This window comes from Lycorma delicatula, chromosome 1 (genome assembly GCF_047948215.1).
Source record: "Lycorma delicatula isolate Av1 chromosome 1, ASM4794821v1, whole genome shotgun sequence".
Taxonomy (NCBI): Eukaryota; Metazoa; Arthropoda; class Insecta; order Hemiptera; family Fulgoridae; genus Lycorma; species Lycorma delicatula.
Genome location: NC_134455.1, coordinates 377,046,508 through 377,118,596, shown reverse-complemented (window position 1 = coordinate 377,118,596; position 72,089 = coordinate 377,046,508). Strand labels below are relative to the sequence as shown.

General features: G+C 30.7%; 1 protein-coding gene across 1 annotated transcript; it reads right to left on the bottom strand.

Annotated features, from left to right (window-relative positions):
* Window positions 1-25,374: 25,374 nt before the first annotated feature.
* Window positions 25,375-68,884, bottom strand: LOC142317958 (OTU domain-containing protein 7B-like). The gene is made up of 7 exons (XM_075354489.1): window positions 68,851-68,884; window positions 52,631-52,789; window positions 50,334-50,562; window positions 49,488-49,608; window positions 47,087-47,240; window positions 44,309-44,481; window positions 25,375-25,644 (listed from the first exon to the last, which is right to left on the bottom strand). Exons 1-7 carry the CDS (start codon window positions 68,882-68,884, stop codon window positions 25,375-25,377), a joined length of 1,140 nt encoding a protein of 379 aa, XP_075210604.1.
* Window positions 68,885-72,089: the final 3,205 nt, after the last annotated feature.

Genomic DNA, 72,089 nt, shown 5'->3' with positions numbered 1-72,089 from the left:
CAAATTCCTGTAAGTATGTTATAATAGTTGTAAATGATATAAAGTATGAAATACATAATATATATGCATTGAAAAAATCTGATGAGGACATCACATGACTTTCTTGTATGCCTATTAAATTACATATAGACATTTTTTTAAAATGAAAAGTACATAAAATTTTAATTCATTAATAACTTCTGATATTTTTTCATGTTTTTTATTTTTTATTTTTTATTGTTATTATTTATTGCAATACCTTTTTTTTACAATCAGAGGTTAATAATTATTAATAAATCAATATATTTAAATTAAAAAACAGGAAGTCTGATTTGAACCAATGTGCCTCCCAAGCTAAGATCCAAATATTTAATTAATTAAAATTTTATTTGGGTACAACTCTGAAACCAATGAAAAGAAGTACCACTTATGATACATCGCTGAAAAGCTCTCAATGAGGGCTTATTACTGCAAGAAGAAAACATCCAAAATAGGAGATGCACAACTAGATGTTACAACAGTTCTAAATCCAAAATTTCAACATCCTATGGCTAATTATTTTTGAGTTATGCGAGATACATATGTATATACGTCACACCAAAACTAGTCAAAATGGAATCAGGATAGTAAAAATGCATATTTCCATTGAAATTAGAGAAATTTTTAACGATTACAATACTTTGTACAAAGAAGAAAAAAAGGAAATAAAATAAAATGGTTTACAGATAAAACAATATTACTTAAATTATCTCTTTGGGTTTAGTATTTTATTTCTAAATGTTAAGAAAATAAAATAGGTGGTAATAATTAAAGTGTAAATAATAAATTAACAATAAAAATGAAATATTATTAAACAACACAAATATAATTACTAACTAAATTGTATTATTACGACTTATAACTCTCGGTGGTTAATAAAATTATCATAAAAGTATTATTCTAGTACATTCAATAATCCCTTGTAATTGGCAAATTTTTATTCACAGTTATGAAAGATTACTAAAACAAATATAAGAAATTACATAAATTACGTATTAAAAGTAAGTTGGAGGTTAATAATTATTATACAGAGAGAGAGAGAGGGAGAGAGAGAGTGAGAGAGAGAGATATTAATAAGAGTAAAGATATGAAAAGTGAAGATGAGGAAAACACTGTTAAACCAAAATTCAGTCAATGAAAAATGTTTACTTTGGTAATAAATTTATAAAACAAAGTTCTGGGGTTAAAACCATCTATGAAATGAAGCATAAGTTAAACCAGCAGTAGATTGAAATTTAAATGCCACCAGACAGTTAATTTTGATAGAAACTTGAAAAAAAATTACAATAACACATTACAAGCAGCAGCACAAAAAAGATGTAATCAATTTTATTATAAAGCATAAATGCTTTTAATACTTATTTAAAAAAATGCTACATTGTTATCTGTTCACTGCAGTAAGTGCACTTTGTAATATTAGAGAAGATATCATACAAAGAGATAGATTTAGAGGGAGAAGTTTGACGATGTTTGTTGGTAGAAATATTCTTACTGCAGGAGTGATTTATTTCTGAATGAAGAAATGTATAGAAGTGTAGTAGGTTATGGAGAATCGCCATGAAATGTTAAAAATCATTTATTTAATTAGTATACTTTTTGTTTTGTTGATATTCTGGCTGAAGCCATTTGTTATCTTCTACTATAATTTTTATTTTTGTATGTTTACTAAACTGGTGGATCACTTATAGTTATGTAGTACGCTGTTTCTAAAATTTGATTTAAATTAATTTTATTTATGCAGTATTGCTTTTCTTTTGTTCTCGTTATCTACATTCTTTCTGGCAAAGAAAGAAATTTTATTTTTATTTGCATTTTTCTTAATTATACTATTTTCTTTTTAAGGTTCATTAATTAGTTTCTTTAAATAAAAACATTATCATTATTTAAAAAAAAAAGTGTATAGTACATATTTTTGTCATGACTATCTGTCAAGCTTCCAGCATTAGAAGAATCTGAGATATAGTCAATCCAGGTTAATAATTTTGAAAAAAATATAAAACTATCACACTAAATCTTGTCTCAATAAATCTTATTTTTTATGAAATCAAATATGACAAAAATATTTACTGTATGCACGATTTTTTTTTTATAAATAGTAAGTTTCCTTCGACATACTTTTTTAAAAATAAGTAATTAAAATGATGTAACAATTACTTAAAATATATAAATTTGTGGTTACATATTTATACGTACAATTTGTTTAATTTTAATGAAATAATTTTCATTTGGTTTGTGATATTGTAAGAACTAAGTGCAAGCCCAATTTATAATAATTATTTGAACACCTCTATTATCTATGTACTTAGGAAATAGAGGATTTTTCTTTCACAGACAAGTTTTTAGGGAACCATTCTCCCCATCTCTTAGATGACTCAGTGATGTTTGTTTTAACTCTAAAGATCTACAGAACCTTAGAATAGAAGCAAGTAAGCCTTGAACACCAATAAAACCTCTTGGGATAGAAGACAGACATTTTTACAAAGGATGGAGCAATGTATGACTGAATAAGAATTTTTAACCAACCAGATTATATAATAAATTTTTTCCAGAAATTGAGAAGCTACACAAAAACACGGTTAGGTTTTTTTAAAAGAATTATGCATCTCTGAAATTATATTGTACGTTTAAATATTTAAAAAACTATTTAAATCTCTTATAGAAGTTTTTTACTGTAGGGGATTTAATAAATTTTTATGACTCAAATTTAACTAAATTAGCTGATAACAATGGTTGAATTAAAATTGGAGATACTGTTTATTATGTGAGGATTATGATCTTAAAATTATTATTTAAACTATTTTTAATGAGCGATTTGTTAAGTATGATCAATTCCACTTTTAAGTAGTAAAGAGTGTTTTTCCTTTAAATATTTTTTTATAAGAATAAATTTAAAAGTTTTACTCCATCTTTGGTTCCTTTTCTTCACTTAGATGTCATAATTTTTCCCGTTTTGCTTTACGATGTCAAGATATTTTAGTAGTATAATATGAGGGTGAATCAAATATAAACTGGAATACTTGTTGTTGTTGTTGTTGTTGCATATGGGGGTGAATCAAATATACACTGGAATATTTGTGGCTGTTGATGCATGGCTAATGGAGAGGGGCTTGGCTTCTCAGTGTTGTACATAGAGGGGATCCTGCTCTTAGAAAACAAGCTTACTACCTTTTTCTAATAAGTATCACAATGTCAGAGCAGGAGGTATCATTGCGCTTGTGCAACGTATTATTATTTTTAAATTTCTCATGGCAGAGGGTAAGAAACCATCTGAAATTTTGAGAAGACTTCAGGCACAGTGCAGGGACAACACACTTAAAAAGACTCAAGTGTATGATAGGCATAAGCAGTTTTCAGAAGGAAGAGAATTAGTTGAAAATGAAGGTCACAATGTCGCCCAAGAACAAATGCTACTGCTGAAACGTTCTCATGGTTCTCGCCTTATCAAGGACGACTGTTGATTAACAATTGCTTCTGAGTTTGGAATAAGCTACAGCATACTCAGGCAATCATTACTGGAGATCTTGAATTTAAAAACAAGGTAGCACGATGGGTCCCTTATCTTCTCATTGAAGATCAGTAGCTATATTGGATAGAGGTGTGTCAGCGATTGTTGAATTGTTACCAAGCTGAAAGAGAATTTTTTTACATCGAATCATGACCTGTGATTAAACTTGGGTGCACCATTACACCCCATAATCAAAACAGGCAAGTATGGAGTGGCAAAAAAGGGAGAAACTGCACCTATTAAAGCCAAAACTTGACTGTCAGCTAGAAAGGTTCTGGCCACAGTATTTTTTTTTATTTTAAAGGAGATTTGCATGTTGATTTTACCATGAACATTGTACAATGAATTCTGCGTACTACTGACAACTTTCAGATGAAGCAAAACTCGCATATCGTCAAAAAAGATGTCAATTCTAATCTAATACATCATTCTGTTTCATGACATTGCTTGGTCGCATACTGCAGCTCAAACTCAGAAAAAAAATGGAATCATTATTCTGGACTACACTGGAACACCCTCCATACAATCCAGACTTATCGTCCTGTGATTATCATTTGTTTGGGCCACTAAACGATGCACTTGGAGGACAGAAATTTGAAGACAATGATGCTGTTAAAGTGTTCATGCACAATTGGTTGACGTCATGACCACCTTCATTTTATGATAATGGGATCAAAAAGCTACCTATCTGCTGAGAAAAACGTATTTCCAAAATAGAAAAATAATATTGTATGTATGTGTATTATGCTTTAATAAATTATAATGCAAAAATTCCGGTTTAGATTTAACTCATCCTTATAGCAATGTTATCAACTTGGTTTATAATATAAATTATATCATTAATAATAATTTACAAGGTCTCTGAATACCTGGAAAAATAAAAATTAATAATTCACAAGTGGCAAATTCAAATCTACTTAATTTTTTCACAGTTCTGATTTTTTCATCAGTATATCACTGAAAAATCACAATTGCTTAGTAGCAAATAGTAATACTATTTTACTAATACCAACATAAATATTTTAAGCTGTTATTTTAAATATTGATTTTATTCTACTTTATACACTTATCTAGTACTTTATAAGATTTGCATGTATTTTGTATTTTTTATGATATATCAACTGTCTGCAACATCTATGATACTAAAACAAATGTTATTTAATGAATCAAATAAATAAATATTTTGTCATTATAATTATTACTCTAACAAAAAAAAGTATTGAAGATGGAGTAAAACTCCCAAAACATGAAATTTATAATACACCAATAAAAAACGAAAAATTTTTACTGCTTGGTAAGGTCATTACACTTCATTACAAAAACTACTTACCAGTAACAAATAGTTAAAAAAAAATAACATGTTTTAAAAGTAATTTAATGATTACATTTAATTATTTACTCTTATTAACTAAAGGCTGAGGACTGACTGCAATTACTTTTTATGATAATAAGTCATTAAAATGGGAATTTATCCCTGGAGGGAGAAAGGAACTGGTTGCTATCTCTATAATGGTTAGCTGAGAGCACCACTTTATTATTGGTTAAACTATGTGTGACATATACCAGGTTATAATAACATTGGTAGTCTTAAACTAGCTTTTGAGCCGATTAAAAGAAAATTACATTAATATAGTCACTTTTTATACACAAAGAGTACAAACATTTATGTACCACTGAATAAAAATTATCAAATAACATGTAGATTTAAGTATATAAATTAATTAACATTGTTATAATGATTATCATTTATGAATATTAATTCAGAATTCAGCTGAACAATTGTAATATGTTTGAGCACTACTTTAAATAAAATATTACAGATGATCATTTTAAAAATAGCCTGAACAATCAAAATGAAATCAATAATTATAATCTAATGATAAAATCTACTACATAAAGCTTACTAACCGAACATTTATAATTACATACAAAAAGCATAAATAAATTTATATAGAAACAAAATATTAAAATGACAAGTTAGCAGCAGAATATTTCTGTATACTATATAAATGAATTAATGCGTGAGTAAATGAATAAAACATATGTCATTTTTAACAATAAATAATAACTAACTGGTAAGACTTTTTTGACAAAATATTGTATCAGTCTAATATGAAAAAATTATGTTCATTTTATAATTTATTATTTAATTAATAAAATTATTGTCAATGTTCTACACCTTATAAATAATTAATTGTTCTTAAAAAATAATCTAAAATTTATTTACAATATTAATTGTACATTTACAATTAATAAGTAATAACATTAGATAATATAACAATTTATTTTATCACTAATATAATAATTACTTAACTTATTCAACACTAATTAGAAGATACTGAATCTATCTCACCAACTGCTTGTTTCTCTACAGTCAGTAAATTTTTAGTATTTATTATTTTGCCTAAGTTTGTTATTATTTTTTTAACATTTCTTCAATGCGGGCCTGCGTGGTGTAAGTGGTAGCATCTTGGCCTTTCATCCGGAGGTTAGGTTCGAGTCCCGGTCAAGCATGGCATTTTCACACATGCTACAAATCATTCATCTCATCCTTTAAAGAAATTATAGTGTGATAGAGGAACTATTTTCATAGTAGACACTGAAGTGAATTTCACTATAAAATAGAATTTTTTTTTTTTTTTAAATAATAGGTAAAAGTTTTAATATAAACTTACAATATCACACATTTCTTTTCAATCTTACTGTTTACCACTTGCTTCATTTGGATAAAATAAGTTCATAGCGAGGACAAAGTAAGTCCAAATAAGAGTTTTAAAGATGTCCATTTCATACATTTGAAATGACAAAAAACAAAACACGCACTTGTTATTGGTGGGCTATATTCTTAAGCTAACTCAAAATGTTAAGCACGGCAGTTCAATTTATCATGATTGTTTCCGCTCTAATAAAATAATGTATTTTCTGTAGTAAAAATGAAGTTTCTTTTTTTGAGATAACAAACGTTTAGGGTTGTCTTAAATACATTTGATGCATCTACTCTATAATAAATTATTACTGAACACTGGAAGCCCATTTAAAAAACAAAAAAAAAATAGCCTTTTTTCAAATTTCATCCATCTGTTCTCTTGATTTCTTTCTTAAAATTCATTACTATGTTATCAAGATTTAAATCTTTCTGTACGTTAAATACTAATTTTACAAACAACTATTCTGTAGGCTGTCATATTCACTGGATCTTTTATGACTTTTACAATTGAATTATTTTTTTTTTTAAATTAAACAAATATTTTATTACTTTTCTGTCATCATTTTTTAATTGCTTCCCATACCGTTAAAAAGTCCTTTATTTTTTGGAGTCAATCACCATTTCACTGGTTTAATGGAATTCTCATTTCTTTTATTCTAGGCGAATCTTAAATCTCAATTTCAAAGTAATTACTAATCCTATGTGTATATAAAAAAAAATTGTTTTATAAATTCCAATCTTTGTTTTTCTTTGTAGTTTCTATTCTCTACACATAGATTCCATATATTTTAATTTTTATCCCTACCATTCTGGCTATTTATTAGGCAAATATAAACAGTATACTAGAATAAATACTATAAACTAAAAAAAAATTACTGTATCTATTACTAGAAAAAAGCAAAACAATTTACAGTAAAATAAACCTCTCATTCCTAATAATGAGTTTAAATTTAATATTCTACATGGAACATGCTTTCCTTTTATGGCACAATAACTGTACTTGGAACTTCTGCTGTGGCCATTTACATATACGAGTACCAATTGTGTTATGTATTAGTGACAATTTTAGACTGAAAATTGGTTGTTTACTAAGTTAAGTATAACAAATATATAAAATTTTATTTGAAAAAAACATAAGTTTTTTGCATGTATAGGTTGTGGTATTGTATGTATGTAAGCATTAAAAATTCTTTGTTTTTTTAGATAAAGCTATCGCAATATTTATAATCCCATTTTTTATTAAAATATCACCACATTTATTCAATGTCTATTTTAAAACTGTATTATTTCTTTTTCTATTCCAGATGTTATCATATAAAAATGTTATGTATGTACAAAAAAATTTTCAAAGAAATATTGGTTTTTGGCCAAAAAAATCAATCAATAATTAATTTTTTAAATACCTTCTTCATTTACCTTTTTTTTTAATAAAAATTATGGATTGGTAAATATGAAAGAAGTCAATCCTAGTAAGTTGTTTAGCAATGAAAAACCAGTAAGCAGGAAGCACCTTCTATAAACAAGTACATTTATAAAATGTTTTAGATATATTAAAAATAAAAATATTTTTGCCTTTTAAATACCTAAAATTTATCTTATTTAATGAACTTTAAAGAAAAAATATTTAAAAATATATTAAAAAATATTTATAAATGTTTAATTAAATCTATGAACACAGGTTTTTTTTACGTGAATTACTCTAAATTACCATAATAGGTTAAATTTTGTCCTGAGAATTCTCAATGTCAAATATTAAAATATGGGTCAGATTTTATTGGATGTTCTGCAATGTTGAAGAGGATAATTATAAACTGATGAATTATTTAATAATAATATATTTATTATCAATGTAACAAACAGTAAATTAAAATGCATTATTACTATATCAAGAAAAAATTAACACAAAGAATCTATGAGAGATTTGGGTAACAAAGAATTAGATTTAGTGGATAAAATTATAAAATGTAAAAGTTACAAAATTCTTCTTTAATTAACCATTTAATTTCAGCTACTAGTTTTCTCCATACTTCTCACAATATAAAATATTCACAGAATAATTCCTATTTCTCACTCTATTTTTTCAAGAAATAATATTTTTCAGAAACACCCATTTTATTAATAAACGTAATTAATTATATATTATTATGTTCAAAATGACAGACCATAATTAAAAAATTCAATAATGTAACAAAGAAATTTTACAATTATAAAAAAAACTAACATCAATCTGCTACCTTACCAATACAAAATGACAATAATACTACTTTAATTATTCTAAGGCAGGTAATATTAGAATTTATCGAGCCGTTTCAACAATTATCTTTTCAAGGCACCAGCTGATATTACTTCCTTCAAGAAAAAGGATTAGACGCGAAAAACCCATTATGTTCTAAATAATATGCATTTATTTATTATTGCTTATATTAAACCTAAAAGATTATCAGCATTCATATATCTGAAAAAAATAAATTCTAATTAATTCTCATGTTTACCAAGATCCTTATTGTCCTTATAAAATGCATCTCTGAGCTTTACGATTGATATCTGCTTACAAATCTTTATGAAGCACAGAACTGAAAGAAAACCTGTTTGAAGTCAAGGCATATTAACAAAATGGATTTACAAATGTCAAGTATTAATTACATCTGTTAACTCTTGGTTAACTGGAAAGGAAGGAATTTTTTACGGCAAATTTGATCCAATTCTGAAAATAGCTAAGGAAATAATAAGTACATGAAACGTGGATAAGAGTTTTAATAAATTACAATATAGTTGAGGTGTTTTTCGAAAATACTACGGAAGGAAAAAAGAAAAATTAAATTAAAATAAATAAATAAGTAAATTAACAGTCTATCAGCTGATAGAGTATTTAAAAGGAAGGATATGCTCGAATGAAGAGGGATAATTAAAGGAAAGATCGCTAGGACAGATATGCAAAGCACAGTTTAGAATCTATTCTTGCCTTAACTAGATTTTTATTAATTTAGAGATTATATCTTTGTATAAAGTGTCATCAAGAAAATTTTATATAAATGAATTTTCAAATTTGAAACAATTTTTTTTATAAATTAGTTTGCCTCGCCAAATGATCTGTGTTAATATGAAGTTATCTAATTACAATATAAAGCATGTCAAAAGCTATATATATATTTAATACATTCTACAAACAACAGACAAATAGAAAAAATATAATTTTACTAACAAATCTGACCAAATTTATAGACAGTAGAGGTATTGAAAAATGTCAAAATCTTTTTATAATGTATTTAAAGATAAGAAGCTGTTAAAAATGAAAACATTACTGCATTAAAAAGAAGCTTATATCATGATACTGGATATAATTTGGACCTTACAAAATCCAAAAAGTATAGATCTGGTTTATGGATGGATTGATTTTAATTGCACATTTTTATCATATAATCTGGTGGCCAAAATTCTGATTTGTCAAATTCAAGAAATGTGTAATGGAGACATTTGAAATGATTCAGGCACTGGAGCAATTAAACTGGGTAAGGTATTTAGAGTGGTACTTATTCATGTCTCAAGGCCAGAACATCACTGGAAGATGAGAGAGGCAATCCTTCAAAAATACAAATCTCAACTGCATCAAGAATTTGGGTCTGAAGAATAATATTCAGTGTAAAATTTTATTATTGCATGAAAGGAGTTACATGCTTTATCATAAACGCTTGCAAAACATATACTCTCATACACCTTATAGAACATGATTATTTTTGCAGGAACAATATGTCATTGCTCCAACCCTCACACTTACCAGACTTTGTACTCCTGTGAATTATTTTTCAAGATGAAGCTAAAGCTGAATAGTTACCGTTTTGACACTAAACAAGATCTAGTATGAACTGCAGCAGGTTCTCTTGAAACAGCTACAAGACAAGAGGTTTTTCACAGAATTTTGACAAAAGGTGTAGCAAAATGAGCAGTGTATCAATGCACAAAAGACTACTACTCTGAAGGGATGGCAGTTAAATTTATTTTAGTTACCATTCTTTTTAATAGACCAAGACACAGAATTTTTTCACACCTCACAATGTAATTAATTAGGAAGTAATGATGAATCTGTAGCAGCTGTAAGTTAAGTTGGTAAGGTTGGGAGCAGTGTAATGTAGGGAGCATATGTGATATATTGTTCCTTTAACAATTTTTTTAATTTTAAAATTAGAAATATGATGATTATTTAATTTCATGAAAAAATAAACAAAACATATTTTCTCATGAATCTTTTTCTCAAGTAAAGAAAAAAAAATTATTATTTTTTCTGTAGGAACTAACATATCTTTGCGGAAAAAACTTTTTAAAATGTTCTATATAACAGAGACTCTTATTGCATGGATCTAAATTGTATACAGTCAGAAAGAAGGAACATTATTGTATAAACTTGAATTGTTCTGGTAAAACATGGCAAAAAATGAAACGAAGGTAAAATATGAAATGGGGAATTATTGAGAAGAATAAGAAGCAAGGATTTAATGAAGATGATATGAAAGAGGAATACATCTTGGTCAGAGTATATTTTAGGTAGAATCTCATGATCTTCATTGAAGTATCATGAGAAGAAACATGGAAGGAAGGATTAAAATAGATACAACCAAGAGATGGAGAAATTCATTTGAGATCTGATGAAGAATATTTTCTGTACAATAGGTAACATAGGAATTTTTAATGAACAAATGATAGTTTCTTTTATTGGTACTTTAATTATACCAATAGAAAGAAAAATTCATATACGTTAATGTACACAAGACTTCTTTTTCTAAAGATTTAAAATTGGGGATTTATAAAAACATTTTACATTTTACACTGCCAATATTAAAAATTTAATATGAAAACTTCAGTTCAATTTTTATACTTCTAATTTTTTTAACTGAAATTTTATGTTGACAGGTATAACAAATTTAATATTTTTTGAAAATATTAATTGAGTGCATAAGCTCAAAGGTAATGTATAGGAATATGCCGCTGAAATTTTGATGCTTTGATATGCTGATGAACGTATGAAAAATGCCAAAGTTCATTGGGATTTTGAACACGGGATCTTCTAGATGAAAGACTGAGATGATAGCACTCCATCACAGACGTTGGCAAAAGTTATTTCTTAAAACTCACCAATTCATTCATTTATATATGAGTCAGTCTAGTATATATATATTTAATTAGTAACTTTTTATATCTTGAATTTACTGTTTATTACACTGTTATCAATGTAAATTGTTAAGGCAGTTTTTATGAAGGCTACATTAGTTTCATTAAGTAGTATACGCATGGGTAGTAAAAGTTATATCAATTAATATAACAGATTTTAGATTCCTATTTTAATATTAATGATAATAATAAATTACATATTTGTAATTTATTGTTATTATTATTTATAACACACTTAAGTATATTAACAATAATTTGTCTTCCTATTTTTATATAACAGTATATACAGACTGGAAATAAATATCATTAAATTAATGCCTACTTACTATTACAACTTAATAACGACTAGCATACATGAATTTATTTTCAAACTGGAAAAATAGAACAATAATAAGTAGTTTTAAATTTTATATAACATTAACATTCATACAAATTATTGTATTGTACATAATATATATTAGATAAGCATATATTTAAGCACTTGCACAGTAATAAATGTATACATTTAATGTTTATTTTGGCTATAAATAAAAATAAGTAATGAAAGTTAAATAGAACTATGACAGTAAATAATCATTTTTAACATTTAAAAAGGAATTTTTAAAGTAAAAGTAAAACTAAAAGTGAAGGAAAAGTATAATTTACAGTGATCTTTTTTCAATTTTATCTATTAAGTTTGTAGCTGAATGACTAGCTTCTTAATTGTAGTTAGATAATGAATGTAGTCTTATTTGATTCTTTAATCTTTTTTCTTTCATCAACAAAATTTATTACGTCACTGAAAACGTCTTAAAAAGAAATTGAAGAAAAGTATAATTTTTTTTACTTTTTTACATCGTCAGTTTTACATCCATGTAAAACATACATACACAATTTAAAAATATGATTTATTAATTGGCAAAGAGATTAATCTTTTACATAATTAATTAATGAACCGAATTGGGTGTTTTTTTAATCAATGGTTTTTTCTAATGCTATCAGTCATTCTTCAAGTAATAGTTATTACAATCAGGAATGGTTACTTTTTAAATATATTAATATCAATTTTGATAAACTACATCAAAAAATATGAAATAAAATTAAAAATAATTATTATTGCTATTGGGACAAAGTAGTGTTTGAAAACAATTCTTGGAGAAGTCTTGCCCAAATAAAAGACAAATCATTTTCATTTGCAAATTATTATTCTATTGCCTATAACTTGGCATTTATAGACCTAGAAAAGGCATTCAATAATGCCTTTTGGAATAAAATATTCAGCATTTAAAAAAAATTAGGGTTCAAATACAGAGATAGAAAAACAATTGTTAACATTTACAGGAACCAAACAGTAACAGTAATAATTGAAGAACATAAGAAAGAAGCCGTAATAAGAAAGGGAGTCTGACAAGGATGTTCCCTATCTCCGTTACTTTTTAATCTTTACATGGAACTAGCAGTTAATGATGTTAAAGAACAATTTAGATTTGGAGTAACAGTACAAGATGAGAAGTTAAAGATGCTATGATTTGCTGATGATATAGTAATTCTAGCTGAGAGTACAAAGGATTTAGAAGAAACAATGAACGGCATAGATGAAGTCCTACGCAAGAACTATCGCATGAAAATAAACAAGAACAAAATGAAAGTAATGAAATGTAGTAGCAATAACAAAGATGGACCACTGAATATGAAAATAGGAGGAGAGAAGATTATGGAGGTAGAAGAATTTTGTTATTTGGGAAGTAGAATTATTAAAGATGGACGAAGCAGGAGCGATATAAAATGCCGAACAGCACAGGCGAAACGAGCCTTCAGTCAGAAATATAATTTGTTTACATCAAAAATTAATTTAAATGTCAGGAAAAGATTTTTGAAAGTATATGTTTAGAGCGTTGCTTTATATGGAAGTGAAACTTGGACGATTGGAGTACCTGAGAAGAAAAGATTAGAAGTTTTTGAAATGTGGTGCTATAGGAGAATGTTAAAAATCAGATGGGTGGATAATGTGACAAATGAAGAGGTGTTGCGGCAAATAGATGAAGAAAGAAGCATTTGGAAAAATATAGCTAAAAGAAGAGACAGACTTATAGGCCACATATTAAGGGATCCTGGAATAGTCGCTTTAATATTGGAGGGACTGGTAGAAGGAAAAAATTATGTAGGCAGGCAACGTTTGAAATATGTAAAACAAATTTTTAGGTATGTAGGATGTAGGGGTATACCGAAATGAAACGACTAGCACTAGATAGGGAATCTTGGAGAGCTGCATCAAACCAGTCAAATGACTGAAGACAAAAAGAAAATTGCCTATATCAAAACAAAATCATATAATCACATATTCATTTTTAAATATCTTGTCCTTATCATAATAAAATAATGGTTGTTTTGAGTTTAATACCAAAATGTTCTTATGTAGATAAAACAAAAATAAGCTCATCAGTTTTTTTAATTATTTATCAAAAATAATCATTCTTATCAAAATAACTATTAGGTGTTTGAGAAAAAAACTGATCGTCTAGAAAACTTAATATAATAATTGACAGATTGGATGAAAACAATTAGTAAAGATTAATAATAGTATGTATTTAAAATACATTTAAGATAAACTTAAAATTCAGTATGGTTACAGAAAAATAAAAAAAAAGTTAATTAAGCTTTTCTTCAATTTTTTAATCTAAGTCAAATTTCGGTACTGAAATAAAATTGTGTGGTTAAACAGGAAACTAATTGGGAGATAAAATAAAACATTTTTTTTTACCATTAATATGAAGGTTTTTTATTATTAATCTTCAAACTCATCGACTAAAATATAATGCAATTAATGAAAAAGCCAAACTCAAAAGTAAAAGAAAAAACCATTAGTATTTTTTTAGCTACATTAGAAGCACTATTAAATTTTACTTTAAAGTTATAACACTTCAATATGGATTATAAAAAAGTCTTCTCCATTGTCTTGTAGAAAAACTCATGCTACAATGATAAGTTTAACTTGATAATCAAAGAACATTGCCAGTATGTGAAGATTCATACAAAAACTTACTAATTGTTAAAAAAATTAAAAGTTCAGACTGAAATTTAATAAATCAATAAGAATGTAAAATAAAAAGCTTATTCAATTTAATAAAAAGAAATAATATTAAAGAATGTAATAATTTTATTTACTTAATGTTGCTTTTATTATGAATTTAATGCTTATTAGAATATTACTACTACTTTTAAGAATCTATTTAAAAAATAAATAAAACAAATTGAAATATTATCTTATTATTTTATTTATTTACTTTTTTAAAATCTATTCTTAAAGCATTTTTTATATACATATGTTGTTTAAGCTTGTGGGGAAGTAATATTTATTTTGATACAGGAACTAAATTTTGGAGTGCTTTCCTATGATCCATAATGAATTTGGTATTATTTAATATAATGACGATGAATTTGATCAAGATGAAAATAAGAATGTAAACAACTAATATAACTACAATGTTAACAAGATATAATCAATTGTTTGTTTAGTAATAATATCCAGTTCTTTCCTAAACTAATCTTTCTTGACACATCATGTACAATTTTGTTCATAATGATTTATACAAATTAATATATTATAATTTACCTGTGGCAGAAATGGTATTAAAAGGAAATATTTTACAATAACAATGATAGAAAAAATTTTATTACATAGGCTACAGAGTTGCTCAATTCATATTTCTGTAAAGATATTAAAAAAAAAAAAATTAATAAATCATTGAATTTTCAATCGGACAGTAGACAATTTATTTCTTCTACCAAACAAAAATCACTGTTGCATGATTTCATATAAACTACTTTATGAAATGAGGTATAAAATTAAATTAGAAATATTACAATAAATGGAAGAAAACAAAAATAACTCTGAAATGGCTACTATAATTTTTCATACCAACAAGGCATTTTTGGGAACTTTTTTATTTTTACAATAAATTGGCTTAAAAGATTTAGTTTTATTCTAAGATTTCAAATAATATATAGAAATAACCCACTACTTAAAAGGTGAGATAATTATAGTGATTATTTTTTTTTAGGTTGCAGCCCTTTGTAAACAACATTGAATGATGGTTTTTATAAATATTTAAATGGCATTACTATTAAAAAATTTTATACTCAGTTTTATAAGCATTAATAATATACAAGTCACAACTGTTACTATTGTTTACTTAAAAAAAAGAAAAAAAAATTAAACAAGCCACCTAGTACAGAATATTAAGGTAATACATATATTAGGAGAGCAAAAAAAAAAAAAAAAAAAAAAAAAAAAATATATATATATATTACTTAATTTTTCATGAGAGTACTTTTATGGGATCCTGCATCCTTGGTCATGATTAAAATAATTTCTTTACTAGATAATAAAAATTTAAAAATAGAAAGAAATTTGTTTTATTCATGTATAAGTACTCCCATGAAAACTTAAGGTAATATATGTTTATCTCAATATTCTGTACTGCGTGGTTTGTTTAATAGAATTTAAATATAATATAACAGAACAGAGGAATAATACGAATCTTAAAAAGATTGATTTCTTTAAAATAATATATATATACTTATTATCCTTGTTGTTACAATTAGAAACGTTTTTCTTCGCATTTTTGTTATGTTTTATTTGAGTTTTTTAATGTTTTTCTGTAAATAGTGTTCCTCAGGTATTAAAACTTCATAAAAGTTAACTAAATTAATCAGTTAAAACTATTATAATAATTTTATACTCCAGTGTAGTAATACATTGTAAACTATGTTTAGTGTAAATATTGTTAGATATATTTTTATGTAAATTAGACTCAATGGTTATCAAGCATCAAATACAGCAAAATCAAAATATATTACAATGGCTTGATGAAGATATGATAGATGACGAATTTCTAGTAGACTCGAATAACAACAGTGAACAATCAGATGCAGGAACAATAAATACTGACCACAACAGCTATAGTTAAGTTTCTGATGAAGATGATTATAATTACATTAATGATCTGAACCCTCAGTATGTTGGCAAGGACAGTATTACTTGAACTTTGTGGAATGTGCACCACAACAAAGAAAAGGTAAGAGGGGAAACAAACATTGTACTTCATCCTCCTGGGGTAAAAGGTGAAGCAAGAATCAACACAGTTTATGAAGCTTAGAGACTTTATTTTTCTGACTACGTTATTGAGAAAATCACATTAATGTTTGACTCCAGATAATTTGAAATAACTTTGAAAGTGATGTACTTGACACTAATACTGATGAGTTAAAGGTAGTTATTGGATTACTATACTTGGCTGGGGTAATGAAATCATCTCACCAAAATGTTTAGAATCTGTGGGATACCAATGGGACTGCGCCAGAATATTCTCGACTGGTTATGCCTTATAAGCAATTCTATTTGCTTGTGAGAGCAACAAGAAAAGGATTTGATAAACTCACTCCAATCGGAGATATTTTGGAAGGATTTGTTTAACACTGTAAGGAATTTTATAGTGTTGGAAAATATGAAACTTGGGATGAAATGCTTGAAGGGTTCTGCGGCTAATGTAGTTTTAAACAGTATAACCAGAGGAAGCCTGCCAAGTATGAATTAAAGGTATTTGCCTTGGTTTAACTTTAGGTTGTCCAATACGGAAGTTTTCAGTGGAACCCAGCCCAATTGATTATTTCAGCTTGATAAGTCTAGTAGTGTATTGCAACAAATGATCGAACACATCAGAAATTCAGAAAGAAATGTAACTGTGAACAACTGGTTCTCATCGGTACCCCTGGTTAATCAACTTGTTAGAGATGAAAACTTGACAGATATCCGAGAAAATAAAACAGAAATTCTTCCTCAATGAGGCAACACAAGGTCAATACCAATGTACAGTAATGTATTTACATTTTGAAAAGAGGGTATGTTAGTCCTATATGATCGAAAAAAGTACAGTACGTGATTCTTATTTCAAGTATGCATGATATTGATAAAATTGGAAGAAAATATTGGATATTTGTGTAAACTGATGCTATTAATCTTTTATTAACTTATGAAAGATGGTGTTGATGTCAGTGACAAAATGAAATCTAAATATTTCATGGCTAGGGTTTCGTACAGATAGTCCCTGCGACTATTTTTTTTACCATTATTGATGTTGGAGCAATCAATGCTCAAATAATTTTATTTAGCAACACATTAGAAAAAAATGGTTCAAAGAAAGTATCTGAAAAGTCTAGCTTTTGAGCTTTTTAGAAATCACTTAATAGTTAGAAGTATAAAAAAATGGTCTGCAAAATGATTTATGGCTAAAGATACGGAACATAGGAATTTAGGAAATTCTTGCTCCTAACAAAGAACAAATTAAATGCAAATGTTTTCCGAGGAATAAAAATCTTAAAACAGTAAAATGTATATCATGCATTGTTTCCATCTGCAGTGAACATAGAACATACAGTGACAATTTGCAAAACTTATAACCAATGAGATCCTGAAAATAATGACGGCTTAAAATAAATTTAGACTTTTTTAAAATTTACTTTCGTATAAAAAGCAATTTTATAATATAACCGGTGTTTAAAAGCTTATAATATTATGAAATATTTGTAAATTCAGTTTCTCATTGTATTAAAGTTTGTTATTTTACTATTCAGTTATATTTTATAAAATCTCTGTAACTGAAGTAATAAAAACAATAATGAAAAAAAGTATAACAGATAATAACAAATAAGTTCAACTAAAATTAAGAACAAACAAGTGACAAAATGACATACTGAAAGTGGATGAGCGCTCTGTTCACCTTTTGACTAATGATAGATTAACAAATTAATAATGGATGCTTCTTTTCTTTGTAAATGATGCATATAGACAATGCAAATAGAAACAATACTATGCATGAAATGCAAATAATTTTAGTTTAAGGTTTTATTATCTGTGTAACAACTCTTAAAAAAAGTAAGAAACAGAAAATCTAATTTAAAATTGTAATGAACTGAACAATGGGTAAAATATTTTTAGAAGTGATGTAAGTAATTTTATCTTTTATTCACTAATAAACAATACAAGCAAATTAATTCCATTTCTGATCACAAGTTTTATTTGTTACAAGGTAGAAGTGAATCTGAACCAATGATAGCTTCATAAAATTCTTTAGTAAAACTGAATAACATTCTTTAGTTTGGTCAAAACAAATTTAATTCACTCAGTTCGTGTTCACTTTAATTTCAAATGCAAATGTGTTATGTAAATACAAACATACATGCAATGCAGACGCTTGTAAACCTTAATGTATTACACATAAACCAAGTTGGTACAAAACTAAAGTTAAAAATATGAATAAATATAAGTAAAAGTGGTTTTTTAAATACTGTAATAATCTGAGTAAATTTTCATATGACATCACAGACTGTATTTAATGTATACCTCAAAAACATCATGAAGATGAAAAAACCACGAAAATAAAATATTAGTCATAATTAAAATACAAGGTATGTATGACTGAATTAGTTATGACAGTATTAAAATGAAAATTTAGAATGTGTTATAATTTCAGTTTGTGACAAAAAAAAGACGAATAAGTACATGCTGATACACACAACTGTTCTTTGTGTAAAACAGGCACAGTATCTACTTAAACTTAAAAGTTATGAAAGCAAAAGACTTAATTGATACATTATAATAATTAATTAATGAAATATTATATAAAAAAAAAAACTGTAAATTTTTTATCAAAGGCATTTACACACTAAATTACACATCACCTGAAAAAAATCTACAGTAAATAACTTATATAATATGCAACAATCTTTTTGTTCTTTTCTTAAGTATTTTATGGTAAATTAATATGAACACTATAATGTTTTCCAATTATACAATTTCCTTATATAATTAACATGTAGTCTGCTAATCAAGAATAAAATTGCATCAGACTGTAACTGCACAATAGGAAACAAACAAAGCAGTGGTGGGGTGGAGTAACAGCATAGTGCTAATCATATATTTATCTCTTTTCCAACATTTTCTCTTGCTTAACTTCTACGTGTATATAATAACTCTTAATGGAAGAATTAGAAATAATAAACTTGAAAGGATTAAATATGTGTGCGCATATACATACACACATAAACTATTTTCTTTTAATAATATAAATTCACTTAAACTAAAAATCAGTTTTATAGAAAATAAAAATAATGGTGTAGAATTAAGTAAGTTTTAATCCAGAATTTTATGTTCTTTAAAAAGTTAAAAGTCTACTACAAAGAATAAATACAATTTCATTTAACTGTTGTTCATGATATTAGAGGGATAACCCAAATCCTCGCATATAGAGGGGTGAATCTGGTGAAAGTGCACATATTAGGGGGGGAGGGGAAATGCCTTGGTTGTATGACTTGCTATTGACCCATATTTAAATACACTTGAGTTTCTAATACTTAAAGTATGGTATGGAACATCACTTCCAATGGCATGCAAGTAACAACAAAATGTCTTATACTTTACCATTCAAGTTTTGAATTTGTAAGGTTTCTGCTGTATATCTTCATCTGATTCACTTACGGAGTACTTTCTGCTTTGTGTCTTTGAAGGGCAGTTTTGGATTCCCACATCACATAATGGATTGTCTCAAGCCACTTCAGGTCTCTGTGATCAGTTCTCCACAATCACAGTGGAATAGTTTTGCTTGGCATGATAAGTCCGTAGGTAACAGAAATATTTTGCTCTGGTGAATTACTAAATGTGGAGTGTTAATTTGCACAAACTTCAGACAGGCATGCTGAATACAAGCTGTCCTTTGACTTGAAACTGAGAAAATGCTGGTGAGTAAATAACTCAATACTGTTCTGTGGCTCATAATGACATGTGAATTGCAGGTCAATAGCCTTTATTCTGTCAGCACATCAGATTATGTTGCATTTGCCAAAAGTTTCATACTACTAAGAGGTGTGAACAATCAAATACAATGTGAACAGATTGCTGTGTTGCAATCATGTATAATTATACTAAATTCAGTAAGTTTGATCAGGATAGGTATGCTATGCAGTTACTGTGCAGGGAAAGCTTGTCAGATGTACACAACTAATAAAGTAATTTACAACAATGATTATCTCATTAATTACAATGTGAAATAGTATATTCATATATTAAACTATACTATTTTTTACATGAAGTATATATGACAACATCCTGAAATGTTTCCATTCATACAATATTTTTTTTATGTAAAAATACAATGAACATAAGTTTTACATATATGTACAACATAAATATTTAAAAATTATAAAATGTCTGTAAAAATTGTATCCTAAAAATAGTAAACAATTTTTAGAAAATTCTACTTGTTTAATATATAAATAGTAAATTAATAATTTTTTTTTTTACAAAGATGTACACACAATAACATCAAGTAGATTTTACATCACTACTTCTTATTACACATTTGTTAGTTTGTTTTTATACATTTGTGAAATACAAATATTATATCATACTGTTGGTGCAATATGCAATCACTTTGTACATTTAATTATATTAAATATAATATAGTTATTATTAAAATTCTTATCATAAACATTTTTTTTTTTTACTTTTATTTCTCTAATAACCGCACACAAACAATCCTACACCACCAATTTACCTGATACTAAAGCAAACATTGACATCAATCTAGAGCTTAAGTTAGTACATTTTTACAATTAATATTTGGTAAGCTTGTCTTTCAATAAAAATTAATCTATTGGTATAATATAGATAACATTACATATACGTAAAATACAACAATAACAGAAAAAACAACATGAAATCAATGTTAGAAAGTGGTGTTTACTATGTTATACAATACGTTGTTTAAATTTTTGTAAATTTTAATACAAACAAGATTACAAAAATTACACATAATATATGTACTTTATAAACTTATGTAACAAAAACGATTTCAACTCAAATAAATATTTGAAATCTTTGACAATAATGAATAATGTAATAAAATTTATCCAATATTCATTAAAAAAAAAAGACTATAAAGATACTGATAATGAAAGATTATATTTATCTTAAAATATAAAATTAAAAATATATTCTGAAAAAAATTATCTTCTACACAATGAGAAAGAAATGTGTACCCTGAAAAAATTATTTTCTAATTAATGGATGCAGTTATTTCTATATTTTCATATCACTGAATGTTATAAAAATGTGATTAAGCTGTTTTGAAATAATAATAAAGTATTTTCAATTAAAGTACTTTTATTAACCTTCCACAAGCGGATGTGGAAAGTTTTTGAAAGTTTTACGGTTTGAGGTTTTCTAATAATATATGAAGTTTTTCTTAAAAGTAATAAAATACCCTTTTAAAAAAGTATTTATTTCAACTTGTAATATGTAAGCTTTGCTTATTTATCACTTTGATGAAAATGGAATCATAACTTGTGATGCAAATGAGATATCAAACATAAATATTTGTTATCGTAATTTAATTTAATAAAAAACAAAAATCAAATAAAGGTAATTAAATTACAACATTAATTCTTTTAAATACAAAAACAGTACAACCTTCATTTTTATGTATATTTTTCTCTTTAATTTGTAAAATTTATTTACTTATTAGCCTGAAAACTCGGTTTAATAATGCTTAATTACAGCCACCCTTTTTTGATGATGATAAATGTATTTTGTATGTGAAAATGCTAACTTCTGAGACCAGCATTTGAACTACCATTATAAATAGATGTAAATCAGACATATAATGAAAATAAAACAATGTAAAAAAATACATGCAGCTTAATAATACATATCATTATAATCTAAATACAAAGATTAATTTAATCTAAATATACAAACATATGGGTATGTGTGTGTGTGTGTGTGTATTACATTAAAATTATTAAGAAGTATTATTGTAATAGCTTCTGTAACAGTTTTATATAACAAAAAATCAATAACACTATATAAAAACCAAGAATTATCATTGTAATCTATTCTATATAATGATACTTCAATACAGTAGAAGTCCATTAGTCTGGCATCCAACAGTCCGGAATCGCTCCGGAAAATTGTAAAAATTTTGGTTTTCTCCAAAAGTGTGTCTTTAAAGCAAATATCTTATAATCTTTAACGCTCGAGAGCTATTCGGAAGTTTTCGGGGTAGTTCGGGATCATCCAGAAGCGCTCGGTATTGTTCGTAAACAATTAGCGGCCAGCTAGTCTCAGCTGTCACAACAAATTTAGGTGCAGTGCAGCTCCGTTAATCGATCACGAAGCGTCTTCGCCATTTTTTTGTGCGTTGTTGTTTTGTCCTTTCACATCGCAGTAAACGTAACTTTTGAAACTGTTTATAAAAAAAGTGATTTTCGTTCTAACTGTACAGTGACCATGTTTTCAAAACCTAAGCCTTCGAGTTCAAAAGGAGAGAAACGAAAACACGTAACACTGACTCTCAATCAGAAACTAGAAATCATCAAACGGCTAGAAAAAGGCGAGAATAGAAATGTTTTAATGAATGAGTTTAATATTGGCTCATCAACTATTTATGACATTAAAAAACAAAAAGATAAACTAATGAAGTTTGCTTCTCAATCGGTAACAACTGAAAAATTGGCTTCTAGACAAACATTAAAAAAACCAAAACTGGAACAGCTAGATAGTGTATTGTTCAAATGGTTTAGTGCAGTACGTTCTGAAGGAAAGCTGGTAACAGGGCCAATGATTGTTGAAAAGGCAAAGAAATTCGGCCAAGATTTAGAAAGTGACTCGGATGCCGAAACGGAAGAAAAGGAAAAAATCAGCTGGGCAGAAGCTGCAGAATCGCTAAATAATTTTATCTCTTTTGCTGAGGCTAGTGCTTCAGACAGTGCTTCAGAAATTATTTATTTCCATATCATTAGAAATAAATTTTATACTAAATGCCAAAAGTCAAGAAAACATAAAGACATTCGTGACTTTTTTAAATCTAAGTGAAATATGTTTTACAGTACGTGTACATACATTATATGAAACGTAAAATAAACTTTGTTGTATGTATTTGCATACTGTATTTGTAGTTTAATTATTAACCTAATTGTTCTTATAATTACCGCCCGATGGACCGGAATTTTCGGTAGTCCGGCACCGAGCCGGTCCCGAACATGCCGGATTATCGGACTTCTACTGTATATTCTTTTCAATTAAGAGCTGTCATTAAATGTTTTTTTAATTATTGTGAATTAAAAAAAAAAAAATGAGTTTCCTTTATTGTTTAAACAGTGATCAGATTCTGATATTAATTTAAGCAAAATAAATATATATATATACTGTTGAGATACATCCATCCATAATCAAAATTTTGACATTATATAAGCATTAATAGCATTATATACGCATTATATAAGCATTAACTGCTAAAAAAGAAATTTTATTACTGATGTTAATCTTTTAATTTATTAAAAATAATTAAAACTTTAAAAAGTGCAATTAGATTTTATTACTATTTTTTGGGAAGCCTGGATTTATCAAATAGGCAGTTCATCTATTAGGCTTATAGGCTTATTGTGCAGCTACCAGATAGGTAACTGAGCCCCTGAATAGATTTACAAGCAGAACCTTATTAGATACTATATGGACGGAGTCATATGTGCACAACTGATAAGGAGGAAGAGGAGTGAATTCAGATGACCCACCAAGATAGGTTAGAGTAGTTTAAAAAGATCACTACTACAAACTTATTTAATTATTCTTTTAGTGATATAAATGCACACTTGATTACAATTAATTCCTTTTTTTATGAAGAGGAAGATGTGAATATTATAGCATGTGAAAAAGACAGGCCTGACCAGAATTTGAGCCCAGAACCTTCTTTATAAAAGACAGAAATGCCAAACAGGAAATAAACAAAGTATTGTATCAGTAGATTTAAAAAAAAACAATTCTAAATTTAAAATTAATGGAGATGTCAATGATCATAATACAAGGATTAAGGTTATATAAAAAGTTAAATTATTTCAAAAGACTCCCTATATACTTGGGGGCTAAATTAATACAAAATGTTTCAGTAAGAGTTGTAGAAATGAAAAATCAATGATAATCTTAAAAAAAGTTTAACTGATAATGAAAAATGTAGGAAAATATTCACAATTAACAACAAAAAGATCCATTGCATATATGGGTTAAATTAATGAAATTATTTCCAAGTAGACTAAAAGATTGTAAAGAAGAAAAATATCACTACAAGATCATTTAGGATATTTTTAACTGACAATGTCTCCTATTCAAATGATGGATATCTTTCATCAAAAAAATAAATATGTTATTATAGATTAATATATAATATTTGGTGGTAGTAGTATCATATAATTACATTTGATTTTGGTAGCATAGCTTGTTAATTTAAAAAAAATACTTATGGCTCTTCCTGTGCTTCTTTAAGCTATTTGGATTTTGTATGTTGCATATGATAATAGCAAAAAAAAAAAGAAGAGCTGTAGTCTGTCAAAATAGTTTTAAAACCCATGATAATTAAAGATTAATAAAAAAAAAGAAAAGTCTATTGACATTATTTGAGTACAATGCGGAATGAATTCTATATATTTGAAGCTATATTATTTTCTCAGGGTTAAAAAAAATATTTCTTTACCTGAAATAATGATTATTTAGTAATCAAAAGATATAAAAAATGTATAGAAATAACTACATCCAAATATATTTACTTTAAGTTTTAAATATATTTATTTAAAACTTTGTTATTAAAAAACAATAACATATTTCTAAATCAGAACTAGATAATCAACAATAACATCAAATTATATATAGCTCAACATAAAATAAATATTTTCTATTAATTTTTCTTAAATAACTAATACAATACTTGAAATTATCAACAATTATTCAATATATTACAAAATTAGGAATTTGTATATTTTCTAGTTAATAACAAATAGTGAATTACAAGAAAAACATAAATTAAAAAAATAATAAATATAACAAAATAATATTCTCAACATAAATTATAACTTCTCATTATTTTTATAATAAAATGAGAAGATTACAAATTGAAGACTATTTACATTGATCTTGTAATACTTGCCTGTAACATTTTGAACAATAATTACTTGTTTGTGGGTTACCAAAAAAGCTACAACCAGCTGCTTGACATAATTGATTGGTTTCATAAAATGTTGATTTACATAAATAAACAGTAGTATCTTGATTTGTTGCCGGTTTAACTGGTGTCAACTGACTTACTCTATCATGTGATTCACTATCTGCTTCTGCATAGAACTGTGATTTGCCAACACCGTATCTTGGGATACCTCCAGGAAGATGTTTCTATAATAAGAAAATATGCATAATATTGGGCATTTACTGTACTATTATGTGTTAAGTAAGATTTGTGAAGATCTTTACAGAGAGTTCCTTACATTAGATTATATTCTCTATATTAGATTAGATTATTTACCACTACTAGCTTAGCTTTAACTCATTTTGCAGTTTAGCAGAAGGTTTGACTGACTTTTTGTACAACCTCTCCTTGGATAGAAAACACTGTTGTAATTCAGTTTCTTACTTATGATCAATCTTGTATATCTACAACATCAAAGTAATGGAACATTTATCCACTAGAGAAGGAAATCAAAGTAAAAGTGTGACTTAAAATAAAAGAAAGCATGGTGAACAAATTGAAAAGGGAGAATAGAAAATGAGATAAATGAAAGAATAAATAATGTAATATCAAAGAAGATGTAGAAAAGTGAAGTTCCAATAAGACATAAAAGGTAATAAATATCACTGAATAATTTAAATAGTTTGAGGAAATTCTTGTGAGGTCAGAATTTTGTTCTGTGACTTCCTATTACTTATTTGCAATTATGTTATTACTGCCATAGTTTATAGATTTTTGTGCTCTTATATTTTATTTTTTAATTAGTTTTTCTAAATTCTTTTAGTTTACAGAGGAAATCAATCTAACATAATAAATATAATCTCATAAAAATAAGCAAAAAACACTTCCTTTCTAAGCATACATGCACATCTATGACAAATTGTCAATAAGTATAGTTGATTTTGATACTGTCAATGAAACATTAAAGAGGCTAGCCTGAGTAATTTTTGGCAGTGAGTGGGACAAATGCTTTCATCATGACAGTGCATTGAAGATTGTTAGCAGATGGAAAGAATGCTCATAAACCAGAAAAGTAGCAGTTAGCCTGAGGCTATCTGAAAACAGAAGCTTACTCGGTCAAAAAACCCAGAACTGTTGAGAAATGGAAGAATGTTATTTTCTTAAATGAGAGTATTTTACTTTCAATTTAGGCCAGAGAGTATCTTACAATCAATTAAAAATGTTGCAAAAGAGAAGACCAACACACCATCACTAAAAACCTACCCAGCTAAAATGATGTAGGGTTGTTTTATCATGACAAGGTTACTTGTATTTGTAGGGAGAATAATGAAAAGTGATCAATACATTAGAATGCATTTTGAAAAGAATAGTCATATATATTAAGAAGATTAAAGATCACATCGTCTAACAAGATCTTGGCCATGCAAGTGAGAGTCCTTCAAAAACAACAAATTCAGATGTTTCAGAAGCCAGATAATTCCTCTGAACTTCACTCTACTGAAAATTTACATGCCAATGAAAAGAAGATTAAGACTGAATTTGGTGGTTACAAGGCAAAGGAAAAGACTGGTTATGTTGGTAGTGTTGATGCCAAATAAGATAAATGCAGTAATCAACAATAAAACAATTATTAGATTCGTCTAAGTTTTATTATTGTAAATATTTTCAAGAAAAACACACATTTTCTCAGAAGAAAGAAGTTTAGATTAATTTCCTCCCCAACGAACAATGTTTAATTATACGAGGGTTATTTCTTTCTTTTCAAGGTCCGATCGGTCATGAAATTAAAACCACAGTGATAATAAAAAATTTTTTATTTGTAACAAGTACTTACATAGTTAACACTATTTCTCTACATAGTCACCACTCCGATTTAGACATTTGTCGTAGCATGGTACCAACTTTCCAATACCCTCGTCATAGAACAGAGCCGCCTGTGTTTTCAGCCATGTTTCTACGCTGGTCTGCAGCTCGATGTCTGTGCCAAAATGTTGTCCTCCTAGCCAGCGATTCATGTGTCTCCTGTGACAATTTTGTTCAAAAAATCTTCTCCTTCATTGTGAGAAACGTTAGGGAGGCGTCAATTCTCACTGTTTTGTGACGGTCGAACAGTATCTTGGAAACCCATCTCGCACACAGTTTGCGGTACTGAAGTCTCTCACTCACAATGGTGTAGAGAGCTGCCCTTGAAATTTCAGGTAAGAATCACTCAATACAGAAATTGTGAACCGACGATTTTCTCGAATTGCCTCATCCACTCGCTCAACAAGATCATCGGTTGACACTCGCTTCCTTCCCTGACCGCCTGCATCATGAACATCTACACGTCCTGCTTTAAAGTTCCTGTACCATTGTCGCACTTTGCTGTCACTCACTGAAGTTTCACCGTACACATTACTTATTTGTCGATGAATTTCAGCTGCATTACACCCCTCAGCCTGAAGAAATCAAATTACCGCATGCACTTCACACTTGGCGGGAGATGCTATTGTTGTAGACATGTTTACGTGCTAGCAGCGTGTTCAGAACTAAACGAAGTGACTCAGCGTGATTGAAGGCCATACTAGAGACGCTGTGCAACACATATGCGCAAAGGTTCATCTGATTTTTGCACGGGTTTATTTCGCGACCGATCGGACCTTGAAAAAAAAATAACCCTCGTAGATATGTACTAATACAGATTAAGAGCACCTAGTTTACTTGAAAAGTTGTTCAACTTGTTCATCCATCAGCTATAACGGAGGATTGGTTGGGAATTAAAGCATTATTTGAAGTAAAAAAAGTTTATAAAAATAAAAATTTTAGTAAAAGTTTTATAATGAGAATTTAGTCATTCCTTTTATTGTTAGTGGAATGATCCACTTTCTTAGTTCATTCCCCAAAGACATTGACAGAACATTTTTGAAGCTGATGATGGAACACCACTGGTAGATTCCAGCATATCCTGTGCAACATCAAAACAAATCTCTTTCTATTCATAGAAAGCAACATAGGCATAAATTTCATAGCCAATCTTGTATGGTTAAATTGTCTGTTAAAATCACGTGTATGAAACCATCACTAATCAAGTGTCATTTATGATTTCTTGGATGTCAGCCATAGATTTTTTTTTATTATCAAAATGTACATGTCATTAATGATATTGAATTTTAACTTGGCCTATAGATACACTGGTCAGTCTCAACTGTAGTTTTTTAATTCTGAAAATGGCCACATTTTAATTTATGAAACCCTCATAGCTTCATTCCTGAAAGCCAGCATAATTTTATAAATTGTTTTGCTTTGGATATCATTAAGCATTTGCAGAGCTTGATGCAATAATGTTGTTAAATGTATTCCACCATTATGCACAAAATAAAAATGTGATAAGCACCAGCTATGCTGAACACAAAATGACCTGCTGGATATCTATGTGCACTACCAGTTAAAAAAAAGTATGTATGGCACTATATGTTTACTAGTGTTACAATAGACGTTTTATCACTTGCATTCAAATACTTTGAAAAAAAAAATTGTCAAATAATTTTTGAACAGATGATGTATAAAAGTGTTTTATCATAACATGTGATAATTCACAGATGTTCTTCGTAGTATAAAATGAGATACATACATTTTGAACATTAACCTATTTGCTCCTCTTCTAAAAAAACCACAACTTGTTTAGGAAGCCAGTGGTGGATTCATCTTATACTAATACAAACATATATGTAAGGGCTATATTAAATCTATACTGTTTGGTCTGCAGCTGTGTCCACATGGTATCTTCTTTTTTTCATCCCTGAAAAAATGTAACTGTAAAAGGGATAAACAGAAAGTAAAACATAAAAGGTTAAATCATTTTCCTCTTAAGGATGTGCAACAAATTCTGTAAGACGTGATCTCAATGTATGAATGATCATTAACTTCTGAAATCAAGGTTTTGTATTGTCGATACATTTTTAACAGCATCTTTCAGCAACAGCAATAGTATCTTCTTCAGGTAAAAAGCAAACGAAAACCAGTTTCTATGTTTCATAAAGATAATTACCACAGTTTTTCATGCTGATATTTAAATTTTTTTTGCTGGTGGAATATAAACAGTGCTAATGCATTGGCTGTCATCCAGGTTTTATTTCCAATTAATGTATCTCACAATGTTATTTTATCCTCAAAAAATGTGAGAAATACTTTGGTATACAGCTAATCAGTTTTTGTTGAACATCTTGTAAGCATTTTTGGGCAATTTACAGTTCCTGATAGACTTCACTTTATTTAAGAGTTTATAAAGAAAGGTTTTTAATACATCAGGATACTGTCCGTAAAGTTTATGGAGCAATTAAGTTCTATGAACATAAATCTTTCCTACTATTTTCTGAATAATTTCATCAGTATCTTCAAGTGGTCTTTACCTTTATTATGATCAACATTTCTTTCTCTTTAAATTCATTGCAATATTTTTTCACATTGTGCCTACTTACAACTTTTTTTTGCCCACTTGAAATGTTCATATTGTTTTATTTGACGGGAGGTGCAGGGTCATTTCTTTTTTTTTGGAGAAAGCACATGCTGGCAGACAATAATCCTTTCTTGCATTTCTGAATCACTTGTTGCAATCATTTTAGTTTTTTACAATACGATTATGTAATATGGAAATTCAAGATGGATATGACAATTTTGTGGAATACACGTGAATATTTTTCATTGACTTCATCAAGAATATGATGTCAAACCTACCTGATGAATACATTGATATTATCCAGTGAATCATTGTAATAACAGTTGATGCTTAGTTAAATTATTATCATAACTTTCTTCTTGCATTTAATTTTTTAAACCATCACCACATTGTGATTTATCTATAAGATCACCATAAACATCATTAACATCTGACCAGTAAATTTCTGAATCATAAGTGGGCATTTACTGTGATAAATTCTAAAAAAAAATAGTTCATAACATGGTACTGTTTTGAAATATATTGTTTTAAAACTTTGAATCATCAAACTGATTAAACAAAATCATCTATTTACCATAACAGTTTTTTAATATTACCAATATAAATATAATCTGGTTCCATATCCTTAATGTAAAAGTTTTCATCATTTATTTTTAATATTCCACTCAACATATCTATTTAATATATTTGAATATTTTATCATTAGACAGATGGTAATCATAATAAATCAGAAAAGTAATCATAGTAAATCAGAAAGATGGCATCATCATAATCAAAGATGGTGCCATAATAAACACAGATGACTGGTTTGGTAGAAGTAATGGTAAATAATGCCTGAAATAATAATTGTAAAATGAGAGGCCTAAAATATATATATACATATCATGGTATATATTACAGTACATAACAAGGTAGCTTCAAAAAATTATCAACATATGAAATTTACAAAAAGTTTTGTTACATTTGCTTCAACAAAAGAAATACACCTTTAGTAGTTATACATGTTTGCAAATGTTCATAAAGCTTTTAGAAAGATTCCTGAAACTCTTTCTTAAAAATCTTCTTCAGCTACTTTATTGATAACCAATACTTTGTATTGGTTCCTTCCAGAGTTAACTTGAAGTAATGAAATTAGTAAAACTAGCTAATACTGATTTTTATTTTAATTATTACAATCTTAGGCATGCTACTAACAAACATGCTAAGATTATACTGGTTTTCAATTCTGATGACGACAATGGAGCCTATGAAAGACATCAAGTTTTTCTGTCTGAGTTCACTGTTTGATCTTTTATAATGAATTCAATTGGGGGTCGATAACTCTGAAACTTAAAAAGAACTTCCAGTATAACTTTTAGTTTGGTCTAGACCAAAGCCTTTTTCTATGACCAAAAACATGATATCAATAACTGAACATTCCAGTAATAGACATAATGTCTGAAGACTACTAAAAATAAGACTAACGCCTCCTGTAATTAAATTGTTTAGAGAAATTTTATCATGATCAGTAATGAATATCTTCCTGCTAGTTTTCTTTTTTTATTTCTTTGTGATCTGTAGAAAACATTTCTAAACAATGTATTTTCAAATCATTGAAAGTAATCTTTCAGAGCGGTGAATGTTAGGTGTTAAAACAGCAGTTATAATAGTTTTCTCTTATTTTTATTAATGTACAAACAGTATTAAATGATAATTATACATCATTTCATACTGTCCACTATAATGATAAAATATACTTGATCATCTTATTCATTAAAAAAATAATTGACTGAGGTGTCACAAAGATATGGGATTATTTTTTAAATTCATATTCCAAAGAATTAATTCCTGTTCTTCTTTTTCCTGTTTTAGCCTCCGGTTACTACTATTCAGATAATACTTCAGACGATGAATGAGGATAATATGTCTGACTGTATATGAAGTGTCGTATTGTACAGTCTCAGTTCAACCATTCCTGGTTAATTGAAACCCAACCACCAAAAAACACCAGTATCCACAATCTAGTATTCAAATCCATGTAAAAATAACTGACTTTACTAGGACTTGAACGCTGGAACTCTCAACTTCCAAATCAGCTGATTTGGGAAGATGTGTTCACCACTAAACCAAACCGATGGGTTAAACAATTAATTCCTAGTGCGATTATAAAATATTTCAATTGTTTTTACAGTATTTTGTATTAAAAAAATACTGTATTTTTTAATATGAATGTAATTTTTAATTAAGGGTATTATGTCTTAAAAATATTTGTTTTCTTATACTGCCTAACTTTTTAAATGATTTTTTTTTAACTCAACAATTTAGTTAATGATTTCTGTTTCTACATTTTTACATTAATTAAAATTCATTATTATTACCTTTTATTGAATAAATAATTGGCATAATTAGGATGATTAATACATTATTGTTGGTGTGCAAGATTCCAAATGACAAAAAAAAAAATGACTGATCAGTTTAAATGGAAAACATTAAATTTTAAAACTAACAGAATTAAGTATGAAAGTATGTAAAAGAAGTATAAAATGTAAACTATTAAAATTAACAAACAGTAATATAAAAAACTGCATTTGTTTAAAAGATGTAGGAATTACTATACTAATGATGTCAAAAAAAACTGCCAACAAAATTTTACTACTTTCCTGGCATTGGTTATTTATTTTTATATATATAGTGCAGAAATAATTATACATGAAAAAGTTAGCTAAAGTTTATTTTTTTTTGTGGTGTGGGTGGAATTTATTGTAATATTATTAGTAGAAGTTTAAATATAAACCTTTTATAATTTAAGTTTAAATAAGCCAAAAAGTTTTGAATAATTAAAAAAAAAATAATATTTTTAAACAAGATTGGCACCTGACCCTAAACTATTCTTTTTTGGTTGCTTGTACTACTATGCTTAGGAAGATTATTAAAACAAATTTGGTTAAAAAATATGCAATAAATAAAATAGCTTTTTCAATTTTTGAAAAGAGGGAATTTTCAGGCAATTTTTTTTTTAAGTGTAAGGTAAGCATGAACAAATAAACTGCGTTTTAATAAAAAGGGTTATCTTTGCAACTTCTTGAGTAAATTGACCCCAAAAAACTATCTAATCCACCCGCTGGAGATGTTGACACCAAAGTTTTACCAATAAAATTGACTCATACACACAAGTTTCTTTAAAAAATTTCAATAAAATTAATTTATCCAGTCAAAAGTTGTTAGGCTTCAAACATGCCAACACATGTCCAAAACAAGGTTTGATATAAAAAATATGTAGAATTTTACGTTTTCTCAAAAAAAATCTTTATTTATTCATCAATGTTGATTTTGTCATTTTCAAAGTATTCCCCTTCAGATATAATACATTTGTGCCAATGCTTTTTCCAGTCTTTGAAGCACCTGTGGAACATAATTTTCAGTATGGCGTTTAGCCATACATATGATAGAATCAGTGATTCTGTCTTTATCTCTTCAATGTTGGCAAACATTGTCCTTTCATGGTTCTTTTCAGCTTGGGGAATAGGAAGAAGTCACAGTGGGCCTTGTCCAGCAAGTACGGAGGCTGAGGTATCATAACGGTGCAGCTTTTAGCCCAAAAATTCGCAAATAAGCAGTGAAGTGTAAGCAGGTGCAATGTCACGTGAAATTGCCTAGTATTTTTTCGCCAGGAGTTTTCTTCGGATTGCTTTATTCAAAATGGTGTAGAACTTTCAGGTAGTACTCTTTATAGACCTTATGACCTGGAGACCACAACTCATGATAACTAAGTCGTTGAGATTGAAGAACAAAATGATCAGAACCTTCACATTTGATTGCACTTGAGCTTTTTTCGGTCTTGGCTCTTTAGGAAGTTTCCATTGGGCCTTACTTTCAATGTCATACCCTTACAACCGTGTTTCAATCACCAGTTATGACTTGTTTGAGCAGTGGACATCATTTACTTCATTCAGCAACTCCTGAGCAATGTTCATTCGGCACTGTTTTTGGTTGAAATTCAATCATTTTGGAACAAAATCTTGTTACAATATATTTCATACCCAAAACATCTGAAAAAATTGCTTGGCATGAGCCAAATGAAATGTCAACATCATTACCCACCTCTCTTGACAGTGATTTGGCAAGTGTCCACAATCATTTTTTTCACTCTTTCAATGTCACCAGTTGTTGATGTGCTGGGACGTCCAGGGCACTTGTAAACTTCAATTTCTTCACAGCCCTCGTGGAAATGTGTACCACTAGTAAGTACTTGTTTTATTCATAGAAGAATTGCCAAAAGCAACATTCTACATTTCCAATGTGGTGCTGCACTTTATTCCATGTAAAGCAAAATTTAATGAAAATTATTTATTCCATTTTTTTCAATTTAAAAATTGCTAACCATATCGAAACACGTGTAACTTTTTCAACAGCCAACAATAAACTAAGCATCCAATATGGCTAAAAATGTAAAAAGAACAAGTGTACAAACACATTAAAAAAAACTGTGACAATCAGACTTACATAGCCTGGGAAATTAAAAAATTCTGATTATTGTTTTTATCAAACTTCATACCCATGTACATATGAACGAATATTACCCCGTTTTTTGTTTTTGGGGTTTCTGGGTCATGTAGCATAGCTCTAAAGCTATGTTGCCAGGAAAGTAAAAAGTTAGTTTTACTAAATTAAGCGAAATTTTAACACTATAAGTAAATACGAATTTAACAGAACAGATTAAACAACAAACACATTCAACTCAGCTTGTAATCAACACAAGTATTTCTGCAAAAATACTGCTAATATTTCAGATGTCTAAGTAATAATAAGGTGAAAATAAAGAAACATTCTGTATCAGCAAATTGTAGTTTAATAAGTTTATAAGATGAACAGATTACATACATTAAAATACTAGATGAAGCTGCAAGAGAAAGATGAATAATTAGCTTGATTTTCTATATATTTTAACAGGCCTCTACTTATATGAGTAATGAATAAGAGAAAAGTATGCTAGGATATAAGTTCATTATTCAAGCATTGTTGATAAAAAATCACATTGTTCATTTAAAATACTGAAATTTAGAATCCCCTAAAAATATTAAATTAAGAACAATCTTACTGCAGTTATTATTTTTTTAAAGATCCAGTTTAACAATTATTTTAACAACCAAGATGGATAAAATGGTAAGTGAAATAGCATGGATGAAATGGTATAAGAAAATATGCCAGAACTTTTTCCAGTTATTTAACCTGAAACCAGCTGATCTTCTGCAACAATGTATCTTATGGTTAAGGGCTTGATTTACTGCCACTCTATGGGAACTGCTGATATAATTATAGTTATACTGTATTTTTTATTTTACTGCACACTGTACTAAATGACAGAACCAACCAATATTAAAATAAAATGATAAACAGGCACATAACTTTATAAAATTTGTAAAAGATGATTATGAAGATTTCTTTACCCAATGAAGACATTTTATACTTGCTATTTTCAGAAAAACTAAACACATGTTTGTTGTTATATTACATATAATAAATTGTATTTAATTTATTCCTTTTTGTAATGTAGAAAAATTTAACTGTTTGTTTTAAAATCATTCTATTAAACATAACATGTACTGTTAATAAAATGAAGTAATAGCAAGTTACCATTTATTAATCATAAGTTCAAACAAATATTCTATTTAGTAATAATTTTGTTAATTTGTATAAATGATTAAAACATATCTATTTATATACAAACTGTTAAGTGATCACATCAATCACATCTTTAGAAGACCATCTTTCTCTAGCATAACAAAAACAGAACTAATGTTGTTTTTTTTTTTTTGTCTTCAGTCATTTGACTGGTTTGATGCAGCTCTCCAAGATTCCCTATCTAGTGCTAGTCGTTTCATTTCAGTATACCCTCTACATCCTACATCCCCAACAATTTGTTTTACATACTCCAAACATGGCCTGCCTACACAATTTTTCCCTTCCTCCTGACCTTCCAATATTAAAGCGACTATTCCAGGATGCCTTAGTATGTGGCCTATAAGTCTGTCTCTTCTTTTAACTATATTTTTCCAAATGCTTCTTTCTTCATCTATTTGCCGCAATACCTCTTCATTTGTCACTTCATCCACCCATCTGATTTTTAACATTCTCCTATAGCACCGCATTTCAAAAGCTTCTAATCTTTTCTTCTCAGATACTCCGATTGTCCAAGTTTCACTTCCATATAAAGCGACACTCCAAACATACACTTTCAAAAATCTTTTCCTGACATTTAAATTAATTTTTGATGTAAACAAATTATATTTCTTACTGAAGGCTCGTTTAGCTTGTGCTATTCGGCATTTTATATCGCTCCTGCTTCATCCATCTTTAGTAATTTTACTTCCCAAATAACAAAATTCTTCTACCTCCATAAACTTTTCTCCTCCTATTTTCACATTCAGTGGTCCATCTTTGTTATTTCTACTACACTTCATTACTTTTGTTTTGTTCTTGTTTATTTTCATGCGATAGTTCTTGCATAGGACTTCATCTATGCCGTTCATTGTTTCTTCTAAATCCTTTTTACTCTCGGCTAGAATTACTATATCATCAGCAAATCGTAGCATCTTTATCTTTTCACCTTGTACTGTTACTCCGAATCTAAATTGTTCTTTAACCTAATGTTGTTACACTGGATTAATGCTTAGTTGTATTAAAATTGGTTTAGGGCCTGTTGTTATCAGTTGAATAAAATAAATATGTAATCTTGTTTATAACATTGAAATTACCAAAGAGTGACAATTTTACTATGATACGTTTTTCAACTAAACTAATTGCTATTAGTCATCAGTTGTAAAAAACGTACACGAATAGACCGGTTTCGAAGACAGGCCCAATTCACAACATTTTCACACTTTCACAAGCTACAGCTCCAAAACGGTAAGTCGTACAAGAAAATTGTTTAAATAAAAATTGTCTTTTTTTGAGATTAACAACTTTTCCAAATGCAATACAGACGAAAAACAATTTTTTCTGGTGAAAAAACCAAAAAAACATGTTTTTTTCAACTTCAGCGCCTCCTAGTATTTCAATTTCAAATTATACGGCATAACTTCAATGACATTAATTGTGGAGGAGAATGTCTTCTACATTTTTTGTTTGAAAAACTTTTCTCTAAAATGCATAGATTCAGAGAAAAACGTATTTCATAAACTTTTTGAGTTTTTCAAAAATCTATGGGGGTATGTTAAAATCTGGAGTTAAGCTTTCCTCATCACCCCTAACATAAGGAAAAAACATCAATCGGTAGGTAAGGATTTTCAATTAAAATTACAAATTGACTGTACTATATGTACATGGATAATAATTGATATGAACACGGATCTGTAAACATGTATCTAAACTTTGATCTTCCAGAACAAACTGAACAGAAGTAAATGAATGGCATGTTTCATTAGCAGTGACTCAGAGTTGTTAGAAGTCAACTAAATCATTAACTTCTGAATTACAAGATATATGTGAAAGAGATAAGCAGTGTTTTTCAAGAACATAAATTTAAGAGTAAATTTCTTGTTTACAACATGAACTTTAGTAAAATTGCATGTCATATGAAACTAACTGAGCTGTATCGTCAACTGACATAAAAGGAGATATTGGTACAGTGAAAATTATTTTGAAGCAGTAACTAAGGGTGTTTATGTGAGAAAGACTTTCACTTTTTGATGAAATGGGATTGTAAATCTTTCAGGTATAATAACTTGAGATAATTATATGAGCATGGTTAAAAATAATACATTTATATGGTTTATGATGCATGAAGAAAACTTTGTGGAATTCAACATAATGGTGTTCGAGCACATTATGTCATTATGAACCAGGTTGTCAGATATCATCTCCTGATGGATCTTTTTTTTTTTGTTCTGGTAAAGGATTCAGACATTTTCTAGACTAATGGACTAGTTTAGAATCGATAAATAAAAAAATATTTTACTTGCAGTTTACTGAAAGTGTAGTCCACAGTAGAATAATTTTTGTTGAGAGAGTTGCTAGGCCGACATATTTAAAATCATACTGGAAATAAGTTATTAATGTAAATGTAATATTTTGTGTAGTGCTGTTTGTAATTCTATTTAAAATTTTGGATGTCAAATCAATAATTTACAATAAGCACGTCTTTGTAATAAGATTTAGTAATTGTTAAAAACATGTACCATAATGGATGAATCTATGATTAGTCTATAGAAAGTTCATAATATTCTGTATGATAATTTAGCATCAGAAAGGTTTGTTAGTGATTTACATAGAGACAGATGAAGAAAGATTTAGATTATAATGTATAGGTTACAGACTTATTACAATTTTTTTTCTGAGTATAAAAACAACAGTATTTTTTCTTTCTGCTGAAACACTTCCTGATTCCCTCAATAATTAGAAATAAGTAAGAAAATTCATCAGAAATATTTTATAAATAAAAGGTTTGTGTTTTAAAATGTTATTAGTATTGTTTTAGGGACTTCTATTTTTTTCAGCACATTAATTTTCATAGTGTTCATTAAAGTTTATGTTATATTTTTTCTACACCTCATCAACCCAATTTCTTAATTAATATATATATACACGAGGGTTATTTTTTTAAGGTCTGATTGGTCACGAAATTAAAACCAGAGAAAATAAAAAATTTTTTATTTGTCACAAGTACTACTTACATAGTTACGCTATTTCTCTACATAGTTGCCACTCCGATTTAGACATTTGTTGTAGCGTGGTAGCATCTTTCCAATACCCTCCTCATAGAATGGAACCACCTGTGTTTTCAGACATGTTTCTACACTAGTCTGCAGCTCGATGTCTGTGCCAAAATGTTGTCCTCCTAGCCAGCGTTTCATGTGAGCAAAGAGGTGAAAATCAGATGGAGCCAAGCCCGGGCTGTATGGTGGATGATCAAACACTTCCCAATGAAAACACTGCAGGAGCTTCTTTGTTACAGCTGCAGTGTGCGGCCGAGCATTGTCATGGAGAAAGACAATGCCTGATGACAACATTCCTCTCTGCTTATTCTGAATTGCCCTTTGTAGACATTGAAGAGTCACGCAGTATGAGGCTGCAGTGATGATCGTGCCACGTTCCATGAATTCCACCAAGAGAACTCCATTCTGGTCCCAGAACACAGTAGCCATACACTTTCTGTTGGAGAAGGTTCGCTTGAACTTCTTTGGTTTACTGGGAGAATGAGAATGCATTTACTGTTTGGATTGTTCTTTTGTTTCTTCAGTTTTGAAATGGACCAATGTCTCACGCCCAAATTTTTTGAAATTTTGTTCAAAAAATCTTCTCCTTCATTGTGGTAGTGCTAGAGAAATATTAGGGAGGCGTCCATTCTCATTGTTTTGTGATGGTCAGACAGCATCTTGGGAACCCATCTCGCACACAGTTTGCGCTACTGAAGTCTCTCACTCACAACGGTGTAGAGAGCTGACCTTGAAATTTCAGGAACGAATCACTCAATACAGAAATTGTTTAAATGTGAAGCATAATCTTTTTTTACAATTATTATTAATTTTCCAGTTTTTTATTTCAATCTTTTAAAATTTACCAACAGGGTTCGTTAGATATTAACAAAACAGTTATTCCACAAACAGATGAAATAAGATTTTATAATAATGAAAATGTTTATTTTCAGGATGACATTACACTAACATTGGTGCTACCTTAGAATATCAATATAACTATGTGGATGAAGACTTTATAAAGGCAAAGTGACTGAACAAAATTGCACAGTATTATCACCTAAGGCATAAATTTAAATACTTGGAAACCTCAAATCAAATAAATTTATTTTGCAAAAAAATTAAAACCTACTGTTTTGCTATAGAGTCTTAATGAAATGCTCTTCTCATCATTAGTAAATATTCATTATGAAACCTTTGTTAAAAATTTCACATAGCCTTTTGCCTTAAGTTGTGACAAAAATGTTGGGTTGTGATAGGTTCTGTGGTCGATTGGTTCCATTACGTCTTTCAGAACAACACAAATTGCAGCGTATGGGATCAGCTTGACTTTTCTCAAGGGCTATGACACAAAAGGTGAGGGACTAAAGATAGTTACAGGTAATGAAAATACAGTCTCATATGTAAATGTTGAAACTAAACTACAATCTATGAAATGGGGTTACAAAAAAAATGTGAAAATGTCGGAAGACACTGTCAGCAAAAAACAGATAGTTCCAGTTTACTGGGACAGAAAAGTAATCATTTTTGTTGAATTTATAGAGTGTGGCGCTACAATAAATTCAGAAGTGTATCATGAGACCTTAATAAAGCTACAGAGAGTAATCCAAAACAAGCAATATGACATATTAACTCTGAGATTTTCTTCATCTATGACAGTGTACATATGTGTACATGGCTGATTATACTCGAGAACCTTAGGGAAAGTTTGGATGGAAAATTTTTGATTATCCTGCATACAGCCCACATCTAGCAGTAAGTAATCACCAAGTCTTCCCTCACATGAGAAATTGGCTGGTAATTAAGCACGGTGACAATGAGAGGCTCCAGGAAGGTGTCAGTGAATGGCTGAAAAACCCAGGCGGCAAACGTTTTGACAATGGGATACAAAAACTCATCCCCAGATATGACTAGTGTCTCAATTTATTTGACAACTAGATATAAATGTAGTTTAAGGATGTCTTTTCAAATTGAATGTAATAAATTTTTTCCTACAACTGCTGTTTTTCTTATACTAAAATGTAAGTTACGTTTTGGGCGCCCTCATATTTTTTACTTTATAATAAACATTTTGATAAAATTTTATCATGGTTTCCTTGGATCTATCCAAGCAAAAGGTGGGGTAGTTCCTTTTTTTATCTGTGGAAACCCACCTGATCTAGCCCCCTACCATCCTCTATTCATCCTGATATATAAAATATATTATTATGTACCAATTAGAATAAAAGGTTTTTTATTTCTAGAACCAATAATGTGAAAATTGGTGGAGATGAATTGAACTTTTACAGTCAAGTAATGATATTCATCATAAGATCAATAAGTGTTCATAGTTAATCCTAAAAATTTTCAAAAGGTATGCTTACCATGAATGAATACAAAATTACCTGAATTGGGGGTTTGGTATTTGCAAAATGTTTCTCAATACACAAACACAGAAAAAGCGCTTAATAGAATTGTTTCTGGGGAAGTATATGTGTATGATTACTTAAGTCAAATCAAAGTGTGATTCTATGTAATGGAAACATCTTTCTTCACTTTCAAGCATTAATTCCAATGTTATGGCTTCAGCCAGTTAAGATTATGATTATTGTGTTTTAAAATTCTCAAGATCTATTCACTTCCAAATTAAGAGGATAATATAAATTCTGTATCATACTGTCAAGTTTTGTTGATGATTTTTTCGCTGCTATTTGAAGAAAAGCTTATCAAATGATGGAATAATCCTCTATCATAAAAATGCCACATGTCACATGGCTCAATCAACCCAAGTGAAAATCGATGGAGTTGTAATGTCTTCAATAACAATCTTACTGTCCTGATTTATCAATATCATTTTGAAAACTAAAAAGTTGTTTTCAAGTCAGCATTTCACAGAATATTTTTTTAACCTTTTCAGATCATGTAGTCTTGGAACTGGTTATATACGGCATCAGTTTTAAAACGCTGTTACAAAATCATTTTAATTGGCATCTAAGTCTGTTACTTTGTTTTATATTCACAAAGGAATCAGTTTTATTACAGAATTTTAGACTAGAAAGAATATGACTATTTTTTTTCTCAGAAATGTGCTTGTGTGTGTGTGTGTGAGAGTTGTGTATTATAATTGCTATGACGGTTACGAATTTTATTTATTATTTACACAAATAGCTTATCTTACTAGCAACATATCGATGCATTGAAACATATAATAAATTATGATATACGGCACACAAAAAAAAAGAAGGAATTTGTGGTCATAAATACGTCACTTTTACTTGAGGTCTATAAATATCTTTTGTGACAAATGATATTGGTAAACATGTAACACATATCGATACGTAATGAATAACAGTATAAAGTAAAGATGGTTTTTTGTCAATCTGAATAGCCTTTTGAGTGGTGGGGATTTTTATAAAACATAGTTTTCTGAATCTACTTTCACTTATGTTAACATATGTTAACAAAGTTATGTTGGAAGTATTTTTTATAAGTAGGATATTTTTCACAACAGATTCATTTCTAATAGCAGATAATGAAGAAGTAAATACACATAGGTATCCTTTGTTGTTCATAGGGTAAAGTAAGAAGGAAGTGTCCTGAAAATGGGAAACAAAGAATTTGTTTTTGCATGACAATGCACCAGCACATTGATCCGTGCTTTTCAAGAAGTAGTTTGCACACCTCAAAGTAACAATTCTAGAGCATCCTCCATACTCATCAGACTTGCACAAGCTAATTTTTACTTGTTTTCTCACCTGAAAAATGTTCTGCAGTAATACATGAATGCTGATGATGTGATGGCTGATGTGACGACGGAGCAGAGGGCGATATCTCAAAATGGGTTCCAGGGATGTTTCCAACAACTTTACTGATGTTGGCAAAAGTGTGGAAACTGTTACAGTTGTAGGAAACTACTTTCCAGGAAACGTACTCTGACCCACCAGGTTGGTCTAGTGGTGAATGCGTCTTCCCAAATCAGCAGATTTGTAAGTCGAGAGTTCCAGCGTTCAAGTCCTAGTAAAGCCAGCTATTTTTACACGGACTTGAATACTAGATCGTGGATACCAGTGTTCTTTGGCGGTTGGATTTCAATTAACCACACATCTCAGGTATGGTCGAACTGAGAATGTACAAGACTATACTTCATTCACACTCATACATATCATCCTCATTCATCCTCTGAAGAATTATCTAAACGGTAGTTACCGGAGGCTAAACAGGAAAAAGAAAGAAAGAAGGAAACGTACTATAAAACATTTTCATGTAAGCAGTTTTGAAAAATAAACTAATTCTGGGAACGTTTTGAACCTACCTTACCTTGTATCTAGAGGCTTCTGAGAAAGTAAATATATCACTCTCTCACACTTTTACTGGAAGTATCTAATTGAAAATATCTAATAGAAAATATCTAATAGAAACCTAAAAAAACACTTTAAAGGTGAGTCTCTTTGTTTTCCAAAAATATTTAGTTCTTTTGTGTTTTTATAATTAGATTTTCAATTAGTTTTTTTAGCTGTTTTTCAGTAAAGGCCAAAATATGCCTTGGACATAAGATATAGCTTTTTTTTTGCAGATTAAAGTGAAATGGTATAATATAGAAGTGTTTTTTCACTATCATAGAAAACCATTATTAATTGCCTTTTGGGTGATGATATTTGAAAAGAGGAAATTAAGCCCAGAAAATAGCCTAATTGTTCTATGTTCAGAAAAAAATGTTTTTGATCCAAACATAATTTAAAAAGCAGGACACATCAATAATGGAAAAAAGTGAAGCTAAGTTATGAAAATGAAGAATGTTGCAGCATATATTTCAGGTTATCTGAAATCATTGGTCAGTAATGTTCTTTGTTCCCATAAGGATAAAAAAAAAATCAATCTTCCAAGAAATATTTTGGGCAAGAATGGAAGATGGGGAAGAATTGCTCCAGATAAGCCTCGAGCTTATCTCTAAGTTTTCCTTGTACTGCAGTTCCTCTGAGTGTGGACCATCCTTTTTTTTTAGAAAGGACTTCCTTAAAAAAGAATCGTTTTTAGAAGTCCCTTACTCCACCCACCTCTTTCCCTATTACTGGTTCTGGATGAAAGATCTAACATAGCTATATTTAAGGAATGCTTGATATGAGTTTTGTGTCCTTGATGTTATCTGGTGGGGAAGTTGCCTGTGTTTCAATTTGGACTTTCTAACAAATAAAATACAATAAGACAATTTGACCATGTAAATTAGATGATAAAGGAGTGACAAGAAAATTACTTTTACAAGAGATGACAGAAATGAAACCACTGAATAAACCGAAAAATGACAAATAGTTAGGTAATGAATAATATAGGTCACTTCTGTATTTTTTTTAACAGAAGTGAGAAGATGAAGAAGAGAATGACAAAGGAAAAAAGGATAAAATTTATCATCCAAGTCGTGAATTTGGTTAAAGGACAGAAAATGTCCATTAGCAATTAGATTAATTAATATTTTTAAGGAGCATCTGCTCTCAAAATGAAATTAAATCATGCAGTAGGAAATCAGATGAAACCAGAACTTAAACGTACGATCTGCAGAACAATTAACTAAGTGACTACAATAACTCTATAAGAGAAAATAAGATAACTATATCTATATAAAATAACTACAAGAAAATTGAAATAACTACAAAAAACACTACTCATATAACAATAAAAAACTAATTCCCAAGTTCTAAACAATTACGTCTTACGCATCCAAATAATGGACTTTCAGAAATAGAAATGATTCTAATAAAAGTTTCAATTTCAAATAAAAAAATAACTTACCTGTTCTTCAATACGAACTACATCCACGTTCTCTTTTAACAGTGCAATTGATTCAGAATAACTCAATTCCATTTTACCACCAAAATCCTCACGGTCTTCTGGATCTATACTAAACTGAATTGGCAGCAACTCATGATTAGAATCAGTCAAAGGGATAGCTGAAGCTAATGATACTGTAGAAAGAAATATAAAAACGTTAAACAAATAAAACCTCAAATATTATACGATTTAAGTTTAAATTATGTTACAGGGCGTGATCAGAGGCAGTTGCTCCGACTGGCTGCTTTGTAATCTGTGCTTTTTTATCTTTCCTTTCCCTTTACAATGATATTAACCTTTAAAGAACAAACCTCAATCAATACATTAAGTAAATCATAATTTTCTGTCCTTCATAAATTGTTTTAAAGTTGATAATTTCAAACAATTACAAGTGAATAAAGATTAATAATTTCCAGTTTAACTAGATGAAATACTGAGTATATTATTGTAGGATATTTTTTTTTTCTATGTCCCCAACTGTCACAGTCAGAGGTTATCGACACATTATGAAAATACAGATAGGCTGAAATAAAATAAAATAATTTATCTGTCAGACATGTTTATATGCTAATTCTTCTAACATGATTCATCATTAGATGGTATCATATCAAGAAGACAGTTAAAATATATATAGTGGAGTGGTAGCATCTCAGCCTTTCATCTGGAGGTCCTGGGTTTGAATCCTGGTCAGGCATGGCATTTTTCATATGTTACAAATTTCCATTCTTATAGGGCAAAATGACCAATGCAATCAATGCCCGTTATCTCCAAAAAAAACAAAGGTTTTATCTTTAAATAAACTTATTAATATCCCAAAAGATTATTATTATTATTATAACTAAACCAACAGATTATTATTATTATGTTTGTTTTAGACACCCTAGGCTATCGATAAAATCAATACTCATTGACTGCATTTAAATTAGTGCACACCAAACAAAACCAAATTTGGTAAGTTACATAGAGTGTTCTTAAGTTATGTGTATACTGTGATTATTATTTATTAATAAGTTAGTAAACTTTTACAACTACAATTAACTTAAATCTTAATACTCCGATAATCTTTATGATGCTAAACATTTCTGATGACAAAACATCTGTCTCAAAATGCATTGAAATAATCAATATGAAGACTATTAAATCTTACAAATTATTTTTTCACACGATACATGTTATTACTAAACATCAAAATGTCAACTGGTGTTGAGAAACTGATGCATCTTTCTGGGGAGTTTCTCAGGTGATAGTTATTTGTAATTGTTTTGTGTACCCCTGCAATTATATTGTAGGGTTTTTGCTGCATTCCTTCATCTGAAATAGGTAATGAGATTACTTCCTACTGCTATTAGGATAGCAATTATGTCTGATTATACTTCCCTTTGATTACTGTAATGCTGTATTATTTATAACTATTTTATGGAGGAATTAAACTGCAGATGGTATTAATGCTAATTAATTATTAGTACATCACTGTGTTTTTCAAATATTCTAAGTGATGAATACATTACATAATTTTTTCAGTTTAAAAGTTTAGTATTTCCTAAATTTTAGTTGACTGACTTACCTTATCAGTTTGAGCTGTATGTTTCTAGAACTCCCTTCCTAAATATACCATTTATTATTTAAGTTTATACGAGAGCAGGAGGTTTTTAACAATTAATTAATTACAATTATGATGAAATAAAATTGAGAATTCCTTTCAACTTCCCTAACATATTTTATTTTTATTTATTTATTCTTTACGTTTGATTTTTTTCTTTTAAAGTTTTATGCTGCCTGTTATAATTCTTTAATTACGCTTTCCTGTTTAGATAACTTTTTATTTATTTTTATGATTAAACAGGTACACTATTTAATTCCACAGGCATTTTGAGAACAAAGAAAAAAGTAAAAATCAAACAATCAATGACTTTATTTTTCCTTGGATAAGGCCATAAGAATTACATCAAAACCTTGTCTCCATGTGTCATGATTATATACTTTAGTACCCAATAAGATAGCTATTTCTTTAATGAGAAATAGAATACCAACTCTGTCCAAGGACTCTTCATTGTAGATATTCCTCTTCTACTAACAATTAAACTATGACTCAGATGTCTGAGTAAAGTCAAGCACAATATTTTTCTAAAAAATGCAAATCTAAATTTACAAATTTTTCAAAGGAATATATTTAACAAATTTAATTCTTTTATTCATCTCCATTAATTTTATATTAAATTCCTTTCAGCATACCAACAACAATTAAAAAGACACTGTTCTTTCTACTTTAAATTATTCTTTATCAGTTGCACAATACAGAAGTGTGAGTAAAAATAAGGCTCATATGAAAAGGGCAGCTCATAGTGGCCAGTAGTTTAATAGAGGAAAGTAATCAAGTCAAGTGAGCCTATTGTTAAATTAAGAAAGTCAAATAAGCATTCACATGCAGCAAAGTTTAGATGAGCTAGCAATCAGAAATCAGGTAATAAGTCTGTATATAAAATTTAATAATTAAACTGATTTTTAATTTTACCAAAAAGAAAAATAATGCTATAAGTTAAGAATGAAATAAAATGGATTTTAATTACAGAAATCAATACACTGGATTAATATAAGAACAAGATTAGAATGACTTTATAGTTTAATGATGTTGATGTGACAAAAAAATAATCATAAAAGAGGAAGATAACAGACTACTACCAAACAATATTTAGGTAGCTACTTACATCTCAAAAATGACACATTGTAAACATACAATACCAGGTGCCTGTGTTTCCATGGCGACAAGTGCTGAGAAATGACCTCCATCATATGCTAATAATAAAGGAGAGCGATGACATTCAGATGCTGAACACTCTAGTGGCAAGTATATACCTCCAAATGGGATCGGTGCCAGAGCTTCACCATTCATGTCCTGTAACCAAAAACTGATAAATTTTACGTTACATTTCAACTCAATTTTCTGCTACGCAATTATTAGTACATTACAGTTCAAACAGAAATCTTGAGCTCCATTTTCCTAACTAATAATTACTACTAAGTATCCTTGTATCAAATTTATTATTTTTTTTGCGTTACGTATATCTATAGTCGATACACCATACCCCTTAACAGATTTTTACTATTTTTTGTTACTCAGAATGGAATATGTCAAAGTTAGTGTATATATAACATGTACAAATAACTAATAAGACAAATAACGTGGTTCTCCTCCAGTAGAGTAAAATGAAATCCACTTTAGAGATTAGTAAAAATTCATTCAAATGTAATATGCGTTAAATAATTTATAATTATAAGATATGATTGTAAAGAAATGATTTATTTATAGCTGCAGCCCATAGCTGTCTAATGCTATTTTTAACACATTATGTTTTATTCACAGTAAACAATACAGTTTGGTAATAAATACACTAGTATTAAAAAAGAATCATGTTCTTAATGAAGATGAAAATAATAAAAAGGAGAAACTTTTTAACATGAAGTTTGATAACATGAAATGGTATAAAATAATAATATATACATTATTTTACAAATAAAAAACAGGAATAATAGGCAGAAATAACTGAATTTTTGTGACTGTCTCACAAATGTGTTTTATCTTCAAAACTGATTCACAATTGTTATTTTCCAATGTAACTACTGCAAGACAAAATGATAACCAACACTAAATTTAAAAAAAATCATTACTACTTTCCACTGTATTTCAAAAAATAATTTTTTTTTTGTTGAAATACATAAGAAAATTGTATAAAAGCTATTAATACATTTGGTCATTTTGAAGGGTAGATATTCTCCTTCCTATACATTCATCTATTTACATTTTGAAACGTACCCATTTATAACTAACTATGCTGTAATGTATCAGGAAATAAAATAAATCATATTTTTTGTTATTTTCCTTCCACTGATGTTAATTACAACCGAGTAAATATTTTATTCCTTTTGGATTAGTTTTTATGGCAACAATGATTTAACAGTGGTGATTGAGGGTATATTGTGTGTCATCAATAATACATGGCTGAGACAAGTAAACTTTAAATAGTTTTCAGCAAAACTAAATACACATTTTTAAAGTATAAATGCAATGGGAAATTGTTTATTAAGTGGATTACACATAACTTGTCAACTTACAAAAAAAAACTTCTTTAAAATTTAAAAATGTTATTTGTAAATCAATTACTTCAACAATTATTTATACCTATTCAAGAAAAATATTATAAAATAATATAATCAACTGCGATAGTAAGTTTATGAATGGGAATATTTAAATACTAACTATTTACAGACATGAGATAATTGCTAAAAAATAAAATAATACTGTCACAAGTCCACTATTTTCTCAAAACTTTATGGGCCAATACGTTAAAAATAACTACTGATTAATTAATTAATTTATGTCATATAAGGGCAAACATTGTTGATTAGATCAGAATAAAACTAATTACACTACCAGATCAAACATTTGAATTGGTTTTAGCAAATTTTGGTTTAAAAATTTAGTAAAAGATTAACAACAAAAGTAAAAATTTCCTACTTGAACTGTTTGTATGACACGTATCATACAAAGTCTTACACTAATTGTCTGGAACAAGAATTACAATCAGGTGAGCATCCTGCACAGGTTTAATGAGGAAGATGATATTGATGAACCTTTGCTGTGAATCAAACCGACGTCTAGCTGAAAGAATTTATGAAAGTTAACAGATTCTGAAAGTTTTCAGAATTGATGAAGTTCATTTGAATGTTAAAAAATTGTGAGGTGCAATAACATTTATCCTAAATTATTTTTGTTCTACATTTTTAACAAGTTCTTCTTTTAGTCATGCTCAGTATTACCCTGATCAACATGTAGATATATTCACCAATTTCTCATGCCGTTGTTACTCATAACATTATTACCACAAATATGACATGATCACCCACAGATCTCAGCAAGAGATTTTTCTTCAGACTGCAAAAAATAACTGCCTTGTTCACTACATATTAGGAGAAGTGGCACTGACCAGTGTTTTACAATGAGAATACAGAAAATGGTGATGCAAGAATCTATTGCTATAATAATTTGTTTGTTTTGAATAACCAATCAAAAGTAAATTTTGAAATAGCCTTTATATTTTACTGTTGTACATTGTTATTATTGCAATAAAATATTATTATATACCTTTAGAACTGTATCGGCTATAACTATAATAGGTCTTCCAAGTACATGTGCCAACGCTAGAACATGGATCTCTTCTAAGCTCTCATATATATCTCCACCAGAAACATCCCCACTGTGGTCACTAAATACAAAATATAAATATTAAGTTTGATAAATTCTTTTCATAATGAAAAAAAAACAAACAAGTATTAGCTACTATCAAAAAGAAGGATTTATTAAGAAAGAAAAAAGTTAGAATTATAAGGTTAAAAATTTAACTATATTAAAATAATATTATTACAGAATCACAAACTTAGCCCAATCCTGCTTCCATAGCCATAAACATTTGTGGGCTACCTTCTGAAATAGTAAGTAGCTGTTTTGAAGTGTATGTACTACTTTAAGAGTTTCTCTCTTCCTTGAAACTTTTAAAAATTTAATTTAATTTTTTGAAATACAAACTCTTGGTGAAAAAGTTCTAGCAAAAAGAAAAGCTAATGGACGAACCAAGGGAATACAGTGCTATTATGGACTGTTATTTTATTTACAGACCCGTAATTCAAATTTAAGATTAAAAATCATGATGATCATTTTTTAGAGTAAACGTAAAAATTAGTTCAGGTTAATGAAGTGCAACAATGTTTATTTTAATACAAACTGCAGAAGCAAAATCTTTCTTTGTAGAATATAAGTGTGATTTGTAAGAATGAAAAACTAATTTTAATAAATAAAAATTTTTGTATTCAAACTTAGGTGAAAAAGTTTTCACTTGTCACTTATTATTCAGAAAAAAAATTATATCTTTTTAAAATACAACTTTTTTTTTCAGTTACAGCATTAGATCTAAGTAAATAGTAAACTAGATACCTTGCAACACTTAATCTTCTCAGTCGTGGTTCAGTAGAGGCCATATTAACAATAGCATTCCATTCTTGCCTCCACTCAACTTCAGTGTAGACTAGACCAGCTTGGGCATTTAACAAGCTTTGTTGTCTACGCCATCTTCTCCAAAGTGCTTCTCTTCTAGGAGATGAACTAAGAAATGCATGTAGTGCTTTCCTTAATGTAAGCAGGCGATCATGGAAACCCCACATAGCTAAAATATAATTATATCACTCAGAAAAATTGTTTCCAAATTTTATATTTTAAAAATACTAGTAACTAAACAGTTATAAACTAACATTTAAAAGCCCTTGTAGTCATTTGCTTTTATTCACTGAAATAAAACAATAATTTCTATAACAAAGGATTGAAACTTGTGCAGTTTTTTTTTATACCTTCAATCTGGTGCACTAGGCAATACTATACCTTAGCAAGTAGATTTTTTCCAATACTATCAATCAGAATGCTGGAAGAAAGCATTTTTAGAAATATACAAAGTTTTATTTATTAAACTCCAGTAACTACAGAGATGTTCAATTACAGCTAACTACCCAATGGATTTTTTTGAAGAAAAATGAATTTTGTATTGTATAAAAAAATGACAAGCTTAACGATCATTCTGAATGAAACGTATATGGTACCACTCTGCCATAAAGGTTATCTGTTTAAATGATACAGATAATTCTTTTCAACAGAAAAAAGATGTTTGCTCTAATGGTGAGAATGATTTTAAAGAACATTCAGATGATAAGAGTTTGGACAAGAAGAAACAGCTCTAATCACAAATAATGTCAAATTACTGCAGTAAGTAAAATAATATTAGAATATGTAAAAAAGTAAGTGAAAACTGAAATTTCTAGTGCTGAAGTAACTGCAAAACCGAAACAAAAAAATAAATAAATAAACAAACATATTATACATAGAATTCAAATCAAATTGTAACTACTGAAATGAGATTCTAATAAGATGTACTAATTTTTACATACAGTGGAAAGTAGAAGTGAATTACAACAGATAAAGCAGAGTGGCGCACAATTATTTGACACATGAATTTTGTTCTACATATTTATTTTTAAATTTAATATGATTACAACTTATATACCAAATACAGTGTTCATGGAAAGTTCTTTTACTCCATGACATGTTCAATACATGACAACCAGGCAAGCAACACATGCACTGCATCAGATATTATTACAGACCCAAAGCATAATTCAAATTTAAAATTAGAAATAGTGATCATCATTTTTTAAAGTAAATATGAAAATTGGTAAGGTTAATGGAAAAGTGTAACAATGCGATAATACACAATGGAGAAGTGAACATCTTTCCTTGTAGATTATAAGTGATTTGTATGAATTAAAAACTAATTTTAGTACATAAAAATTTTTATGCTCAAACTTAGGTGAAAAAGTTTTCATTTATCACTTGCTATTAAGAAAAATGTAGTTATTAGTGATCTGAAATTACGCAATTACCAAAAACTGAATTTAAAAAATCCACACAACATTAGCGGTGTGAGAGGTTGCACCATCTTACATAAACCGTTGAATATCTACAGGCAACTCAGTCGCAAGCAGTTTGGATAAAAAATCATTCCTTAACATATCCAAATGGTGTTGAGAATTGTATCATCAAAAAACACAGGCTCTATCATTCCACGACTGGATAAAACTGCCCAGATGTTTAGACCCTTATTGTTGTTTTTCATGCATGATTTGTGATGCTGCTGTCGCCCAAAATTACAAAAAAGCAAAAGAATGATATCTTACTTTAAAAATCTAGTCAATTTTATAAATGTATATTAGTGTGATATATATTTTTTGTCACTAAGTATGATTATAATTTATATGTTCTGTATTTTATGTAAGACGTCATCTGTAAACATAGGTTGTTTAGTCATTAACATATAATTTTGTTGTGTTAGTATAGTCACTTCATATACAGCTGAACAAATATGAGGTTTGAATTATAACCTCTACTTAAATGAAATAACTATACCCAAACAGATGACTGGAATATCTTATCTTCTGTAAAATGATATCCTTTGTGATTTAAAGAACCTATGCAACTATATAGATAATATTACAGTAGTTGATAATTAAATTCCAAAATGTTTACTCCCACTTTTCTTAATTTTTCATAATGGAGAAGATAGGATTTTAATAAGATTGTATTCTTGGAGAGTATTTTTCTTCATTTTCTTAAATTAAGGAATCATATTTCAATATAATAAAAGTATTTATTATTAAAAACACAAAACTTAATTAATATGATTATACCTAAAGATGCGGCATGGAGGCAGTTTCCATCACCAGATGTAGAAAGAGGCCACAATCTTTGACAAACACCAGTCCACCAATTAAGCCTGTTAGCCTGCTCTAATGATACTTGTGTAGAAATAGCCATTAAATCTTTTTCCAAAAAAGCTCTGAACTCTTCTAAAATAGGAGTAAAACAAAACTTGATATTAATTATAATATAGACATAATATAACAAAATTCTGAAATATTTGCTTTTAAAATAGTTAAGCGAAAACAAAAACAGAAATTAATAAAATAGTTTATACAACTTTCAGTTTTGATCACACAATTATCACAACTAAAATTAAATTTTTAATAAAAGGAGAAATTAATTAGAATCTAAAAAGCATAGTTTTATTATTATTATTTACTAAAATTTGGAATGCAAGCATTGGAAAAGGCAAGGAAGGAAATATAGTGGGTGAATACGGGCTGGGCAAAAGGAATGAAAGAGGGGACCGACTTATAGAGTTTTGTACAAAGTATAATTTAGTAATTGCCAACACCCAGTTTAAAAATCATAATAGAAGAATATACACTTGGAAAAAGCCAGGCGATAATGCAAGGTATCAGATAGATTAGATCATGGTTAGGCAAAGATTTAGAAATCAACTTGTTGACTGCAAAACTTACCCTGGAGCAGAAATTGATAGCGACCATAATTTAGTGATAATGAAATGTAGATTGGGGTTTAAAAACCTGAAGAAAAGGTGTCAGATGAATCGGTGGAATTTAGAGAAGCTTGAGGAAGAGGAGGTAAAGAACATTTTTGAGGAGGGCATCGCAAGAGGTCTGAGTAAAAAAGATAAGGAAGAAAATGTAGAAGAATGGGAGAATGTTAAAAAGGAAATCCTTAAATCAGTAGAAGCGAAAATAAGGCGGAACAAAGAGAACTGGTAGAAAACCTTGGGTTTCAGACGATACATTGCGGCTGATGGATGAACGTAGAAAATATAAGAATGCTAGTGATGAAGAAAGTAAAAGAAACTATCGACAATTAAGAAATACTATAAACTGGAAGTGGAAACTAGCGAAAGAAGAGTGAATTAAAGACGAAGCATACAGGAAAGTTAAGGAAAATTTCTGGGTACATAAATTAAAATCCAATAATGTGTTAAACAAAGATGGTACACAGATTTATAATACGAAAGGTAAAGCTGATAGGTGGGTGGAATATATTGAAGAGTTATAAGGAGGAAATGAATTAGAAAATGGTGTTATAGAGGAAGAAGAGGAAGTTGAAGAGGATGAAATGGGAGAAACAATACTGAGATCTGAATTTAAGAGAGCATTAAAAGATCTAAATGGCAGAAAGGCTCCTGGAATAGACGAAATACCTGTGAGTTACTGCGCAATGCAGGTCAGGAAGTGATTGATAGATTATACAAACTGGTTTCTAATATTTATGAAAGAGGGGAAGTTCCGTCAGACTTCAAAAAAAGTGTTATAGCCATGACACCAAAGAAAGCAGGAGCAGATAAATGTGAAGAATACAGAACAATTAGTTCAACTAGTCATGCATCAATAATCGTAACTAGAATTCTATACAGAAGAATTGAGAGGAGTGTGGAAGAAATGATCAGAGAAGACCAATTTGCTTTCAGGGAAAGTATAGGGACAAGAGAAGCAATTTAAGCCTCAGGTTAATAGTAGAAGGAAGATTAAAGCAAAACAAACCAACATACTTTGCATTTATAGACCTAGAAAAGGCATTCGATAAAGTAGACTGGAATAAAATGTTCAGCATTTAAAAAAAATTAGGGTTCAAATACAGAGATAGAAGAACAATTGCTAACATGTACAGGAACCAAACAGCAACAGTAACAATTGAAGAACATAAGAAAGAAGCCGTAATAAGAAAGGTAGTCCGAAAAGGATGTTTCCTATCTCCTCCGTTACTTTTTAATCTTTACATGGAACTAGCAGTTAATGATGTTAAAGAACAATTTAGATTCGGAGTAACAGTACAAGGTGAAAAGATAAAGATGCTACGATTTGCTGATGATATAGTAATTCTAGCTGAGAGTAAAAAGGATTTAGAAGAAACAATGAATGGCATGGATGAAGTCCTACGCAAGAATTACCGCATGAAAATAAACAAGAATAAAATGAAAGTAATGAAATGTAGTAGAAATAACAAAGATGGACCACTGAATGTGAAAATAGGAGGAGAAAAGATTATGGAGGTAGAAGAATTTTGTTATTTCAGAAGTAGAATTACCAAAGATGGACGAAGCAGGAGCGATATAAAATGCCAAATAGCACAGGCGAAACGAGCCTTCAGTCAGAAATATAATTTGTTTACATCAAAAATTAATTTAAGCATCAGGAAAGGATTTTTGAAAATGCTTGGAGTGTCGCTTTATATGTTAGTGAAACTTGGACGATCGGAGTACCTTAGAAGAAAAGATTAGAAGCTCTTGAAATGCGGTGCTATAGGAGAATGATAATAATGAGATGGGTGGATAAAGTGACAAATGAAGAGGTGTTGCGGACAAATAGATGAAGAAAGAAGCATTTGGAAAAATATAGCTAAACGAAGAGACAGATTTTATATTAAGCCACATATTAAGGCATCCTGGAATAGTCGCTTTAATATTGGAGGGATAGGTAGAAGGAAAAAATTGTGTAGGCAGGCCACGTTTGGAATATGTAAAACAAATTGTTAGGAATGTAGGATATAGGGGGTATACCGAAATGAAACGACTAGCACTAGATAGGGAATCTTGGAGAGCTGCATCAAACCAGTCAAATGACTGAAGACAAAAAAAAAAAAAAATTGTTTAATTTATTGTGGAATTCAATATTTTAAAAGCTGCATAATTATATTCCCAACATTATTTATCAACTATCAAGGGTTTTATTCATGAATCTCTGAAAAAACCTTTAAGACAAATGTTGGAAAAAATCGTATAAATGATTAATTTCAGATATATTCAGGCCAAAGTACTTAAGACTGAGATTTACATTAGCAAAAATCTTTCTGATTCTTACTTCAATTTATGACATCCACATAAAAATATATTTAGAGCTTCTTGAGATATTCATGGACAAAAAACTTCTAAATATAATGGATGAAACAAGAACTTAATTCTTTGAAGTTGTTTATTAAAGTAAATTATTAATTAGAAAGTAATTTAAGTGAATTTAACTTAATCCAAACATTATTATGAACAAAAACTAACTTTTAAGTTATCGATCAGAAAAGGTAATTCCATTAAGATGTAATTCCATTTGGATATGTCGAAATGTTAAATAGTTTTGTGAACGGTAAGTAATCTACTTACTTCCCTTAAATGCTACAGAAATATTGATGTACAATATATATCATTTATACTATTTATATCCATCTAACACCACAATGCTTGAAACAATCTTTTATACAAGATAACAAATTTCTTGGAGTAAGGAAAACACTTCCCCATGTAAAAATATATAATACAATAAGCACTGTTCCTATTCAACCACAAATACAGTAACAGAGTGCAATAAAAAATGTATTACACTTAAAATGCAAGTTTTAAGTTTCAGCGGTATTGTTGTTTTTGAAAAACTCTGTGTGAAAAACACAATACACCTTAATTCTGGAAACAGCAATTATTTATTTTGTGATGCTTCTTGTTTAACAGGTTATTGTCACAAAATCTGAAATATATTACATTTAATACTGTAATTTTAGTCTTACTTTGGCATAAAGAGTGATTTAGTTGTTGTTTAGTTGTTGTATGCAGCATTAGATAATACAATGAGACTACCACGGTTTTTGCATGGAGATCATTTTGTGTTAAGGTCTGCATCAGACTATCCTAATAGTTAATAAAAAATTATCTGAATTTGATAATACTGTTCATTTTAGAAATTGAGATTTCTCAACCGTACATATTATATCTGATGTATTTTATGCCATAATTTGTTTTAATTTGATTTTTATCATCAAAACTAAATATTTTACATTTTATTTCATAAAAAATTTGTCTTGAAAAGTAGGGATATTAATTTTGGGAGCCTACAAGATTGGAGAAAATTTATGATATTAAATTTTGTTGGTGGTAACTATTTCATACGATTTACGATAGTTTATCCTAAAAATCAGAATAAGGTACATTTTACATCTCACAAAAAATATTTAACATTAAGACCTATAGCAGTGTTTTATAGGAAAAATAGCTGTAACTATCTTTTTGTTTTTTTTACTGCTCAAAATTGTCAGGTGAATCCACTTGTCAAACGAGAAAATTGGTCGAGTTTAATTGTTGTCATGCGATAAATTCTGATACAAAAATTTAATTGTTGTGAATTTACTTCTCTTGGGGATGAATTTTTCCTTGTAAATTTTCTATAATTTCAATAAATAATATTCATAAATTTGGGAAAATATTTTTGTCATATAATTTTCATATATCCTTTTGAAAAATTAAATCTCCATGTATATAATTTGAATAATTCTTCCTTTTTGTACTTTTTAATAAATTTAAAATGGAACCAATTTCTTATCCTTAGCTTCCAAGTAAGATACAGTAAAGTGAAACTGTATCCAATGTTGCTGAGACCTATGGATAACCATCATTATCTATAGTGTCTTAGTTAGTGTCAGCAGATGACCATTATTGTACAGGCTCATATAAATTTTGTTTAAAATGAATATAGTTTGTCTAATAAATTCTTTTATTGTTCACAATCCTTCAGTAAGTTATTCTCTGAACATGTTGATGACACATTTCTAGGTCTCTTAAGAGCTAAACAAATTTACAAAAAATTAAAAAACCTTACACAATTATCAATTAATATTTGCCATTTTTCAGCAGTGTTGAAAAGAATTAACTTTACTAATATAATTACTGGGAATCAGAAATTAAACATAGTTTAGACTGTTGGCATTTTACTGTAAATAACCTACCTAATAGAAATATACAGAAATTTTTCTTTTCAAAAATTTGTAAAGATTTTTAAAATGATAATCTTTTCAGATTAATTTATATAATTACATTCATGGAGAAATTAATTCAGGTTTTGGAATGGTTGAACTACAATTATGCAATAGTGAATTTATTTAGTATACTTAATATTGGTTACTTTTTGTAATCTAATTAAGCCTTTAGACTTTACACCAAGTTATGAGTTTAATTCTTGGAAAAGAGACTCAATATAATTTTTTAAAAGATACAATTCATTTAATAACATGATTTTTAAACACAGCCCAAGCAGTATTTTATAAAAAAGGGTCAACATGTTAAAAATAGTAACTACGGTAAACCAAGGTTTAGTTATTTGTTTTGCCATTATAAATTGAAGGTTAATCAAGAAACATCAAATTTAATGTTATTAATTTTAAGATAAATAATAACTATCTTTTTAACCCAAGAGATATTAAATTTTAGGTATTTAATTAACCCACTTTTAAGTTGGATTCCCGATACATAATTTATTGTTAAACATTAATATCAGCACTTCATTTATTCACTTTGCAGCTTAGGGGAAAAAGTTAAAATATTTTTAAAAATGCATATTTTATCTTTTCACCCACATGTGAAAGACAGTTTTGGCATTCAAAGGAAAGCTATTTGAGCACTGGCATCATTCTATCGTAAGGCTGAATATAAGGCAAATACCAGCGAATTGAAGATGCTTAAGCTTCCTTATACTTACATACAACAATAAATCCATTATGCTCACAGTAACTAGAAAGCAATGCAGTTACCATTGATGTATGCAGTTACTCAAAAGTCCTGGTTAAGTAACTACACACTGAACCAGGAGTAAGCAAATTAAGTGGTGCTTAACTTGCTTTGAAATAAGTACAACAGATTACAAAGTTAATAAAATGTCATTAATTACTAGGTCATTAAATTTTATAAAAAAATATATATATCATATAATTACAATTATATATTATAATGTTATGTATATAATTACATTTACAAAAAAAAAAAAAAAACTTTTGCTGCTTAAGAGCATTTGCAGAAATTGCAGTTATTACTGAGTAAACTTATTTATAATTATGTGCCACATATAGTGATGTATATTGCTGACAGTACTATTAGTACAGGCTTAGAAAAGATTGTTATTCTAATAACACCTGAAAAAATGACAAGGTCATGGTAAATATCTTCACAGCAAAAATTAATATACAACTTTATTGCATAATTATTTTCTAAAAAAAAAAAAGGAAAAGATCTGAAAGGGATATATATATATTGCTGTGCACACACTACCAGCACAGCAAGTAAAATTTTAGCAGATGATGAAAGTTTACTGGAAAGGTAGGCTAAATTTCATTCACTTTATTAGAATAAAATGAGCACACTTTGATATTAAGACATTTCAGAGCCAGAAACTGGATATATGAAAATAAAATTTGATAGCATAAGTAGATGCAGGCACAGAAATTGTAAAAACTCCTAATCATGGCTACACCACTAATATTGTCATTACTCTTTTTGAAACTAGTAACCAACTAGTGAACAATAAAGCTACCCCACAAACGTCCACTTAAATGAGGATGATATGTATGACATGTAAACAATGTCTAGTCTTGTACACTCAGGCGTAACATTCCTGTGACATATGGTTTATTGAACCCCAACAATCAAAGTCTATAGGTATCCATGGTTTAGATTTTAATTATCAATAAAAGCAACTAAATTTTACTAGGATTTGAACTTTACAACCTTTTGACTTCAAAAATCAGCTGTTACAGCAGTGTTACTTAACTGCCTATTTGCAACTCAACAAATATTAGTAACAAAATATATATATACATATAAAAAACAATGCAAGCTTGTTTAAAAATATAAATGTCAATAAGCACAGGTTCATTGAAGTTCTATTTATTATGTCAATGAAACAGATTCATAATATTAGTTTGTAAATCTTTGTTTACACACAACTTTGTTCTACATCATGCCATACATTTCAAATTATGTGTGTATATATATATATATATTTTATAGTAAATTTTAAATTTAATAATACATTATTATACTTTAATTAAAGTGGGGTGACCAACCCCTTAAGTCTCCTACCATCAATAAGGATATGATAGCACTCACAATTAGTGATCATGGATTTATTCAATGTATAATTACTTCTAACTACAAATTACCAAATAAAAATTAAAAGTTAATAAACAATATGAAGAATTAATGTTCAAGTACTATTAATAATTATGTACTAAAAATCTATTATTTCTTTAGACAGAAATTTCTTAACGGTAGCTAGTTGCATCATTGCCTAAGAAGTATGGTTGGGACTAAAACAAATCTGACACTCATCCTGCCAAGTTCAAATGAAATTGGCACTCTTAGGTCAATACCACAATAAATGAACTTAACTGTTAAGGTTATTTCCCCATTCTACTAAGAACTTTTATTCCGTCTGGGATAAAACTGGTTTGTAACAAGAACAGCATGGAAGATTGGGACATCAAAATATGATATATGTGTAATCATTTCTGAAGGACTGTGAAATTAAAGTTCAGTCTGTGTTTGCATGGGGTAAACGAAATTACAGTCTCACGTTTTAAATGTGATTATACAAGTTTCTGAACAACTTTCCTTTTGTGGAAAACGATTTTACAACGAAGTAAAATGAATTTACATGACTAGTTAAAGCTCACGCTACTAATTATCAATATAAAAAACTAAAACTTAAATTCTATTGATCTATATTAGAATAGCATAACATTACTTACTTAGTCAGATAAACAAAGTAAAAACCAACAAGTACACAATAATAAAATTAGAACATCTACGACAGATCTTCCTTACAACGATTTTCCCACAATTTCATCAGTGATGCCAACACATACAAATGTATACTTTAATACATACGATATCTGGATATAATCTCGGAAAAAAAAATATATACATACGTATAATATTGCACATTATACTTATTAAATAATTTCTCATTCACGGAAAAGTTAAGTGGTTTAATGTAAAAATAAAAATTGTACTGAAATTTTCATAAAATTCTTAGAAGCGATTGTAATTTATTAAAATTAAAAAAAAAAATAATCCGTCATTTAATAATAATAATAAAGTTCTCATAAACTTGTTTGGAGTTGTTTATTGGTTCCAGACATCTTGAAACATGAACATCTTTGTACGCACAACGATGACAAAATACAGAATCCATCACCCTAAATCCGAAGTGAAACGTCTGTGTATCTCTTAAAGAAGATGATAGAGCCCTCCTCAACCTAAATCACTTTGTAACAGACACATTGCTTCAATGAAGTGACATTTTCTCTCCAAATCTGAAACATCATCATTGCACAAAGCAGTAGTTGCATGTGACTTAGGTTACCCCCTCTAAATCTGAATGTTGACAATTTCTACTCCAGTATCATTACAACTAGGGATAGGATCCAAGCATGAAAATCTAAGGCGCTCCACGGTAGATTCGTCCATTCCCACGAAAATGCTAATAAGGTCGCATAAACGCGTTGGCTGAGGGATGGACTTCTATTTAGAGAAACTGAAGGTTTTTACATGCCATCCAGGATAAGGTCGTTGCGATGAACAATTACAAGAAGTTCATAGAAAATCAGGATGTCAGTGATGAGTGCCGGATGTGTCACCAATTATCGGAGACAATTGATCATTTGATAACTGAGTGCGCTAGTCTGGCTAACAAGGAAATCTGCATCACCACAATATTACATTAAACACCGTTCATCAGGCGTTGGCGTTGAAATTAGGACTCGAAGATGACAGGGAGCAGTGTCCTTTTATGAATATAAGGCGAGGCCGGTGCTGGAAAATGAGCACTATAGACTGTGTTAGATCTCTCGGTAAATACTGATAAAATTATTGCTGCGAAGAGGCCAGACATGGTTCTCCACAACATTAAAGAAAATACTGCTCTTCTCATTGATGTCACTCATCCATCTGATCACAATATTAATAAGGCTGAGAAGATAAAATAACCAAGTACAACCCTCTGGCAATAGAGTATAAGGAAATTTACAGACTGAACTCAGTAAAGTCATTCCCGTTGTGATAACAGCAGATACTCTGGTCCCTTGTGCGTCTCAGAGTATCCTTGTGGTATACCTTACTATCAGTGTCTTTTGGCTGTCGGTCGTGTGTGTACCTTCCGACAGTATCGAGGTTAGCTGATCCTAAGTCTGTATTCACTAACAGCGCATTTTAAGTTAGACTCGACATCTGTAGCTCTGCTGCGGTGTGATTGGCGTGGATTTATACGACGCCTACTCGCCTCAACGCGGCGAAAGGGTGGCAACGACTGTTGGTCGTTAGTCTCCGTGACAGAAAAAAGGCTCTGCCTTTTAGTCCTTCTGCGCTCTTGTCAGAGCAAGTGCCGTAATCAGTGGTTCATTATTGTACGTCTAGTGCATCAATCAATCGTTCCAGCAGTGGCGAAGAGGTACGTAGCGTGACAGGAGAACGTAAGGGTCTCCAGCTGCCCGTACTCGCTGCGGGCAGTCGTCACACAGTGGGCTTGCCCAAACCAGTTTATAGGGAGACAGAAAGAATTTCGTCAGTTTTCAAGTACGTTAGGGAATCTTCGGCCAAGTCGGAGTTCCAAGTAGTAAAGAAGTCCAGGCGGAAGAGGAAACCAGCGCCGGTACCGTCGACTAGCTCCTCAGAGGACGAGGTAAGCGAAGCGATGGATACAGGGGTATCCACCCAGGTGCGGTCCTCCCCTGTAGTAGAGGCATTTAAAAATTCAAAGGGCAGACCTGGTAGTTCTGCCCTGCTGTTGAAGCTAGTCCAGGAGAACCTGGACTACTTGGTAGAGACTTTCTTTCGCTTCCCGGCGAGGTCAGCTCGGGTACGAGGAAGACAATTCTCCCCCGGCTAGGTAAGCTGAGGGAAGCTTTTGCGGCGGTAAGCGAGGGTTTCGAGGCCTTGGCCTCCAAGCCCCAAGAGGTCAAGGCTCCCAAGGTGGTTGTTCAGGCCCCAGCGTAGCGCCTACGGTGAGGTCCTGAAGACCAAACGAGAGGCCAGCAAAGCGGTAAAGAAGCCGGAGGTAGTTTTTTTTAACAAGGCGGAGGGCTCCAAGACCACGAGTCAGGAATTTCCGGGAAGCCCTTCGTGGCGACCGGAATCGGTTTAGGATTCGAGATATACGGGAGACCAGCAAGGGTTTAGTCGTCGTTGCGGATAACAAGGAGACGGTCCAAGTCATCAAGGACTCTCCAGCGGTGCAGAAGCTTGAGGTTAAGGTGGACCCCAAGCGATTGAGAAAGCCCCGAGTAATTATATATGACATCGAGAGGGGTCTCTCTGATGAGGAAGTTCTGTCTCTCATTCGAGAGCAGAATACTGATTTGGATGCGGCCACGTTCAAAGAGCAGTATAGGTTAGTCTTTAAGACTAACCTTAGCAAGACGTTTCTTGCACAGGCGGGCGGATTAGCCCAAGTTTTCCAACATTCTTGCGGCCAGGTTGCGGGTGTTCACTCGCACCCTGGACGAGGTCCCTCTAGATAACCTGGCAGAGAATTTCTCTTCTGCGGTGGTTGAAGCCGCAGAACTCTCAATCCCCCGTAGGACGGGTCGAGAGAGAGTAGCTGGTTGGTGGTCTCGGGATTTGACTGCGATAAAGCAGGCCGTGGGCCGACTCAGGAGAGCCGCACAGCGTGCGCGTGATCCTGACCGGTGCGAGGCCCTGTTTGCGGAGTATCGTCAGAAAAGGAACGAGTATTTTCATAGAATTAGGACTTCTAAGCGAGATTCCTGGCGCTATTTTGTTCAGGAGCAAGGGAATAAAGACCCTTGGGGTGTTGTTTATCGTGTACTTGGTCACAAACGTAAAAAGGAGAGTCTTCTGTCGGTCTCTCGACCCAAGACGGCGTTGTAGTTGAGAAAGATCTTGTTTTATCTCTTCTGATGCACGATCTGCTCCCCGATGATACCGAGGTTGGTGAGACCTCGTATTACAGGAGAGTTCGAGCGGCGGTTGTGAATTTCAATACGGACTGAGGCGGAGGTCCGCCAGGTAATCTGTAGCCTTGCTACAGGAATAAAGCCCCCGGATATGATGGTATCACGGTGGAGCTCCTTGTTCACACCCTGCCTGTAATTCTTGGCCCGTTGACTAGGGTGTTCAATAGGTGTTTATCTGCCGGGTATTTCCCGGCTTGCTGGAAGCGTGAAATTTTGAAGCTGTTGTTAAAAGGTGGCGACAAGGACACCACCGTTAGTTCTTCTTACCGACCTCTGACGCTCTTACCAGTAGTTGGAAAAATTTTCGAGAAGGTACTTTACCTCCGCATTAATAGTAGGCTCACTTTGAATCACATGCTGATGGACGACCAGTATGGCTTTAGACCCGGTAAGAGTACAGAGGATGCGATTATTAGGGTCCTGGATCTGGCTTCAGGCAGTTAGTGCAAGTATGTACTCGGTGTCTTCTTGCACATATCTGGGGCATTTAATAACTTGTGGTGGCCCTCTGCCTTGTTTCCATTGCAGAAGCGTGGTTGCACGCAGGAAGAAATTAGGACTCTCTCGAGTTATTTCAGCGAAAGAACTGTTGTCCTTCGTGACGGCAGTTCGCAAGTAGGAAAGACCCTGTCAAAAGGATGTCCACAGGGCAGTGTATTAGGTCCACTCGTCTGGACCATCGAGTTTGACTCTCTCAAGCGGCTGCGCTTGCCCGGTGGCTGTCGCGTCGTGGCTTATGCCGACGATGGGCTGCTGCTGGTTGAGGGTAGTTCGCGTGCTGAGATCGAGCTCAGAGCGGCGCAGGCATGTAGGGTTTTGCGGTTGTGGAGTCTTCAGCATAAGATGGTTTTCAGTGCGGAGAAAACCACCATGATGTTTTTGAAGGGCCGTCTAGCTGCAACTCACCATCCGCGGGTTGTGATGGACGGTCGTTCAATTAGGTATGTCACCCTTCAGAATATCTGGGTGTTAACCTTGATGAGAGGCTTCTCTTCAAGGAGCACCTTCAGTATGTGGCGAAGAAGGAAGTTGATGCTTTCTTCGGCGTCCGTAGAGTGGTCCATCCCGATTGGGGGTTGAATTTCCGTACCATGCGGATTCTTTATAAAGGCGTTTGTGAGGCCATTATGTTGTCGCTGCGCCCGTCTGGGCTCATCGTTTGCGGTAGCAATGTTATAGGGACATTCTATTACGAGCCCAGCGTCTTCTTTTGTTAGCGGTTGTTGGTGATTACAGGACTGTCTCGCGAGAGGCAGTAACTGTGATCGCGGGCATCAAACCTGTAGATATGTCGGCTACCGAACGTAGCCAGCGATTTGTTGCAAAGAAGGGAGGCCTTCTTACTGCTGAGCGTATGCTGAGATCGAAGAGCAAGGTTTCGACTCTTGGCAAGATAGGTGGAATACTTTGACAGGTCGTTATACGCATGGTATATTTCCCAATGTTAGAGAGTTGCGAGCGGTTAGCTGGGTATCCCCCAATCGGCATACCACTCAGTTCCTCTCAGGACATGGTGCCTTTAGGGATAAATTGGCAAAGTTTGGGTTGGTTGATTCCGGCTTCTGTCCGGACTGTAGGGTCGATGACACCGTGGACCATGTCCTTCACATATGTCCCCGGTACGAAGCTGAACGTACCAGAGTTACTAGGGAACTCGAGAGTGTAAACTCTATTTTGGATCTACGAGTCAACTGGAGGACTCGTAGAAGTGGACAGTAGTTGCTGGCTTCCTTCACTTCCTCGCCCTGAGCAGGGCTGCCGAAGGGATTTATAGGTGATAGGAACCAGGGTGGCTAGGGACCGCCTGGGCAGTTGACTGGCCTAAGGTAGGCGCTTAAGGCAGCGTGCCTCGGTTAGATGTATTGGTGGCATGTATTTAATCACGCTGTCGGCGGAGTTGCGGCCGTTGTCGGCGGGCGGGATTATTCTTGCCCGGTGGGTGCGGTCGCGCTCCGACGGGGGCACTAATGAGCTAATGACACTGTCGGCGGGGCTTCTCTGGGTACTGCTTTGGTGGTATGCATGAGAGTCTTGGCGGCGGTCTGCGAAAGATGGTGAATGTCACGCGGGACTCCGTGATGGCGCTGTGCGGGAGTAGGCGTTAATTCTCCTCTCCCGGGCAGACCGGAGCGGAGTCAGATAGAAACTCTTTTTGAGTATTAAGCGGGTTCTTAAGGGAACTAGGTCTAAATTTCGATGTATAAAACTTTAGTGGGAAAGTTTGTTGTTGAGGTTATTAGTACCGTTCTGAGACATTCAGAAAATGGCTCTTTAATAGTTAGGTCTAGGCGCGGGGTCTTCGTTTCGCGGTTAGGCTTCTAGCTTAGTTCCTGAGGGCGACGTGGTAGCTGCAGGTGTCCGTTGTCTTCATTCTGAAGGCATAAACACTAAAAACTATCTCGGGGTGAACTTTACCGATGCAGATGTCCCTCGGGGCATCTCTATCGGTGGCATCTCTGCGGGGCCTGGACTGAAAGCTGTGGTGCGCAATCAGTTTGCGGGCGAGAAGATGTCCTCCGTTAAAGCCACAACTGGCTAGGAACGGAGGGGGTGGTGTAGCGACCGGACACGCTACGAGATGGGATCTTCTCCCCTCGGGGGGGGGGGGGGGGAATCGAGAGGTGATAACAGCAACTTGATTGATTAATAAAAATTTGAAGAAGTGGATAGAAAAGGTTGGCCTGGATCCTCAAAACAAAATTACAAAAGATCGGTAATTCTGGAGAAGTGTAGGATTGTACAGACTATGTTAAATGTACCACATCACTAAATGAGGTATGCCTCAATGGCCTCTCGTACTGGAGTTACAGATGTGAAATATCTCTGAGATGAAAAGATAATAATGTTTTCGTTATATATATATAAGTAAAACAAAAATGTAGTAGTTGAATATAAAAATTCAAATAATATTGTCGTTAATAAATTAAACAACAAGTAATCATTTTTAATTATTTCATAGCTTTTTTCCATGATGGTCGGAGATGATATTAATTTAAAAACACATACTTCCGTAACAACAAACCGAACCAAATCTATTATCTTTTTTTTTATTAAAAATATGTACTTCAGATATATTATAAGAAATTAGTTGTAGTTTTTTTAGTGTAGGCTCTTATCATCTAAACTCCCTCCCCCACAAATAACTCTTGAAGACCGGACCTGTCAGAAAGTGGTCGGCAAGGAATACAGTGGAGCCCATGGGTACCGATAGAACTCGTACATCCCCGTCAGGCCTCTCCTTATTCTTTTTATCCTCCGGAACCATCGTAAGGTATTACTTCAGAGTATATGTATGAATGTAGTCTTGTACAGTCTCAGGTAGACCGTTTCTGAAATGTGTGGTTAATTGAAACCCAACTACCAAACAACACTGGTATCCATGATCTATTGTTCAAATTCATATAAAAGTAACTGCCTTTCCTAGGATTTGAACTTGGATTCATCCAAGTTCAAGGGTGCCACAATATAAACACAAATCTTACTTGCTGCGCTCCCTTGTGTGCAGATACAACCTGAAGCAGCGATGACCCAACAGGAACTGAGTAAGGAAATAGTCTATCTTGCCGCTGTTTCACACAGGTGTCAGATGACAATATTAAGCGGTTTATTTTGTTTGTATATCGTCTACGTCTGGTGCTTTCTCAATAACGACCTGCACCTCCATTTCGGTAGACTCGGATTTTCTTGTCACTATTTCCTTAGGTTTGGAACTACATGACGGAGTGATCTTTTCCTCTTTTCTAGACAAAACAAGATTTTTATTTACTACTTTAAGTGATGGTGTTATGATCGCAGGTTTATCTAGTTTTTATGCTGCGCTGGTACATTTCTTTTATCTACGATGTCAATGCGGGATTGAGCCTTCTCATGTTTAGATGGTTCTCTGCGATGAGTCGACTCTATCTTAACATCAATGATTTTTTCTATCATTGTTGCAAGCCTTGGTGCCATTGTATTAAGCAACTGCTCCACGTTAATTTTGGATGAAGAAGGGGCAGCCGCTGCTTCAGCATAAGCAGTCGATTGTCGAGGTGTTCGTTGACTAACAATTTTCTTCGCTTCAGTATAACTAACCTTCTGAAGCGTTTTAACTTCCTGAATGGCCGTTTCAGATTTATAAACTGGGCAATTCCTGGATCGGCAGTTATGGTGCCCTTTACAATTAATACAGATTGGAGGGTCTTTGCATGGTTCACCCTCATGTATTTTTATTCCACATATGCAGATTTCCTGAGCTTCACATCTAGCTGCAGTGTGCCCAAAATGTTGACACTTGAAACATCGCATAGGCTGCGGAATAAACGCACGTACATCAAGCCGATGTATACCAGCACGCACCTTTTCAGGAAGGGTAGGCCTATTAAATGTTAATACATGAGAGGCCGAAGGAAGAACTTCGCCATTTCTTCTCATTGTTAGTCTGCGACACTGAATCACTCCTTGACTCGACATTTCCAGTACTATTTCCTCTTCTGTACAGTTTAGAAGATCACGGCAAACAACAACTCCTCTGGATGTATTAAGGGTGCTATGCGGTTGCACTGATACCGCAAATTCATGGATCTTCTTCAATGCCTGGACTTTTTGACTTTGACTGTCGTTAATAGTTTCAACGTGTAATCCGTTAAAGGTTTTACGAATTTCTTTAACAGGACCACCAGCACAAATAGTTATCTCTCTTACGATCAAGAATGGATTAATTTTTGTCAATAAGTTAGTCATAAATGTAATTGCTGTACATTTATAGAAATGTACAGCATATATATAGAAATGTACTGTATTTCCAAAAAAAGTGTTTCTATTATTTATACACCAAAGTTATTTTACTAGTTTTTTTTTTTTACATATGAAAAATGTAAAAATTAGAAATGAAATAAAATTAATTATTAAACCAAATTAAATGTACTTGATTAATTTTATTTTAACTTAATGGCTAACAGAAGTGTTAGTTCTCTGTTTACTATATTTATTTCAATGTTGTGCAGTGTACTTTGTCAGTCATTTGTGACATTTATTATTTTTTTTAAGCGGTTTGCAGTACAGCCAAGCTCTTTACCACATCATGACCCCATAGGGGAAGACCCCCTCCACCTTGTGATAATCCCAGTCACCACATATCCCCCTCCGTTCCTAGTCCTTATGGGTTTTACCATTTCACCAGAGGTCATCTTTTAGACCCTCTTAAACAGCTAACACTTCACAGTCATCAGTCTGGCCTCTGTCAGGAAGCTAACAATGCAAATGCCTCTGCAGACACTTCCATCATTGTATTTACACAACTTACGATTGCCTTCTTCCAACCATGATCCACCTACCATAACTTACAACTCTCAAACAAATAAATCGATTTGCAGAAGTGTGATCCCCATGCATTCCTCTAACACTGAAGGTTTCACACAAAAATTCTTCCCTTATCTAACTTCAATTAGAATGTGCACTCAGATCATTACTTGGTTGAGTCTTTAGACACCAAAAGTACTACTCTCACACCAATTACGTTTTGTGTTATAAAACAAAACGTTGATCGCAACAATAATTCTGTCTTGTAATTCAATTTACTCAAAGTCTTCTTGTTTACTCAAAAATCAAGAAACAGATTCACAAACTTAATAAACTTCTAATGAAAACTTACCCTATTTTTCTCTGCTCTGGTCTGCTTTCAGAAGCAGGGTAAATGCCTACACCCTCCCATATTGCAGCTTCATCACACATTTATCCAAAGATCCATTCTCATCCCAACAGGCAAATATCTGAGCTTATTGGGACGTCATGCCAAAACACCTACCTTGGTAGGTAGTAAGCACCCAGGCAGGCCCCTAGCTACACAGGTTGCTATTCTATAATAGCATCAGACACCCTCAGCCATCCTCCGCAGGGCTAAGAATCTAAGGAAGCCAGCAACTATGTTCCACTACCTTTTGGTCTTCCAATTTAGTTGCAGATCAAAAACAAAATTGATTCTCGCAAGCTTTTTACTGCTTTAGTATGTTCAGCTTTGTACCTGGAGCAAACTATAAAACACATCATCAATGGCCCTACACTCCAGAAACAAGTTGAAGTAATAACCAAATCTGTTAACCAATTTTGTGAAGCACCATGTCCAGAAGGAGATTGTGTAATAAGCTGATTGGGGGAAATCCACCTAACAACCTGAATACTTTTAAAAAAATCCTAAGCCATCTGAAAAAAAAAATGTTTTCAAAAAACCTTACATCTGGGTTGAATGAATACTGCACATGCAAACACCTCACATGTTTAATATATTCAGTGGTGTTTCACATGCATGAATAATGTAAAATATCAGACAATTTATAATGTTTAAATAAACATCTGAACCAGGGATTAAATAAATATTTGAATAAAAAAAAATCCCTTCCGCATGCTGGAAGACAGAGGTAGATTTCATCAGTGTTAAAAAAAGATTTCCACCTTAAAGTTAAGAAATACTTCAAATTTACTCAATATGACGATAGTTGCATGTGAAAAAAGTTTCACATGTTTAGCATATAACATGCCCCATCTTTTTACAACTTCAGGAGCATTTTGGTCATCCCTTGTCGTAAGGGTAGTCATATCAAAAATTCTTAAAGAACAGAAGTTTTATGTAATGTTTAGAGCACTAACAACTAATTTAAACCGATTGCCTACTGTGCCTAGGGACAGTCGATTGCCGACTGTGCCTAGGGAGGGTATAACTTTTTATCTTCAAAACTACATTTTTACACACCCTGGGCCAATGGTTGGCGATATCAAAAAACTTTACTTATATAAGTTTTAGGCCCTTATCTATAGAGTAGTAACAACTTTAAATGAATTATATATTTTTCTTAATAATTAAGTTATAGTGATATTTTGAAAATGCACCCCCCTTTTCTGATTTTGTACGTTAATGAACTTAACTGAGATTTTGTGACAAGTTATTTAAGTAACAATTTGAATGTGAAATATATATATATATATATATATATACATTTTTGAGCTGATGGTGGTTTTGGTGTCTGGGGGGATGTGAAACGCAAAAATATGTAGAAATTTTCCAGAAATCGAATCATTTACCCTTTACAATCGCTAACTTTATTATGAAATCTAACTAAATCATGCAAAAAAATTAGGAAATCAGGTATGAAATTATTCATATGCTATATTTAACATTGGGCTAATGACCATAGCAGTCACTGCCAGTAAAACTAAAAAAAGTCAATTATATTTAACAATGATTAAATAATAACTAAACAACGATCAATTTACTTCAAATTTAATTTTATTAGCATTTCATGTAGAAGTATATTACTTTAAGTTTTGCTACATCATAACGCTTACATAAAAAGATTTAAGCTAATCAATTTTTTAATATAAAAGAAACAACAACAGCTCAACTTATCAAGAGAGATTAGATAGAAGAAAAATACTTTATTGACTATATTAAGAAAAGTAAGAGATTAAATAAGGTAAACAGAGAAGGAAAAAGGTTCACACCTAAGTGTATTTAGTGAGCTTCACTATATCACTAGTACAAGAGAAAAAATAACTATATAATAAAACCGTTAAACACAAGGAGAAAAAATTTTACAGTAAAAACCAAAAACAATCCATTAAGTTTTAAAAAACAAAAAAGACAACACCAAAGAGTTCTATTACATAGAATCTAATACGACTTAAACAAGCACTTAAAACGATATACACAAGGAGAGATTTTATTTTAGCGTAAAAAAAATAAAAACTACATGGTAAAGAAAACTCGTCAAGTGTAAAAAACAGAGGTTGAAGAAAGTAAAAACAACTTAAACTGAAGAGGAACTTTTAACAAGTAAAGTTGTATGAAAATCTAACAGAGTAAAATTTAATTAAAAAGGGTACACAAAAGAACAAAAAAGAAGACAACACCGAAGAGTTCTTTTATAAAAATCCTAGTAGGATTTAAACAAGAACCTAGGAGGACCTACATAAGGAGGGACTTTTAAGTAAAAAACTCTTTGGAAAAAACCACAAGCTAAAGAAAGCTCGTTAAGTGTAAAAAAAAGAAGAGGAAAAAATTACTACAAATTAAAAAAAGTTTAAGGTAATTTAAGTAAAAGAAAACAGACAGGAATAGTAGGACCATAATAATTATGGTTGGGTAGGGGGTTGGATATCACCCTGATTATTTTCTTTGGAAATTTGTAGAAACTGAACTTTTATGTAAAATATAATTTAAGACAATATAACTGATATATATTTTTTAATTACTATGTATAACATTTTTTTTATAATTGTAAATAAATACACTTTTTGGATAAATTTCCAAAATTGATGTTTTTTTTTATTTTTAATATTACATTAAGTAAAATTATATAATTTGGCAGTAAAAGTGTAGTTTGTAATAACCTAGTATTAAAAGTGTTTTTATAAATCGATTAATGTTGTTTTATGAAAATGGGGAAAATGACAAAATTACATAAGTTAAATTAAAAATGATTTGAGTTATTTAGAAATAACGAAAATATATCTATGTTTTTATTAGGTTTCAGTTAGAAATCGTGGTAT

What these genes read in the sequence shown, in the direction of transcription:
- LOC142317958 (XM_075354489.1), bottom strand. Translation starts at nt 68,884, where the DNA reads ATGGTAGGTGGATCATGGTTGGAAGAAGGCAATC. An exon ending in AGAAGATTAAGTGTTGCAAG is followed by an intron (nt 49,609 to 50,333) that starts GTATCTAGTTTA and finishes TTTTGTATTTAG; the next exon opens with TGACCACAGTGGGGATGTTT. An exon ending in TAGCCGATACAGTTCTAAAG is followed by an intron (nt 47,241 to 49,487) that starts GTATATAATAAT and finishes TTTTGGTTACAG; the next exon opens with GACATGAATGGTGAAGCTCT.